The sequence below is a fragment of the Triplophysa dalaica genome, chromosome 10 (assembly GCF_015846415.1).
Source record: "Triplophysa dalaica isolate WHDGS20190420 chromosome 10, ASM1584641v1, whole genome shotgun sequence".
NCBI lineage: Eukaryota > Metazoa > Chordata > Actinopteri > Cypriniformes > Nemacheilidae > Triplophysa > Triplophysa dalaica.
This window is the reverse complement of record NC_079551.1, coordinates 21,457,697-21,529,785: the sequence shown is the minus strand read 5'-3', so window position 1 is coordinate 21,529,785 and position 72,089 is coordinate 21,457,697. Positions and strand designations below refer to the sequence as shown.

The 72,089-nt window shown below is 41.8% G+C and overlaps 2 protein-coding genes across 2 annotated transcripts; both read left to right on the top strand.

The window, feature by feature from the left end:
- The first annotated feature begins 15,227 nt into the window (after window positions 1-15,227).
- On the top strand, window positions 15,228-17,219 carry LOC130429393 (uncharacterized). Its single transcript, XM_056757930.1, has 2 exons — window positions 15,228-15,724; window positions 15,787-17,219. Exons 1-2 carry the CDS (start codon window positions 15,585-15,587, stop codon window positions 16,364-16,366), a joined length of 720 nt encoding a protein of 239 aa, XP_056613908.1. The 5' UTR covers window positions 15,228-15,584; the 3' UTR covers window positions 16,367-17,219.
- Window positions 17,220-22,694: 5,475 nt separating this feature from the next.
- Window positions 22,695-53,599, top strand: LOC130430691 (mucin-2-like). Its single transcript, XM_056759832.1, has 4 exons — window positions 22,695-22,870; window positions 48,031-51,868; window positions 52,376-52,471; window positions 52,747-53,599. Exons 1-3 carry the CDS (start codon window positions 22,695-22,697, stop codon window positions 52,439-52,441), a joined length of 4,080 nt encoding a protein of 1,359 aa, XP_056615810.1. The 3' UTR covers window positions 52,442-52,471; window positions 52,747-53,599.
- Window positions 53,600-72,089: the final 18,490 nt, after the last annotated feature.

The following is a 72,089-nucleotide window of genomic DNA, read 5'->3' as shown; positions in this document are numbered from 1 at the left end:
TAGCTTCCCAGAATACAGTTTTTTATTATTATAAAATATTGCAAAGTTATACTGTTACAGGTTAGTCAGTTGAATGTTGAACGGGCATGTTTTTGCGAGAGATTGTGCCTCGTTGTGATAGAACAATCAGATGTCACTTCATTTCTATCAGACTTCATAGTTAGCCTTAGGCATTGGTGATTTAAAATCCACAAAAATAATAGCTTTTATCCCCTCTCTGTTGGTATTAAACTGATGTTTCAACATAATCACATCATATTTGAGACTTAATTATATCACATGAATTACAAATTAGGGTGATTATATTTCAAACTTTTGTTTTGTGTCTTGTTATTCATAACTAAGGCCTCTCAATCAACTTCATCAATTATGTAGAACAATAATTTCAAAAGCTATAGCTTTATTTAGTGATGTTAGCTGTGACATGACATGAATGACTAATTTTTGTGCGCTACAATATCGTTGTGATTGTTTTCTAAAGTATGCAGTCATCTTGCATAAGGTAAACAACTAACGTTAATTAGTTTATAGTGTGACGAAGCGTGATTGCAGACAATACCTTTTACTTCTACTGTATATCTTGGGTGATGAATCTGTATTGTTCTGTTATACTCCAGGATGAAAAGAAGGATCCCATTCCCCAAACCCTATATCCATTCCATTCCATTTTCTACCGCTTATACGAACTACCTCGGGTCACGGGGAGCCTGTGCCTATCTCAGGAGTCATCGGGCATCAAGGCAGGATACACCCTGGATGGAGTGCCAACGCATCGTAGGGCACCCTATATCCTATCCTCTAATAATAATATCTGATAATCACTCAGTTCCTTGGCTAAAATGTCCATACCATTCACCTTTCTATCTTTACCATTACTTAAAAGACTATTTTGCGCTTCTTCATACCTATTGCATTTAAACAAGCATGCTCCACTGTTTCGAAAACATTACATCTTCACACCTACTATTTTCGTGCTTCCCTACTGTCGCATGAGTAGAATTTAAACGTGTATGTCCTAATCTGAGCCTGGATATCATTACTACTTCCTTCCTAGATCTCCCATAACTTTGCCTCTTTCCTACTTTTTTCCTAAAATTATAAAACCATCTATCTTTACTGCTATTATCCCACCTTTCCTGCCATGTACCTATTAACTCCTTTTAACAGCCAGAAAATGTTTAAGCTTCTCTTCTCCCCAAATGTACCTTAATATTCACCAACTCTTTCTGTAATGCCTTCATTGATAATTTATCATCTTTTTCATTCCGTTCAATCCCTATTTTTGCTTGAATCCAACAAAAGTGCACTGTGATACCCTCTACATTTAGTCTGTACAACTGTACAATAATGTATATATTTCCACCAATAAATCTTCTCTATCCGTTTTTGTAGACATTTTACTTTTAAGAGCTGATGGAGAGTCTGAGCAAATTACATTTCAGCTTGGCTTAACCTGTTCAATCCAATGTACCCTTACTAGTATAGCAATTCATTCTGGGGAATATACTTACAGTTTATCTCTAATTCTTAAGTTTATTCCAATCTTAAAATCCGGAATGTGTACCCCAAGTTTTTAACTATGTGGATCTTTAGATCCATCTGTGCATAACTGTGTAAAATAATAAAATTGTTTTGCTATAACCTTCTCCTCTCTCCCTGCATCAAATACTGTCATTTCAACAAAAGGTTCTGAAAAGTTCCATATTGACGCACCATGTAATGGCAAATTGGGGCAGATGTTTTCAGTCACACTCCTTGACCCATGTTTTATGTATCCACCCGAAGCTGTTTCCTCCATTCTTTTTATATCCCCAGCATTTCTTTAATACTGTACGTGTATGGTGCTTGTCATCATTTCCCTGCAAATTAACCCAAAACATCATAGCAAGCTTCTTCCTACTCAAATCTAATGGCATCTCCAACATTTTAACTCTAATGGCTTCTATAGGGGTCGTTCTTATTGGTCCACAGCAGATTCTTAGTGCTCTAGATTGTATGTTCTCCAGTTTCTTCAATTCTGATTTGCACCCACCTACGTATACTACACGGCGGTCCGTTCCAGCCGGAATACAAGCCGGTAAAGCCGGCGTCCCGCCCAGTCCACCCGGCAGTCCAGCCAGTGTCCAGTCCGGTCCAGCAGCCGACGTTCCAGCCGGTGCAGGCGACGTCCCAGCCGGAGTCCAATCCGGTCATTCAGCCCGTCTTCCGCCGTCTGTCGCTTTCGGAGATCGGCCCGTGGAAAGGGGGTACTGTCAGGGTCCTGTCCTTCCTGTCTTGAGTTTCGTTTCTTGGGGACAGGGCCGTGACAATACCATGTCTTATGTTTGTGTTTCGTCTTCTGTGGAGACACACAGCGGATTGATTTGACATTTTGCCGCGTGTCCTCCTGTCTTTAGTTTAGCTCTGCCCCCTTGTTTCTTCGGTAGTTTCCCATTAGTGTTTCTATTTCTAGTGTTGAGCTGGACTGCGCGGGGGTGGAGTCGCCACTCTCCGCGAGGCGTATACTGACGAGAAAGCGCGTCGGCTGTCTGGTTCAGTTTGCCTGGGATGTGTGTGGCCCGCAGGGAGCGGATCACCTGTTGAATCCACAGGAGGAGGCGTCGGGGATGTCGTGGTAGCTGCCGTGAGCGTACGCCACCCTGAAAATTGATGTACGCCACAGCTGTAGTGCTGTCTTCGGACCAGCACGTGCTTTTCCTGCACGAGAGGCCGTAGTCTCCTCAGTGAAAGTTGCACAGCCCACAACTCTTGGCAATTGATATACCAGCCCAGGCGTGGGTTCGTCCAACACCTTGCTACTGCGTGGAGGTGTCTGTGCCTCGTATCCTGCCCAAGAGGGACCTCAATCCGGAGAAAAGTCATGAAAGACAAGGGGGTATTGTGCGGCCACACTCTCCTCAAACTCGACTCTGAAGCCAGTGTAGAGCGGTCTCATGTGCATTACCCCCGCGAGTAAGGAATGTGTCCTAGGAGCCTCTGAATTGTTTCAGGAGGACCGCTGGCTGCCTGAAGTGTTCCAGGCAGTTCAACACCGACTGGGCCCATACCGCGGACAGTCGTGCCGACATAGTGACAGAGTTGAGTTCCATGCCGAGAAAGGGGATGCTCTGCAGCAGGGAGAGCTTTCTCCTTTCTCGGTTGACCTTTAGTCCCAACCGATCTAGGTGCAGGTCCCTTTGTGTACACAACAGATCTCGCGAGTCTGCCAAGATAAGCCAGTCGTCGAGATAGTTTAGTACCGGCAAACCTTTCTCCCCTCAGGAAATAGGGCGGCTTCCACGATCTTCGTGAAGACCCGTGGGGACAGGGAAAGACCGAAAGGGAGGACTCTGTACTGATATGCCCGCCCCTTGAACGCGAACTGTGGGAAAGGCCGGTGTCGAGGGAGGATCGAGACATGAAAGTAAGCGTCCTTCAGGTAGATTGCAACGAACCAATCATGACACCTACTGGATGTCAGGATGCGCCTCTGCATGAGCATCCTGAACGGCAGCTTGTGAAGGTGCTTGTTCATGGTACACAGATCGAAAATGGGGCGCAACCCACCGTCTTTCTTGGGAACAATGAAGTACGGGCTGTAAAACCTGCTGAACATCTTGAACATTATAGGGACGAACTCGATGCCTGTTTCGCCAGAAGGGTGGTGACATGTACCCGAAGTGCATAGGCGTCCCTGCCTCTGACAGAGGTGGAGAGGATGCCCCGAAACTTGGGAGGGTTTCTGGTAAACTGGTTAACCTCATAAGCCACCGAGACAGTGTTGGCAGCTCCCACGCTCCTCGGGACTGCAGGGGGACCAAGGGGACGGTCTGCTTCACCATTCCCACGGGGGTGGTTTGTCGGCTTGCGGAGTAAACCACTTCTTGCGGGGGGACCCCGGAAGGCAGGTTGGCTCCGCCTACTTACATGCCTGCCATAACAGCTGCACGCACTGTCGGTTTGAGAGTGGTGGCTGCTGTCGTGTGTGTTTTCCTCATGCCTCGCCAAGACATGAGGTCGGATTGCCAAGCATAGTCCAGTGGAGTGTGAGATCGGCTGCAAGTACACCCGGTGAGAACGGAAAAAACTCTCTTTGTGTGTAAGTGGGCGCCAGTTCCTGAAAAGGAACCGTCCCGTACTGACCAATCAGAGACATGGCTGTGAAGGTTGGGCCCGATGTTGTTCTCCCTGGGGTCTTCCCGTCAGTGTCTCTTCTTGCAAAGAAGGTTGCTGACGGGGTGGAGGTTTCCTCATCGACTTCCGGTTCCGGGGTGCTGCCTGTGCTGGGGGCACAGGAACCGTAGCCGATGTCTAAGGGGTCCTGGGGTGCTTAGAAGCAGATGTCGCGCAAGATCTCGGAGGACTCTGGGCGGGCGAGTCGCAGTGCGGTAGAATGTGGCTAATCGCCTCTTTCTGCTTCTTCACCGTCGAGAACTGCTGAGCAAAGTCCTCGATGGTGTCACCAAACAGCAGACCCTGTGAGATGGGTGCATCAAGTAAGCGTACTTTCTCTGTGTCACTCATCTGTGCAAGGGTCAGCCAGAGGTGTTTCTCCTTGACATCGTCCGACCCAGGGCCTGTGCCGTCTCCTTGGTCGCCCTTAGGGCGAGGTCAATAGTGACATGGAGATCCTGCATGATACACGGGTCTGCCTTACCCTCGTGGAACTCTCTCAACTCCTTGGAACCGCTGAGACGCCCAGGGGAAGGTCGCTGCAGGTAGGGACGATCCATTGCTCAACGTCGTAGATCCGGCAATGTAGTCGTAATGCATTCTGTGAATTCAAGTTTTGTAATCATGAGCGATGACTCTGAAGAACAAAAGGTAAATGAATGCTGCACGCAGGGGCCCGAGGTTCCAACTCATGATCTGAAGTGCAGTCACCTCTTGTCATGAAGCCAGTATCGCAGCAGCAACCGCTCCTGTAGGGGCCCAAGCTTCCAACTCGTTATCTGCAGCGCAGTCACATCTCTTCATGAAGCCAGTTTCGCAGCAGCGACCACCCCTGCAAGGGCCTGGGCTTCCAACTTGTGACCTCTTGTGCAGTCACCTCTCGTCATGAAGCCTGTATCGCAGTAGCGACCGCCCCGCAGGGGCTCGATCTTCCAACTCGTGATCTGCAGCACAGTCACATCTCGTCTCAAAGCCAGTATCGCAGTAGCGACCGCCCCCGCAGGGTCCCAAGCTTCCAACTCGTGATCTGCAGCGCAGACCCCTCTCGTAATGAAGCAAGTATCACAGGAGCGAATGCCCCGCAGGGGCTTGAGCTTCCAACCAGGGCTCTGAATCAGCAAACACCATCAGCTTTGAAACAAGTATCGCAACAGCGACCACCCCCTAAGGGGCACATGCTTCCAACTCATGCTCTGCAGCAGCAGATACCACTCGCCATGAAGCCAGTATCGCAGCAGCAACCGCCCCCGCAGGGGCCTGTCCTTCCAACTCGTGTCCCTCAGCAGCAGACACAACTCGCCCTGAAACCAGCATCACAGCAGCGACAGCCCTTAGGGGCTTTCATCCTTTCGCATTAAACACTTGGGCAGGCACCTCCGTAACGCCTAGCAGGGCATATTTGGGGGGTTATGCGTACTCCGGCGGCTGTTCAGGTTGATCTCCATTTGGGGGGGGTGTTCTGGGCTCGAGCCGGTTTCGAGCCCGGCGCACTTGCCCTAACCAGGGTAGAGTGCTTCGGGTTCGGATAGACCCGGTGAGCTCGGAGTCCACTCCTAGCACAGCACGCCAAATACGCGTAACCTTTATATCCATGCTTTACCATTTCATCCTACAACCTAGCTGCTTATCTGCAAGGGTGAACTCGTGAAATGATGTTTTATTAACAAAGTTCGGGAGGAACCTAAGCATATAATCAGCCCGCCTGTATATCATCAGCAATCAAATATAGCTCAAGCATGTGACCTCATCACAATCATCTCGGCTTGTACAACATCAGCAATCACAGCATTTACCCTATCAGCTCAAGCAAGCTCCATCATAAATAGACAAGCAGTCTTACCTGATGCTTCTCGCAAGTTCAACATCCCTTCTCCACCCCAGCTCCACTCATTTTCCTATAAGTCCCGCAGGACCCCCGGGGGGGTGTGTTCTGGGCTCAAGCCGATTCCGAGCCCGGCGCACTTGCCCCTAACCAGGGTAGAGTGCTTCGGGTTCGGATAGACCCGGTGAGCTCGGAGCCCACTCCTAGCACAGCACGCCAAATATGCATAACCTTCATATCCATGCTTTACCAATTCATCCTACAACCTAGCGGCTTATCTGCGAGGGTGAACTCGTGAAAATATATATATAGTGCCTGTGTTCTCTTGTGGTTTTAAGTCAATGGTTTAAGTTATGGTCTCTTGTGTTTTGTGCTTTTACCCTTTGTTAATTGGCTTAATTTTTATTAAACTCCTTCATTTAGACCTGCTTCCCTGTTTGACTCTTGCTTCATCATGACATCTGTAAAGAATAGAGTACCTGCACATCATTTCTGACAACAAACAAAGAATATCGAGAAGAACAGTTACTTGGCTGAATTTGCCTAAATATGGGTCGAAAAATATATTAATTTACACTGGGATACAAATGTCAATGTCCCATACGGTTTCTTCAAATGCCACAAAGTTACAGGACCCAATTAACAAATTATTTATGTATTAAAATTAACTCACAACAAAAATAAAACGAAATGTTTATTTAATTAAATCATTATACAATATGCCTTAACATAGCAACATACCAACATGAACACACTGAGTTATTAGACCAGCATGCTCATCTGCAAACTGATGTTGTGCTGGACATGAAAATGATAACTGCGTTGAGCTGAAACTAGAAAACAAATACTTGCATCGTGCCTGGCATCGCGTCGCATTGGGTGTTTAATAGGCCCCTTGGTAAAATGTTGATGATTTAAAATACTTAAGACAATACACTTTTGCTAGCTGCAGCCACAATGGATAATATTTTACACTGTAAGCACTGAAGCACATTTTACACTGAAGCAACAACAACTATAACTACTGCACCAACAACAATGATAGCACCAACCACTACAACTACTCTACCAACAACAATGATTTCACCAACAACTACAACTATTGCACCAACAACAATGATTGCACCAACAACTACAACTACTGTACCAACAACAATGATTGCAACAACAACTACAACTACAGTACCAACAACTACAACTTTTGGACCAACAACTAAAACGGTTGTATCATCAACTACAACTGAATCAATTTCTGTAGCAACAACTACAACTACTGGACCAACAACAACTTCTATACCAGCAACTACAACTACCCCACCAATACCGACAACTGCTCTATCATCACCTACAATAATTGCACCAACAACTTCAGAAACATCAACTGCAGGACTAATCAAAACTCCAAAAACCCCAAGTAATTTATCATTGACAATAACTTCTCCTCAAACAATGACTGCAGCACCACCAACAACAAAGGCTCCAAAAATACAAATTCCTAGCAGTTTCGTTGTGGAGATAGTATCAGCCGTAGGTTTAAAACCAAAACCACCAACAACAGCTTCACAAACAATTACAAGTACTTCAAAATTACTAACAACAACTGCTCATGCAACTTTCAAGGTCAGCTTCTTCGATGACCTAAATACTACTCCAGAGGAAGATATTAACAGGGTAAACCAATGTTTTTACTTTATTATTTAGTTTGTTTTGAGATTTTTTCAAAGAGAGTAAACATTATGCTAGTTTCAAGTTTAAGCTATCAAGCTATTTCAGAAGGAATGCAAAATACATTTGGATATAACTGTTCAGCTGAATTTTCTTTTCATGGTCAGAATTTAATTTTATTGTTATATTTAGAAGACTTTGGAAAGTAAAAGTTTCCAGGTTGCTTTAAATCCTTAGTCAACTATACTAGTTTTACAAATGCACATGGCACTAAGATCATGTAGTCGTTAAAGGTTCATTATTTCCATGACGTAAACACTAGGCTGTATATGGTTAGTTGACAGACTCATATACAAATGTGTCCTCTGGAGTGATGGCAAATACTGTATAAAAAACTAACAATGAAGATAAATCTTTGTTATGCTATTTATATGATAAATATTAATATTAATAAACTAAAAAATATAATATGAACAGTTTTTTTCTAAATTTTGCTATGTCACAACATTGGACACATGTTCGATTTATTTGTCAACTACCCAGTGTTTCCCATACGAAATGCCCAGGTACTGTATGCCATATGTTGCATATTTATTCTGACACATTCAGCTACACTTACTTACACAAAATAATGTTTTTTAATTGTATTGTACTGATCATAATGCAACAAACTTAAGTGTGATGTCCACTTTATCAGTAATAAAGACAGCAAAATCCTGTGGTCTACCTCAGGTTCAGCACACTACAGGAGGCACAAAGCTTTAATAAAAATATTAAATGTAACCAAATAATGTTTAAATCCTTATAAAATTGTCTTGCAGCTTGTCGAGATCATTGAACAATTTTTTAATGGGAATATCAAAATGAAAGTGAAGAAACTTGTTTAATGGACACCTCATGCTGTTTAAATTCATGCAAGTACAACTCCTATCTACTTAATGACAGAAGACCTTCAGAACTGTTTGTTTATCGATTTATCAATTTTTCTCTTGTCCTCTGCAGGGTCGCAGATAGGCTGGAGCCAATTTCAGCATCTTAACCCCCAGGCCGGGATACACACTGGATATATGTCTGTTGCACAGCAATAAGTTCTAATTGTTTATAGTAATAATAGTAACAAAATTTATTTTTTGAAAAGCTAAAAACCTATATAATCTAAGCTTTTTTTAAATGTAAATGATCCGTGTCGATTCTTGTTTTAAGTATAGAATATAAAGTTTTTTTGCGCAATTTATTTCTCTGAATGTTTTCATTATGATTGCTGTATGTTGTGAACAACATCTCTGTATGTATTTTATTACGTAAACAATTGCCTCTTTCGTAATTATTTAGTATTTTAGTGCCTTTTAGACTTGCAAATAAAACAGAGTTTTGCAGACTAGTAATTTGTCTATTATCTATAGTCTAACTTAAATTAACCATGTTTTTTGTGATAAATGTGTAGTAAATATGTTTTTTTGTGTTTATTAATTTGGCAGAACTATGATTTTAATACACTACCAATGGATTCGTTCAGTTGAACTACAGTATAGTTCTTGAAAGCATGTTGTTGCGTAAAACCCCCCCCACTATAATTGATTACACCAACATTATTTCTATAAGTAGAAAGAAATTATGGTGGGTTTCAGTAGTGGGCATCAACCACTATATGCACACCATATATGGACTTACTTTTTTGCAGCATTTTGGAAAAATATGCATTTTTCTACTTTAGAAGCCTATAGAAACACTATTTTCAATAAGTAGAAAAAACTGATGATCAGTTTCAGTAGAGGGCAACCCACACTATATGCACAGCACATATGGATTTATTTTAATGTAGCGTTTTGGAGAAATATACATTTTTCAACTTTAAAAGCCTATAGAAACACTATTTTTAATAAGTAGAAAAATGTATTGTTAGTTTCAGCAGAGGGCATCCCACTCTATATGCACACCACATATGGATTTATTTTACCGTAGCGTTTTGGAGAAATATCAATTTTTCTACTTTAAAAGCCTATAGAAAAACTATTTCAAATAAGTAGAAAAAAACTGATGGTCAGTTTCAGTAGAGGGGATCCCACACCATATGCACACCACATATGGATTCATTTTACTGTAGCCTTATGGAGAATTATGCATTTTTAACTTTTAAAACCCTATAGAAACATTATTTCTAATAAGTAGAAAAAAACTGATCATGTGTTTCTGTAGGGGACATCCCACTCTATATGCACACCATATATGGACTTATTTTACCGTATAGCATTTTGGAGAAATATCAGTTCTTCTACTTTAAAAGCCTATAGAAAAACTATTTCTAATAACTAGAAAAAAACAGATGGTCAGGTTCAGTAGAGGGCATCCCACACTATATGAAGACCACATATGGATTTATTTTACTGTAGCATTTTGGAGAAATAAGTATTTTTCAACTTTGGAAGCCAATAGAAACATTATTTCTAATAAGTAGAAAAACTGATGGTCAGGTTCAGTAGGGGGCATCCCATACTATATGGACACCATATATGGACTTATTTTACTGTAGCGTTTTGGAGAAATATCAATTTTTCTACTTTAAAAGCCTATAGAAAAACTATTTCAAATAAGTAGAAAAAAACTGATGGTCAGTTTCAGTAGAGGGGATCCCACACCATATGCACACCACATATGGATTCATTTTACTGTAGCCTTATGGAGAATTATGCATTTTTAACTTTTAAAACCCTATAGAAACATTATTTCTAATAAGTAGAAAAAAACTGATCATGTGTTTCTGTAGGGGACATCCCACTCTATATGCACACCATATATGGACTTATTTTACCGTATAGCATTTTGGAGAAATATCAGTTCTTCTACTTTAAAAGCCTATAGAAAAACTATTTCTAATAACTAGAAAAAAACAGATGGTCAGGTTCAGTAGAGGGCATCCCACACTATATGAAGACCACATATGGATTTATTTTACTGTAGCATTTTGGAGAAATAAGTATTTTTCAACTTTGGAAGCCAATAGAAACATTATTTCTAATAAGTAGAAAAACTGATGGTCAGGTTCAGTAGGGGGCATCCCATACTATATGGACACCATATATGGACTTATTTTACTGTAGCATTTTGTAGAAATATTAATTTTTCAACTTTAAAAGCCTATAGAAACACTATTTTTAATAAGTAGAAAAATGTATTGTTAGTTTCAGCAGAGGGCATCCCACTCTATATGCACACCACATATGGATTTATTTTACCGTAGCGTTTTGGAGAAATATCAATTTTTCTACTTTAAAAGCCTATAGAAAAACTATTTCAAATAAGTAGAAAAAAACTGATGGTCAGTTTCAGTAGAGGGGATCCCACACCATATGCACACCACATATGGATTCATTTTACTGTAGCCTTATGGAGAATTATGCATTTTTAACTTTTAAAACCCTATAGAAACATTATTTCTAATAAGTAGAAAAAAACTGATCATGTGTTTCTGTAGGGGACATCCCACTCTATATGCACACCATATATGGACTTATTTTACCGTATAGCATTTTGGAGAAATATCAGTTCTTCTACTTTAAAAGCCTATAGAAAAACTATTTCTAATAACTAGAAAAAAACAGATGGTCAGGTTCAGTAGAGGGCATCCCACACTATATGAAGACCACATATGGATTTATTTTACTGTAGCATTTTGGAGAAATAAGTATTTTTCAGCTTTGGAAGCCAATAGAAACATTATTTCTAATAAGTAGATAAAACTGATGATGTGTTTCTGTAGGGGACATCCCACTCTATATGCACACCATATATGGACTTATTTTACTGTAGCATTTTGGAGGAATACATATTTTTCAACTTTGGAAGCCTATAGAAACTCTATTTCTAATAAGTAGAAAAACTGATGGTCAGGTTCAGTAGGGGGCATCCCATACTATATGGACACCATATATGGACTTATTTTACTGTAGCATTTTGTAGAAATACACATTTTTTCAACTTTGAAAGCCTATAGAAACATTATATCTAAAATAGTGGTGGGTATAGATAATTTTTTTTTAATCTAGATTAATTCCAAGATTAATCTAGATTAATCTAGATTAAAATGGCTCATTTGAATTCTGCCGAAGGCATGCAGAATATGTGTGCTACCCAAATAATGACTAAAAGTAAGTCTTTGAGAACGGGTTTCTAAAGCCAGGTGGCCCATTAGACCAGTGGCAAATCTCCTGTTTCCAAAATGCATCCCAAACTGCTTGAGAAAGCTGTTCTACTATGATAATTGGTGATGAAAATTAAATTATGTTCAATAAGATGAACTTGTGTTTACTTCCGCATTAGCTAAGGGATGATTTGCGTTTAGGTGGTACTTGAGAGTGGAAAAGCTCCTACAGTACATTTACATTTAGTCATTTAGCAGACTCTTTTATCCAAAGCGACTTACAAAGAGTGAGGGAGCAACAAGCGATATGTCATACAGGAGCCATAATACATTAGATCTCAATACAAAGTTACTGGTTTCAACTAAAGCTAGACCACTACCTGTTGAGAGAAAGTGTTTTTTTTTAAACCAATTCCGCATTGCACAAGGTGCAAACAACATTAGTCTTGTCGATGTTTCTATTGGGAAGCTTCTTAAAAATGAATATTCCCTGAAGCAAACCCGGCGGCTTCATAGCTGCATCCATGTTAGCACATTACGTTTGATGCGGTAATTTCACAGTAACGTTATGTTGTGTTCAGACCAAACGCGAATGGCGTGTCAAGCGCGAGTGATTTTTTATGTTAATGCAAAGAGCCAATAGACCTACTTGCTGAGCGAATCGCGCGAATGAAGCCCTGGTTATGAGATGATGAGGCGGCTTCTGCTTCCGCGAATGACGCGAGTTGAAAAATCTTGTTCTCGCCCCGTACAGTGCAGTTAAGCTGGTATACATCCGCGCTAAAATATCAAGGTGAAAGTCATCATAGCTTGCGTAGTATAGACCCAGCTCCCAACCCAACTTTGAGAATAGATTAACGGCGACATTTTTTTTATCGCGCGATAAGAGTCTCACTGCGTTAACGCCGTTAACGCCGTTAACGGCCCACCACTAATCTAAAATAAATACAACTCTATTCTAGAGACGAGGGAACACTGGTAAACGCTATCCCCTCGCCTGAGGAAGGGATGCTACGGAGACCACATCTGGTGTAGGGAGGTAATACGTGGAATACCCACACAGACTCACCTGTGGGGAGATCTCATGAGAGTAGAAGCCCCAACCAGGGTATGCAGAAGCAGTGGAGTCCAACGAGGGGAGGTCCCAAACACAGGTTCACCCAATGGGAACCAAGAGTGAGAAAACAGCCGGCCGGCGGTCTTATCTGATGCTGTGCAAGACGGGGGCACACACCAGCTCTATGCAAAGGTTGTAGAATCTCGGTAAGGTGTTTGGCCTATCCCAATCCGCAATTCTAAAGATGTCTGTCAGAGAAGTACCCTGAGCCAGTGCCCACGAGGACGCTACAACGCGAGGGAGATCTTAGCAAAGATACGCCAGAGTGATGGCCTCCGAGATCCTGTTCACTAATCTCTGTTTGGACACAGCTCTCCCCTTCTGCTTTCCTCCAAAACGGAAAAAGAGCTACTCAGAGCTTCTGAAGCTCAACATGTGGTCCAAGTAGAAGCGCAGGGCGTGTACTGTAAACAACACGGCAGGGGTTGGGCCATAAGCGTGTGGTGACAGCGGCGACATATAGCTTCAGCGTAGAGGGTGAGAGGTTGCTCTCTAACCTTTCCTGGAGGAAAGAAAGCACGACATCCGTTAGCACATCTTTGCCAAACTTCCCGCAGTAAGAATACCAGGATGAGAATAGGCGCCCTTTGTAGGCATACAGTTGCCTGGTGGCTTGAGCTCTGGCCTGAGTTATCGTGCTCATGACTGCAGGAGGCGGGTCACTCAGGATCTGCTCGTCCTGTACAGGAGCCAGACGTGGATGTTTCGGAGGACCTGTGCAAGGAGGCTCACCAGGGGGAGGGCATACTTCCACAACTCGCAGCCACTTGTGTGCTTGTCTGTGCCGAGGGGGGCCTCAGTCAGGGACTACCAAAGCTGGCAATGGTAGGTATGGAGGGAGGCGAACAGGTCCAGCTCTGCCTGCCTGAACTGCTCCCAAATGAGCTGGACGGCTGCCAAGCCACGCCGAAGGCAGTGACTATTAAAACATTAGGGCTGTTAGTTATTCGTTCTTTGAGTTTCAACTCAATTATGCTCCTTCCTCCAAAGGAATGACATCAATGAAGAATTCCAGTCTGGATTAAGAGCATGTTATAGTACAGAGACTTTGATCAGAGTTACAAATTATCTGCTTTTGCGTATAACAGAGGTTGTTTCGATATTGATGCTGCTAGACCTCAGTGCTGCATTTGACACCATTGACCACAGCACACTCCTACATAGACTCGAAAATTACGTTGACATTTACGGAATAGCATTGAAATGGTTTAAAGAGCAAGTAACATTAGATCATGAAAATTACATTTCATGGAGTCTGTTATGTTGCCTTGTTTGAAAGTAAGCAGTCTGCCAAGTTGTAAGTCCTAAGGTTAATAAATAACAAAGTTATTGGCTTGTAATAAAGGAAGAACCGCAGAGGAAACACTGGTTTCAAATCATTTTCCAATGACACCAAAGGAGTATAACCCCAGGGTTTTACTGTGCATTTCACCGAAGATTGCTTCAATAATCTTGGCACTTTCACCTATTGTACCTGTTCACCTGTATGTTAAAAGACTATCCTTGAAAGGGAAACCTTATTTGACCTGTTATCTCCATCGAATCACAACCTGTAAGTGTCACTATTTATTTTTGTCTGAACTTCAAGAAATATTTGTGTACCTTATGTCTGTGTTTAGCTACTGCATTTAACCTTAACATTTACAGTTATTTTCAGGGTATTACAGTTTTTTTATATAGCTATGAACTAATTTAATTGTTCAATGTATTATCGTCTATCTATTTTCTACTATCGTCTACGAATGTTTCTGCGTCAGACTATGGCTCAAACTGGTAAGGTAAAATCCCGCCATCTCTATCTATATACTGTATATAATATATAACCTGTAAATATTAATCGAGCAATGATGGTAGGCATTTTCGACACATGATGAACGCTTTATCAAGTTTAAGGAATAGGAAGGAGGCGGTCATCGGCGAACGTTCAACAACTTTTATTAAAATATAAACAAACCACAAAACGAAAGTAAATGCTGGCAGCTTCCGCAAGGTTTGACTGCCGGCCACACAAACATTATAAACCATGACATAAAATCTAGGTCTGGTCCTCTCTTGTCATACACTCCGGTCGCTTGTCCTTTTATCCTTCTGATCTCCTCCAAAGAGATATGCGATACAAGTGCAGCACAGCTGACACTCATTATCATCACTCGCGTCATTCCCTCAGTGCTCTCGTCCCGCCTTGCTTGTTACAAACACATTTGACCAATCACAGCAGAATACACCAAATGACCAATCACATGACACTAGGATAGTGGATAGGAGGGGATTAGACGGATGTATTGCGGCATGAATCATTTTAGCCGAATCCCTCACTAGGAGTTGGATTGATTGGACACACCTGGACCTCATCACTTCCTGTTTGCTGAGAGAGCGTGGTTTGAGACAGAGCTCCGTCAAACTTTTTCTAAATATATCGTTTATTCCTGTTATTTCTTAATATTTATATTGTAAATTGATAACTCACAGAGGGTTAAACCTATCCTTAAGTGTATCCCATACCAAATATCGTCATATAACGCACAGATAGATTTGTTTTATACGATCATTCGCTATTAGCACTCAGGCTGTTAGCATTCCCAGCCTTTAGTTTCTGAATATTGCCTTTACTGCTTAACTCACTGTTCTCATTATGACACCACTAATGGCTAATGATTCAGATATGTGTTTAACGTCACCTTTGAGTGCAGATGATGAATCTTTCTTCGCACTTCAGTCAGAACTGGAAGTATTGGAGAAGCAGATCCACGATCTACTCGAGAGGCAAACACGTCTGCGAGAACGTAAAACGGCGATGGAAACATCCCGGGCTGACGCTCGCAAAGCTGCGGTAAGTGTTCGACGTGATTGTAATACTCCTATCACTTCTACTCCGTGTGTTTCTATGCACAGAGCCCAGGCTTCAAGATCACGACGAGCCGAAATGAACTTCACTCCTGCACCTGCACACACACGGCGGAAGGCGAAATCCAGGACCGGAGCGATGACCTCTCCCCCACCGCCGCGACCGGTCTTCGAGATTTCTACGAGAAATCGCTATGCCGCCCTCTGCGAGACGAAATCCAATGCTGTGGTCATCGGAGACTCAATCGTCCGGAACGTACGCGCCTCCTTCAATGAAGGTAAGGTGCGCACTCACTGTTTTCCTGGCGCCCGTGTTCTCGATGTGTCTGCGCAGGTAACTGCGATTCTGAAGGAGGATGCAAGAGTAGGAGCCGTAGTTCTGCACGCGGGGGTGAATGATGTGAGAATGCGGCAGTCGGAGATCCTGAAGAGGGACTTCAGGAGTCTGGTCGATACTGTTCGCAACGCATCGCCCACGGCGAGGATCATCGTATCAGGGCCGCTTCCAACTTACCGACGAGGGAACGAAAAGTTCAGTAGACTATTTATGCTTAATAATTGGTTAATGTCATGGTGTATTGAACACAAGCTGCTCTTTGTAAATAATTTTGATCTGTTCTGGGAGTGACCTAGGCTTTTCCGCCCCGACGGGCTGCACCCCAGCAGCATTGGAGCGGAAATTCTGTCTGACAACATCTCAAAGACGCTACGCACCATTTGACTAGTAAGTACAAATTTTAACTACAGTCTGTGTTCTTCTCACCCAACTGTTAAGAATGTTACTGCTTTCAAATGCATAGAGACTGTGTCTGTCCCCCGAATAATACAACCAAATAATAATTTATTTAAAAGTCAGAGAAAAAATCTTATCATGATTAAACCAAAAGACAATATATTTAATGAGCAAAACCAACGCCTAAAGTTTGGGCTACTTAATATTAGATCACTAAATCCAAAAGCAGTTATTGTAAATGAAATGATCACAGACAACAGTTTTGATATACTTTGCCTCACTGAAACCTGGCTTAAGCCAAATGATTATTTTGGTCTAAATGAGTCTACTCCTCCAAGCTACGGTTATATTCATGAGCCACGTCCGGTTGGTCGAGGTGGTGGTGTCGCAACAATCTTTAGAGACTTTCTTACCGTTACTCGGAGAACAATGCATACATTTAAATCATTTGAAATGCTTGCGTTGAACATAACAGTTCCAAACAAAAGTAAAAAATCATTGGTCTCTCTTACATTGGTTACTGTGTATAGACCCCCTGGGCCCTACACTAATTTTCTGATAGAGTTCGCAGACTTCTTATCGGATCTATTGGTTAACGTCGATAAAGTACTGATTGTTGGAGATTTTAATACCCACGTAGATATTGCTAACGATCCATTAGCTGTGGCGTTTAAAGAACTACTAGACTCTTGTGGTGTAACACAATACATCAATAGACCTACTCATCGCCTTAATCATACCCTAGACTTGATTATATCTCACGGAGCCGATCTAACCAATATCGATATTATACCTCAAAGCGACGATGTTTCCGATCACCATCTTATAATATGTACACTGCGCACTGCAGAAATCAGTTGTATATCTCGTTATCGACAAGGTAGAACAATCAACTCAACTACTAAAGATAGTTTCGTAAAGAACTTGCCAGATCTGACTTCTCTAATAACCTTTCCAACGAATATAAAATTGCTCGATGACATGACCAGCAACATGGGCACTATTTTCTCTAATACATTAGAAGCGGTCGCACCTATGAAGTCAAAAAGGATAAATGAAAAGAACATAGCACCATGGTATGATAACACCACTCGCGCCCTAAAAAGAGAAACGCGTAAACTGGAGCGAAAATGGAAACAAACCCAATTAGAGGTCTTTAAAATTACATGGAAAGAGAGTGCAAGCTGTTACAAAAAGGCACTAAAAGCAGCAAAAGCCGAGCACTTCCGTAACCTCATAGAAAATAACAAAAACAATCCAAGGTTTTTATTTAGTACAATTGCTAAATTAACAAACAAACAGACTCCACCTGACCTGGGTATTCCGCCGCACCTTGGTAGCAATGAATTCATGAAATTTTTTACCGAGAAAATCGAAATAATACGAGACAACATAGCTAAAACCAAACCTCCAAGTTTGTCGGAAGAATTAGTTTCAACCGTCACCCAAAAAGAAAAGCTAGAGTGTTTTTCTCCTATAAATCAGGAAGATTTAATTAAAATTATTGCAACATCCAAACCGACGACATGCTTATTAGACCCCATTCCGACTACTTTATTAAAAGAGTTACTACCTGCTGTAATTGAGCCCATTTGTAACATAATCAACTCGTCTATTAATCTAGGACATGTCCCAGGACCCTTTAAACTGGCTGTAATTAATCCTCTTATCAAAAAACCAAATTTAGACCCAAATGAACTTGGAAGCTATAGACCGATTTCAAATCTCCCGTACTTGTCTAAAATACTAGAAAAAGTAGTGTCAACTCAACTGTGTACCTTCCTACAAAATAATGACATGCACGAAAAGTTTCAGTCTGGCTTTAGACCGCATCACAGCACTGAAACTGCGCTCGTTAGAATTACAAATGACCTTCTTATTGCTTCAGATAAAGGAAACATCTCACTCTTAGTCCTGCTTGACCTTAGTGCTGCTTTCGATACTGTAGACCATAAAATACTACTAGATCGTTTACACCATTATATCGGTATTCAGGGACAGGCACTGCAATGGTTCAGATCTTACTTAACAGACCGATATCAATAACGTCCATTTAAATGGGAAATCGTCAAATCTTACGCAAGTCAATTATGGATTACCTCAGGGATCGGTTTTAGGACCCTTGCTTTTCTCCATATACATGCTGCCCCTCGGCAACATTATTAGAAAACATGGAATTAGCTTCCACTGTTATGCAGATGATACTCAGCTATATATCTCATCAAGACCAGATGATTCCTTTAAGCTATCCAAACTGGCAGAGTGCATTGAGGACATAAAACATTGGATGACTAGTAATTTCCTCCTTTTAAACTTTAGCAAAACAGAAATATTACTTATAGCACCAAAATTAAGTAAACCGAATATCTCCGATTACAGCCTGCAAATTGAAAGCTGCACTGTTACTCCAACAAATACAGTTAAAGACCTAGGCGTTATATTAGACGGCAACCTGTCATTTAAAAATCACATCTCAAATATCACAAAAACAGCCTTCTTCCACCTTAGAAATGTTGCCAAATTACGAAATAGTTTATGTGTTGCAGACGCAGAAAAGCTTATTCATGCATTTGTGACCTCACGGCTTGACTATTGTAATGCTCTACTTAGTGGTTGTCCTGTATCATCGATAAACAAACTACAGTTAGTTCAGAATGCAGCTGCCAGAGTTCTTACTAGGTCAAGAAAATACGATCACATAACCCCAGTTTTATCATCGCTTCACTGGCTACCCATTAAGTATCGCATTGATTTTAAAATTATTTTAATTACTTACAAAGCCCTGAACGGTTTAGCACCTACTTACTTAACCGAGCTTTTATCACGTTACAACCCATCACGCTCGCTGAGATCTCAAAACTTAGGACTTTTGACAATACCTAGAATAACAAAATCCACCAAAGGTGGACGAGCTTTCTCATACGTAGCACCTAAACTCTGGAATAGCCTTCCTGATACTATTCGAGGGTCAGACACACTCTCCCAATTTAAATCTAGATTAAAGACACCTCTTTTCAGCCAAGCTTTCACTTAATGCATAGTTAATGAACAGCAGCTACGCTAATTATTCTCTTTATTCTCTTTCCGCCTCTGCCTCGGGATGCCCATCCCGAGGTAGGAAGAAGTTCCACCATGTCCAGACGACTGACAGATGCCCATCCCCATGCCCATCCCGAGGTAGGAAGAAGTTCCACCATGTCCAGACGACCGACAGATGCCCATCCCCAATTTGAGATTACACCAGATACAGCTGCAGACTGACTGACCATCCCAGCTCCATCTAAGGCAATTCCACCAGCTGCCAAGAGAAATATGACCATCGGACCATCCCAGCTCAGACCACTACATCCCCAACCAAGAGCAAAGACGGACTATTTGTCTTATTAATGCTGAAGTTACAATATTTGGTATTAAATGCTAAACTAAAATCACATGTCACCAGTCTGAGTGCAGCTATGACACGTCAGAGGGGATCTGGCCCTCCCGGTTGAGCCTGGTTTCTCCCGAGGTTTTTTTCTCCATTAATCAATCATTGGAGTTTGGGTTCCTCGCCACAGCAGGGCAGTGTTGGCCTGCTCACCGGGAGACTGCATTCATTCATTTATTTATTTATTTATTTAGAAATTAGATGTTATTTATTAGAATGAACTTCCTCGTTGTATAAATACCATGCACTGTGCTGTGTTTTAACTTTTCTGTTTTTCCTGTTTGCCCCTGTAAAGCTGCTTTGAAACAATACACATTGTGAAAAGCGCTATATAAATAAACTTGAATTGAATTGAATTGAATTTGAGAGTCAGTCAAGAAGTAAGGTAAGAATAATTACCTATCATTATGAAATAATAGTCTTTTCACAACTGCTATGTACATAAACTTGTTGTTGAACACTCCATAAACCAAAGTAGGACCTTAAAAATCATATGCTACTTACTCTTTAAGTCTTATTTAACCAACCGTTATCAATTTGAAGCAATAAACAATGAGGTGTTACGCAAATCGCAAGTCCAGTACGGTGTACCACAGGGCTCAGTCTTAGGGCGTCTGCTCTTTGCATAATACACGCTACCTCTAGAAGATATAATAAAGTGACAGGGAATTAGCTTTCACTGTTATGCTGATGATACTCAACTTTATATTTCATCGAAGCTTCATGAAACACAGCAGTTCCATCGATTTATGGAATGCATAATCAATATAAAAAACTGGATGAGTAACAATTTTTAATTACTGAACTCGGACATAACAGAAGTGCGACTGATTGGACAGAAAACCGCCGTATGTAACAACTGCTTAGGTATTGACGGAAGCTCAAAAAAACCCACGTCAACAGCTAAGAATCTTGCAATCTATTCGATAGCAATCTTTCAATTGAGAGCCATGTCGCCAGCACCTGTTAAATTGTGTCTTTCCATTTTAAGAATATATCTAAACTACGTCATATGGTGTCACTGTCAGATGACTGCATTCATGAAATCAAGACTAGATAGGAGGCTGCCTGCAGGCTCATTACAAAAACTCCAACTGGTTCAGAACGCAGAAGCCCAAATTCCTACAAATACAAAAATGTATGAGCAAAATAACCCCGATATTGTCAACCTTACACTTGTTACCTATTGATTTTAATGGTTGACGAACAAGCCAGAGCATAAAATTAAGACCGGCTGCTTCGCAACCAGCACATAAGTAGACAAAGATTCTTATCTGAAGCCATATCTAAAGGATTACACACCTCAACACCTCCCCGGCTCATCTACTTGAGATCTTGTTGATAGTAGGACTCCGGGTGGTGAGGTCTGGGTTCAACCGTTTTCGAGCTCGATGCACTCGCCACGATTGGGGGGCAGGAGCGTTCCGGGTTCGGAAGGAACCTGCAAGCTCGGAACCCGCTACCCGGACAGCACGCAAAACCTGCATAGTTTTTACTACCCCTGCTATCTTCATTATCTGCTCAGGTGAACTTGTGAATAAAGCATCGCATTAAGTTTAAGATCTTGCTTATTACCTATAAAGCCCTACATGGTTAAGCTCTTCAGTATTTGAGCGAATTTCTTTTGTATTACAGTCCTCCACGTGCATTACACTCATAGACATCCTGTCAGTTGGTAATACCTAGAATTTCAAATCAAGTGTACGTGGTAGATCCTTTTCTTATCTAGCGCTTCAACATTGGAATAGTCTTCCCTGCACTGTCCGGGTCAAACTCTGTCAGTTTAAATCTAGACTAAAGACACATATTTTTAATCTTGTATACACCAAACTTCCATAATATAAATCCTCTGAGGGTTTAGGCTGCATAAGTTAGATCAACCGGAACCAGGAACACTTCCAACAACACCTGATGTAATTGTTGCATCAAAGAGTGCAGAACAGTATTCTACTCTAGTCCATCGCTTTAGTCACAGCAGAGACACCCGGAGCCTTTGGAAGGGGATACCCAGCTAACATAAATTTGTTATAAGTACGTTCCTAAGAGGTTTTTCATGTTTTTAAAACGTGTAAAAAAACTTAAAAGTGTCCAGTTTTTCAAACATTTTAAGGAAGTTCCCAGCTAACAAATGTCCCCATCACAGTGATCAGTGTTTCCTCTAGGGAGTTCCTGGATCCTTGACCTATAGAAAAATATATGCTCACACTGAAGGTCATACAGCTCTTATTGAGGTTGAATTTTGTTGTCTCTATTAGTGTGATCAGTGTTTCTTATATTGGATTACTGTCTCTCATTAATAAACTATAGCTTCCTAACTATAACATCAGTCAACAATCCACATATGAATCTCAACAATGGTGACAATCAACTGAACTGCTTAATGCTGCAATGCATGCTAGATACATAATTCCAAACTCAGTCAGGATTGTTTGTCACCATTGATGAGATTTGTATGTCAAGTATCTAAGTGTGTCTCAATTGCAAAGAAATAATATTTTTATACACAAATCTGTATATTATTAGAGCTGTAATAATTACACCAAACATATTTTGATATAAATGTATTATTATTTTTATTATATAATAATCACTTTCTTTCTGATATATTTTCAGGTACTAAGCACACATAAAATTGTGTTTCCTGAAAAAGGTTATTTCAATGTTATTGCATTAATACACAATGTTGAGAAGACGAAAGAGATTGTTGTTGACTTCAGGAGAGTACACACTCGGCATGCTCCTCTGACTGTCAATGCTGCGACTGTGGAGAGAGTGAGTAGCACTAAGTTCCTGGGGATGCACATCACCGAGAATCTCTCGTGGACTAACAACAACACGGCACTGGCCAAGAAAGCACAGCAGCGTCTCTACTTGCTCCGCAAACTGAGAAGAGGCAGAGCCCAAGCACCCATCATGTGCACCTTCTACAGAGACGCCATTGAGACCCTTTTGACTAGTTGCATCACTATGTCGTACGGTGCCTGTAATGCGTCCTGCTGCAAGGCGCAAATTGAGAGCAGCTGAGAAGATCATTTGTGTTTCTCTCCCACCCCTCAATATATGGAACCTGTCTATTCCGCAAAGCTCTCTGAATTGCAGCTGATCCCACCCACCTGATACACAGCCTCATCAGGCTGCTACCATCAGGGAGGAGACTGCAGAGTCTCCAGGCCAGGACCAGCAGACTAAAGGAAAGCTTCCTCCACCAGGTAGTCAGGAAGCTAAACTCCCTCCCCAGCCTGCAACCCCTCCCCTCTCTTGCCCCATGCACCACTGAACTCTGACCTCATCCGAAGGTCTTTCCACTCACCAATATGTATAATCTGTATTTTTTATATATAGTTTTTTATTCAGTGTAGTGTTATTTGAATGCACCATGTGTCTGAGAGTAATGCAATTTCAATCTTCTTCATATATGTACATGTGGCAGAATTGACAATAAATGAGACTTTTACTTTTGAACAATATTGTCGAATGAACTTTTCAAGCACATTTATTCATTTTTCACTCAAATACTCTTGTCCACTGCAGGATCCCAGAAGAACTGGAGCCAGCTCTGTATTTCAACCTGCAAATTTGATATTTGGCCAGAGCAACTATGTTCCAATTAACTCTCTTACCAGCAGATGGCTTCAAAGTTTTAAATAATAATGGATAATGGTTTTCAATGCCTCAGCATCTGCTACAGTCAACAACATCTAGAGACTTAAATAATTTGATTTACTATTTTTGCTAATTGTATATCTCCTCCTGTATCTATAAGCTTGTGTATCTATTTGTTATTCATTTCAATTAAAAGTATAAAGTAATTTGTTCTTCTTGTAGTCGATGTTGGCCAAGAACTATTAGAGAACAAATAAATATAAACAGATTTGGAACAACTTGGGGTTGAGGAAATAGAGACTTTAAGTGAAATGCCCCTTTAATTAAAGAAGGTAATACATTTTTAGACATTAAGGCCCGGTTTCACAGACAATGCTTAAGGCTAGTCCCAGACTAAAATGAATGTTTGCCCTGTCTTACCTGAATATAACTTGCCCAGAAATATCTTAAAATATATCAGTGGTATTGATTTGTCTCGAGATGCATACCAGTAATGGATTCCTACTAAGGCATTTTTATAACAGCAAAATAAATACAGTATCTTAATTCAACTGAGGCATAGTCCTGGCTTAAGCTAAGCGTTGTCTGTGAAATCTGGTCTGAATGGTTTATTTCATTCCTTGTTTCTGTTACAAAACCAAGACAAACAAATTTGAAATGAAAAATTATACCAGTATTTCCTTGAATCTTTGAACATGATTCATGCCGTTGTAACCATAAGAATCCTTTATAAATAAACTACAATAGCACAAAAGAAAAAATATTCTGCACACACCCCGTTCCAATGAAGTGATGGTTTTGACAGTGATATTGTTTGTATTCTCTCACCTCACCTGCATACCGACAATGTATTATGAAATATTGCCATAAGAAATAGCAGCGACCTTATAATGTACTATAATGTAATGCAATAAAAATTATAAAAGGGATAGAATTCTGCCACTATTTACATCGCATCTCCCATTCCCTACCAGAGTATTTAATTTCCCTACTATGGCAGTAAATGGGGAATTAGATCTGTTTGGTTACTGACATTCTTTCAAATATCTTAGTTTGTGTTCTCTCATCCCCATTGGCATTTTATTCTTGTTTTAACCATAAAATCTGTTATTAAAAAAAACTTTTAACTTTTAACTTTTATTTTAAGGTGACTTGTTATGTCTCTTTAAAATTGTAAGCGCTACTTAACTGAACTCAACTTTATTCATCTAGCGCTTTTTACAATTTTCATTGTTACAAAGCAACTGTATATGAGACATATTGACTTTAAGCAAAACAATTAAAGTTATATACCTGTAAAAATAAGAAAAAGGTGAAAGCACAGAAGACATACATTTCCACATAGGGAAATACGTTATCACACATAGACAAAGACACACGGACGCGCAGACACAACCAGAGGATTCCAGTTCCACGCTGGCAAAAGCTGCTGCCTCTACACAAGCTCGAGAGTGCTTGCACAACAAGGCAAAATAAAAACATTTGCTAATACGGAACATTATAGATTTAAGATTATCATTAATAATCTAATAGCATTTGACATTTTCTAGTAAAGTCCTGTCAAGTCGCCGGGTCCTTCTTTATCCAGCTGTATCATCTCAGCTCATGTCAGGTTGCCACTTCCCATTCTCAGCTCTGCTATCAGTTCTGGGCATGAACTGCATCCTGGTCACTGTGGTAACCTTGGAACAATGAGACAAGACTGGCTGAGAGTAGAGTACTGTTCTGCACTCTTTGATGCAACAAGTACATCAGTTGTTATTGGAAGTGTTTCTGCTTCCGGTTGATCTAACTAATGCAGCCTGAACCCTCAGAGGATTTATGTTATGGAAGTGTAGTGTGTACAAGATTTAAAAGATGGGTCTGCCTCCTGGACAGTGCAGGGAAGACTATTCCAAAGTTAAGGCGCTAGATTGGAAAAGGATTTTCCACCTGCACTTGAATTGGAAATTCTAGGTATTACCAACTGACATGACGCCTGAGATCGTAATGCACATGAAGGACTGTAACACAAAAGAAGTTTGCTCAAATACTGCGGAGCAAAACCATGTAGGGCTTTACAGGTAATAAGCAAGAGGATGTTGAAGTCACCAACGACAAGGACTCTATCTGCGGCAAGTACAAGTTCTGATAAGAACCCACCAAATTGTTTAATAAAATCTGTGTGGTGCCCTGGATGCCTTTATACAACAGCTAGAATACATTTAAAAAATGTTTTGTCCTTAGTATTAGGTGTTGATACATGAAGTACCATGACCTAAAAATAATTGTATTTCGAGTGAGACTTGTGGGAGATGCTAAGATAATTATTGTATAGTGCAACGACACCTCTCCCTCCGCCTTTTAGATGAGGCTTGTGTTTATAATGGTAATCTTGGGGGACAGATTCATCAAAGTAATATAATCATCTTGTTTTAGTCATGTTTCTGTCAAACAGAGCATGTCTATTTTATGTTCTGTTATCATATCGTTATCAAAAAGTGCCTTATTAGAGAGAGATCTAATATTTAGCAGTAAGAGATGATTATTTGTATTTTGCATACTCATTTTCTTAGGGTGATTTTCTGTCTCTTTCTTTGTACTGCATTTATCCGCTATCATCATCAACCCTCAAAAATCGGTTCCAATACTAAAGAGCACAAGTACAGAGAACGTATGAAAGTTCTTGATATCATGAATACATCGAATGCAGGCATTCACATATCAAACCCGCTTTATGTCCCAGAAGTTATTGCTAGGCGTCCAACAGAGTTTGTTCTTAGGTTTTTATGTGTAGTTTTCATGTTTATTAGTTTCTGTCTTATTATCTCGTTTTCCCTGTTTATTTATAGCCATTGTGTTTCCTTTGTTTGTTTGCAGGTCATTGTTTGGAGTTTGTCTGTTCTTTTGTATCTTTAATTGGTTTTATTAAACTGCATTAAGGATCCGCTTCCCTGCCTGGTGTCTGCATGTGTATGTGTGCGTTCTCGTTGTTTGGATAAAGTTTCAGAACAGTTACTATTTTTATTAGTATTCTGTCAAAAATGAAAGATAGGATCGGATGAAATCAGTCATACAATCAGTGTGTTTGTGGATGCACGGCCATGTAATAGCAACAATACCAAATTATGTTTAAACAATCAACATTATCGGAATTTCTATCAGGATTTTAATAACCCGTCAGGCAGATATCAGCCAAGAACATTCTGTTTTTTTTATATTAGACTTTTCTCTTAGTTTGTGTCTGCGAAAATGATGTACTGTATGTACAAATGTCTTTCTCCCATAAATGTTTAAGGTAGGTGTATAAAATACATTTCAAACCATTTAATTTTTTTTTTAAATCAGACTTATTTTTGGTATGAAACAATTAACTCACATTTTATATGTGACTATTATTTAGCTCAAAAGGAAATCGAATATTATTAATAAACAAGACAAACAAATTCAATATAAAATCAAAGATTGGGTGTACAATTGCACAAGGAAGAATCCACCCGTGATCCAGAAGGTCTGCATTCTCTCTTAGACATAGCTCCAATTTTTGTTATTCATGCAAAACCAGGAAATAAAAGAAACACAACCTTCTCCATTTAATTAAAATTAGAGTGAGCTATGAGGACCAACACATCCATATTTTTTAAGCACCATTTCTATTTTTCTGATCTTTAAGTTTCAAGTAATCCTAATACAACATTTCAAGTAAAAAGTTTGATTTGAAATTACTTGTTTAATGCAATACATGAGGACAGTTAGTTGTGATGTAGTTGGACCAAAACAAAAAGTGAAAGTATTAGAACTAAAAATTATATTTTTTATAGATATATATATAAATTCATGTTCTTTTTTTATGAAGTTTTTGCAAGACCTAGGCCTAAATATGACATTATCCGAGGGTATACATTTATTTATTTAAGTCATTACGGTATTTCAATAACATATTTTATTTTAGTGAACAACAGTGCATACCTTTAAAACAATAACAAAAGATGGGTGGAGTTTAGGGATAGTATCTGTATTATATCAAACTGAGGTCAGACCTCAGCCAGTATGTTTTTAAATCATTCATAATATGTGAATGCCTACATAGCCATTACTCAGAGCAACCACGAAGATTTAGTTTCAATTTAGATGTCACAGCACTTGCTTTCATCTGATCAGAAACATTGTAAACATGTTTCGCCGCCTTGCATATGTTGGATTTGTTTTACTGACAGGTAAGATGTCTTCTTAATTTTACATGCATACATGCAGCTGCAGGTGTCTGATCTGTGTATGAAGTGCATTGTGTTAAACTCAAACAAATACAAATACTGTAGTGTAAAATGCATGTATCATGAGTCTTTCAATATTAAATTACACCCATCACCAATCACCCATCTGACCCTTCTAATCTCATCTTCTGCAGGCTTGTGATGAATATAAGCATCTGGCATTTATTCAGAAATTATTCAGATGAAAAACTCTAGAACATTGAATCTTATTTGGCAAATATCTTTTACAAACTCGACAGATTTTTTTATTCGTAATAAGTTTTCATTCAAATGACTTTTAACGACTTATGTTAAAAAAAATCTTCAAATATCCCATATCACATTTTGTGTTACTGTATAGTTTGGCTGACATTACGGTATTCTCAGTATGGAAAATTGTAAAAAAAACTTTTGTGCGTTCAGTAGGGGTGAAATGGTACGTGTATTCGTACCAAACCGTCACCGGTAAAATTCCAAATGAAGTCATCTTTCCTATACCCTACTCCCTTCGAAGATCAGAGCCATTGGAGTTTAGACTTTGGAGTGAACAGGACATTTACGTGCCATTATGTAGATGTTTAGAATGCACTTGGTAAAGGGAGCGAACGTTGTTTCCACATTATCTTCAGCTGGAATCTTCACGCGACAACACACCATTGTGCCTATCAGCAGATGTCGCTGCTTGGTCTAGAAAGCAAGCAGTGAAATCTTAAGGGTTCTTAAATAAAATTAATTTCTTTAATATTTACTTGATTTGTGTTCATGCTATTTAGTTTAAATTGTTATTGCTAACTCAAAATATATTACAAATACAAAGGTTTGAATTCAAATTTTCCTGGTAAACTCTTGACATATACTGGGGAGAGATTGGACATGCCCCCAGAGTTTAAGAGCAGAGAGTAGGCCCCTACTTCTCATGTCTTCAAGATTTTGATAACTTCTTTTATTTACTTGGCAGGTTTTTTAATTATTCAAAATTGGTTGCATTTGGTTAATAATACATTTTTAATGGAGTGACACACTCAGGACACATATTTAAATATTGGTTTACACATACTTAACCATCAGAATTTCATCTGCATTTCATTTGAAAACCAAACATAAGGTTATAATTAACAACTGGTTGATAAATCTGGAATCCAAAAAACAGCCTCACTTTTACTTTTTGAATATTTGTGTTTCCATTGCTTTGAAAAGGCAAAATCAAATGTTACAAAACATATTTATAGAAAGAATTGCACCATTATGTACATTCCATGATCATATATCTTACATGACTGACAGTTTTGCAGACATTGAATTACATTGCTGCAGATGGAAATTGCGGTATTTTTCAGCGGACATTTTTTGTCATATCAGTCTCTGCTGTCCTGGCAGGTATATTTCAATCCGTCTTTATTGTTGGTTTTGCGAGGCACTTCTATAATTTCCGGTAACAAAATGTTCTAGAAAGAATCACATATGGTCAATGTGCCTGTGTAGTTTATATGTTATGTCACTAGGTATTCAAAGCAGCTGTTTGGGAAGGTAGGTCACTTTACCTCTGGTTACCTACACTGTTACTAGTGCTTCCATGATTGCTTACTACATACCAAAGCACAGCACAAAGGCAGGACTTTGATTCCAGTAAAAACAGACAAAACCTGATGAACAAGTTCCCGTGTACTTACATTGAGAGAGCTCTAACATTTTGTCAATCTGCTAACAAAGAGTGCAGTTGACACACTGTTTACATGTAGGAACAGAGTTGAAGCTATGGAAAGATAGCTTTGCAGAACACCTTTTTTTATGAGTATTAAATATAACAGAGTTAGACTGTTACAGGTTAGTCAGTTGAATGCTGAACATGGTGTTTTTGCCAGAGATTTAGTGCCACTCATTTCTATCAGACTTCACAGTTACGGTAGCCTCAGTTGTTGGTAATTTAACATCCAAAAAATAATAGCTTTTATCCGCTCTCTGTTGGGATTAAATCACATCATCTTCTAGATTTAATCACATGCATTACAAATTTATGTGATGATATTTCATACAATTGATTTGTGTCAGGTTATTTATAACTAAGGCCTCTAAATCAACTTCATAAATTAGGTCGAACAATTATTTCAAAAGTTCCACAAAGTTACATGATGCATTTAACAGATTATTTATTTAAGAAAATCAAAATACAACAAAATAAAATAAATAGTTTATTAGATTTAATCATTATAGAATATGCCTTAAAATAGCAACATACCAACAATGCATCTGAACACACAAATTATTAGACCAGCATAACCATCGGCAATGTGGTGCTGCATATGAAAATGATGACTGCGTTGGGCTGAAACTAGACAAGAAATACTTGCATCGTGCCTGGCATCACATCAATTTGGGTGTATATTAGGGCCCTTGCTAAAATGTTGATGATCTGTACTATTAATAGGTGGCAGTAAGAAACCTCCAATTAAAATACTTAAGACAATGTGCTTTTGCTTGCTACTGACACAGTGGAGAACATTATGAGATGTATAAGCACATAATGTGTTTTAAAATAATTTAATGTGCCTTACTCTGTTGTCAGCAGCTATGACTACTTCAACAGCAGCCACCACAACTGAACTACCAACAACTATAACTATTGCACCAACATCTACAACTGAAGGACCAACAACTACAACCACTGCACCAATAACTACAGTTGAAGGACCAACAACTAAAACAACAACCCCTGGACCAGAAACTACAACTACTGCACCAACAACTACAACTACTGCACCAACAACTACAACTACTGCACCAACCACTACAACTACTGCACCAACAACTATAACTGATGCACCAACAACTACAACGGATGTACCAACAACTACAACTGATGCACCAACAACTACAACTAAAGCACCAACAACTACAACCACTGCACAAACAACTACAACTGAAGCACACACAACTACTAGACCAACAACTACAACTACTGCACCAACAAGTACAACTACTGCACCAACAACTGCTACTAAAGCACCAACAACTACAACTACTGCCCCAACAACTACTACTGAAGCACAAACAACTACTGCACCAAGAACTACAACTACTGCACCTACAACTACTGCACAAACAACTACAATTGACGCACCAACGACTACAAACACTGCACAAACAATTACAACTGAAGCACACACAACTACAACCCCTGGACCAACAACTACAACTACTGCACCAAACCCTACAACCCCTGGACCAACAACTACAACTACTGCACCAACAACTACTACTAAAGCACAAACAACTACAACCACTGCCCCAACAAGTACAACTGAAGCACACACAACTACTGCACCAAAAACTACTACTACTGCACCAACAACTACAACCCATAGACCAACAACTACAACTACTGCACCAACAACTACAACTACTGCACCAACAACTACTACTAAAGCACAAACAACTACAACCACTGCCCCAACAATTACAACTGAAGCACACACAACTTCTGCACAAAGAACTTCAACTAATGCACCTACAACTATTGCACCAACCACTACAACTAAAGCACCAACAACTACAACCACTGCACAAACAACTACAACTGAAGAACACACAACTACTGCACCAACAACTACAACTACTGCACCTACAACTACCGCACCTACAACTGCTACTAAAGCACCAACAACTACAACTACTACCCCAACAACAACAACTGAAGCACAAACAACTACTGCACCAAGAACTACAACTACAACTACTGCCCCAACCACAACAACTGACGCACCAACAACTGCTACTAAAGCACCAACAACTACAACCACTGCCCCAACAACTACAACTGAAGCACACACAACTACTAGACCAACAACTACAACAACTGCACCAACAAGTACAACTACTGCACCAACAACTACTGCACCAACAACTGCTACTAAAGCACCAACAACTACAACTACTGCCCCAACAACTACAACTGAAGCACAAACAACTACTGCACCAAGAACTACAACTACTGCCCCAACCACTATAACTGACGCACCAACAACTGCTACTAAAGCACCAACAACTCCAACCACTGCCCCAACAACTACAACTGAAGCACAAACAACTACTGCACCAAGAACTACAACTACAACTACTGCCCCAACCACTACAACTGACGCACCAACAACTGCTACTAAAGCATCAACAACTACAACCACTGCCCCAACAACTACAACTGAAACAGAAACAACTACTGCACCAACCACTACAACTACTGCACCAACCACTACAACTACTGCACCAACCACTACAACTGAAGCACCAACAACTACAACCACTGCACAAACAACTACTACTGAAGCACAAACAACTACAACTACTATGCCAACAACTACAACTACTGCACCAACAACTACAACCCATAGACCAACAACTACAACTGCTGCACCAACAACTACTACTAAAGCACATACAACTACAACCACTGCCCCAACAATTACAACTGAAGCACACACAACTTCTGCACCAAGAACTTCAACTAATGCACCTACAACTATTGCACCAACCACTACAACCACTGCACAAACAACTACAACTGAAGCAACAACAACTACAACCACTGCCCCAACAAGTACAACTGAAGCAGAAACAACCACTGCCCCAACAACTACAACTGAAGCAGAAACAACTACTGAACCTACAACTACTGCACCTACAACTACTGCACCAACCACTACAACTACTGCACCTACAACTACTGCACCAACAACTGCTACTAAAGCACACACAACTACTAGACCAACAACTACAACTACTGCACCAACAAGTACAACTACTGCACCAACAACTACTACTAAAGCAACAACAACTACAACCACTGCCCCAACAAGTACAACTGAAGCAGAAACAACCACTGCCCCAACAACTACATCTGAAGCAGAAACAACTACTGAACCTACAACTACTGCACCTACAACTACTGCACCAACCACTACAACTACTGCACCTACAACTACTGCACCAACAACTGCTACTAAAGCACCAACAACTACAACTACTGCCCCAACAACTACAACTGAAGCACAAACAACTACTGCACCAAGAACTACAACTACAACTACTGCCCCAACCACTACAACTGACGCACCAACAACTGCTACTAAAGCACCAACAACTACAACCACTGCCCCAAAAACTACAACTGAAGCACACACAACTACTAGACCAACAACTACAACTACTGCACCAACAAGTACAACTACTGCACCAACAACTACTACTAAAGCAACAACAACTACAACCACTGCCCCAACAAGTACAACTGAAGCACAAACAACTACTGCACCAACAACTACAACTACTGCACCTACAACTACTGCACCAACAACTGCTACTAAAGCACCAACAACTACAACCACTGTCCCAACAACTACAACTGAAGCAGAAACAAATACTGCACCAACCACTACAACTACTGCACCAACCACTACAACTGAAGCACCAACAACTACAACCACTGCACAAACAACTACAACTGAAGCACAAACAACTACAAATACTATGCCAACAACTACAACTACTGCCCCAACAACTACAACTGAAGCATACCTAACTACTGCACCAACAACTACAACCACTGCCCCAATAACTACAACTGAAGCAGAAACAACTACTGCACCTACAACTACTGCACCTACAACTACTGCACCAACCACTACAACTACTGCACCAACCGCTACAAATAAAGCACCAACAACTACAACCACTGCACAAACAACTACAACTGAAGCACAAACAACTACAACTACTGCACCTACAACTACTGCACCAACAACTGCTACTAAAGCACCAACAACTACAACTGAAGCAGAAACAACTACTGCACCAAGAACTACAACTACTGCACCAACAACTACTACTACTGCACCAACAACTACAACCCATAGACCAACAACTACAACTACTGCACCAACAACTACAACTACTGCACCAACAACTACTACTAAAGCACATACAACTACAACCACTGCCCCAACAATTACAACTGAAGCACACACAACTTCTGCACCAAGAACTTCAACTAATGCACCTACAACTATTGCACCAACCACTACAACTAAAGCACCAACAACTACAACCACTGCACAAACAACTACAACTGAAGAACACACAACTACTCCAACAACAACTACAACTACTGCACCTACAACTACCGCACCTACAACTGCTACTAAAGCACCAACAACTACAACTACTACCCCAACAACAACAACTGAAGCACAAACAACTACTGCACCAAGAACTACAACTACAACTACTGCCCCAACCACAACAACTGACGCACCAACAACTGCTACTAAAGCACCAACAACTACAACCACTGCCCCAACAACTACAACTGAAGCACACACAACTACTAGACCAACAACTACAACAACTGCACCAACAAGTACAACTACTGCACCAACAACTACTGCACCAACAACTGCTACTAAAGCACCAACAACTACAACTACTGCCCCAACAACTACAACTGAAGCACAAACAACTACTGCACCAAGAACTACAACTACTGCCCCAACCACTATAACTGACGCACCAACAACTGCTACTAAAGCACCAACAACTCCAACCACTGCCCCAACAACTACAACTACTGCCCCAACAACTACAACTGAAGCACAAACAACTACTGCACCAAGAACTACAACTACTGCCCCAACCACAACAACTGACGCACCAACAACTGCTACTAAAGCACCAACAACTACAACCACTGCCCCAACAACTACAACTACAACTACTGCCCCAACCACTACAACTGACGCACCAACAACTGCTACTAAAGCATCAACAACTAAAACCACTGCCCCAACAACTACAACTGAAGCAGAAACAACTACTGCACCAACCACTACAACTACTGCACCAACCACTACAACTACTGCAACAACCACTACAACTGAAGCGCCAACAACTACAACCACTGCACAAACAACTACTACTGAAGCACAAACAACTACAACTACTATGCCAACAACTGAAACTACTGCCCCAACAACTACAACTGAAGCACACACAACTACTGCACCAACAACTACAACCACTGCCCCAACAACTACAACTGAAGCAGAAACAACTACTGCACCTACAACTACTGCACCTACAACTACTGCACCAACCACTACAACTACTGCACCTACAACTACTGCACCAACAACTGCTACTAAAGCACCAACAACTACAACTACTGCCCCAACAACTACAACTGAAGCACAAACAACTACTGCACCAAGAACTACAACTACAACTACTGCCCCAACCACTACAACTGACGCACCAACAACTGCTACTAAAGCACCAACAACTACAACCACTGCCCCAAAAACTACAACTGAAGCACACACAACTACTACTAAAGCAACAACAACTACAACCACTGCCCCAACAAGTACAACTGAAGCAGAAACAACCACTGCCCCAACAACTACAACTGAAGCAGAAACAACTACTGAACCTACAACTACTGCACCTACAATTACTACTAAAGCAACAACAACTACAACCACTGCCCCAACAAGTACAACTGAAGCACACACAACTACTGCACCAACAACTACAACTACTGCACCTACAACTACTGCACCAACAACTGCTACTAAAGCACCAACAACTACAACCACTGCCCCAACAACTACAACTGAAGCAGAAACAAATACTGCACCAACCACTACAACTACTGCACCAACCACTACAACTGAAGCACAAACAACTACAAATACTATGCCAACAACTACAACTACTGCCCCAACAACTACAACTGAAGCATACACAACTACTGCACCAACAACTACAACCACTGCCCCAATAACTACAACTGAAGGAGAAACAACTACTGCACCTACAACTACTGCACCTACAACTACTGCACCAACCACTACAACTACCGCACCAACCACTACAACTAAAGCACCAACAACTACAACCACTGCACAAACAACTACAACTGAAGCACAAACAACAACAACTACTGCACCTACAACTACTGCACCAACAACTGCTACTAAAGCACCAACAACTACAACTGAAGCAGAAACAACTACTGCACCAAGAACTACAACTACTGCACCTACAACGACTGCACCAACCACTACAACTGAATTACCAACAACTACAACTACTGCACCAACAACTACAACCCCTGGACCAATAACTACAACTACAGCACCAACAATTACAACTACTGCACCAACAACTTCAACTGAAGCACACACAACTACTGCACCAAGAACTACAACTACTACACCTACAACTATTGTACCAACCACTACAACTGAAGCACCAACAACTACAACCACTGCACAAACAACTACAACTGAAGCACAGAAAACTACAACTACTGCACCAACAACTACTACTAAAGCACCGACAACTACAACCACTGCCCCAACAAGTACAACTGAAGCACAAACAACTACTGCACCAACAACTACAACTACTGCACCTACAACTACTGCCCCAACCACTACAACTGACGCACCAACAACTGCTACTAAAGCACCAACAACTACAACCACTGTCCCAACAACTACAACTGAAGCACACACAACTACTAGACCAACAACTACAACTACGGCACCAACAAGTACAACTACTGCACCACCAACTACAACTACTGCACCAACAACTACAACCCATGGACCAACAACTACAACTACTGCACCAACAACTACAACTACTGCACCAACAACTACTACTAAAGCACAAACAACTACAACCACTGCCCCAACAATTACAACTGAAGCACAAACAACTACTGCACCAAGAACTTCAACTAATGCACCTACAACTATTGCACCAACCACTACAACTAAAGCACCAACAACTACAACCACTGCACAAACAACTACAACTGAAGCACACACAACTACTAGACCAACAACTACAACTACTGCACCAACAAGTACAACTACTGCACCAACAACTACTGCACTAACAACTGCTACTACTGCACCAACAACTACTGCACCAACAACTGCTACTAAAGCACCAACAACTACAACTGAAGCACAAACAACTACTTCACCAAGAACTACAACTACAACTACCGCATCTACAACTACTGCACCAACAACTACAACTGACGCACCAACAACTACAAACACTGCACAAACAACTACTACTAAAGCACAAACAACTACAACCACTGCCCCAACAAGTACAACTGAAGCACACACATCTACTGCACCAACAACTACTGCACCAACAACTACAACTACTGCACCAACAACTACAACCCATGGACCAACAACTACAACTACTGCACCAACAAGTACAACTACTGCACCAACAACTACAACTGAAGCAGAAACAACTACTGCACCTACAACTACTGCACCTACAACTACTGCACCAACCACTACAACTACTGCACCTACAACTACTGCACCAACAACTGCTACTAAAGCACCAACAACTACAACTACTGCCCCAACAAGTACAACTGAAGCACAAACAACTACTGCACCAACAACTACTGCACCAACAACTACAACTACTGCACCAACAACTACAACCCATGGACCAACAACTACAACTACTGCACCAACAACTACACCTACTACACCAACAACTACTACTAAAGCACAAACAACTACAACCACTGCCCCAACAATTACAACTGAAGCACACACAACTACTGCACCAAGAACTTCAACTAATGCACCTACAACTATTGCACCAACCACTACAACTAAAGCACCAACAACTACTACTAAAGCAACAACAACTACAACCCCTGCCCCAACAAGTACAACTGAAGCAGAAACAACCACTGCCCCAACAACTACAACTGAAGCAGAAACAACTACTGAACCTACAACTACTGCACCTACAACTACTGCACCAACCACTACAACTACTGCACCTACAACTACTGCACCAACAACTGCTACTAAAGCACCAACAACTACAACTACTGCCCCAACAACTACAACTGAAGCACAAACAACTACTGCACCAAGAACTACAACTACAACTACTGCCCCAACCACTACAACTGACGCACCAACAACTGCTACTAAAGCACCAACAACTACAACCACTGCCCCAAAAACTACAACTGAAGCACACACAACTACTAGACCAACAACTACAACTACTGCACCAACAAGTACAACTACTGCACCAACAACTACTACTAAAGCAACAACAACTACAACCACTGCCCCAACAAGTACAACTGAAGCACACACAACTACTGCAATAACAACTACAACTACTGCACCTACAACTACTGCACCAACAACTGCTACCAAAGCACCAACAACTACAACCACTGCCCCAACAACTACAACTGAAGCAGAAACAACTACTGCACCAAGAACTACAACTACTGCACAAACAACTACAACTGAAGCACAAACAACTACAACTACTGCACCTACAACTGACGCACCAACAACTGCTACTAAAGCACCAACAACTACAACCACTGTCCCAACAACTACAACTGAAGCACAAACAACTACTAGACCAACAACTACAACTACGGCACCAACAAGTACAACTACTGCACCAACCACTACAACTAAAGCACCAACAACTACAACCACTGCACAAACAACTACAACTGAAGCACAAACAACTACAACTACTGCACCTACAACTGACGCACCAACAACTGCTACTAAAGCACCAACAACTACAACCACTGTCCCAACAACTACAACTGAAGCACAAACAACTACTAGACCAACAACTACAACTACGGCACCAACAAGTACAACTACTGCACCATCAACTACAACTACTGCACCAACAACTACAACCCATGGACCAACAACTACAACTACTGCACCAACAACTACAACTACTGCACCAACAACTACTACTAAAGCACAAACAACTACAACCACTCCCCCAACAATTACAACTGAAGCACAAACAACTACTGCACCAAGAACTTCAACTAATGCACATACAACTATTGCACCAACCACTACAACTAAAGCACCAACAACTACAACCATTGCACAAACAACTACAACTGAAGCACACACAACTACTAGACCAACAACTACAACTACTGCACCAACAAGTACAACTACTGCACCAACAACTACTGCACTAACAACTGCTACTACTGCACCAACAACTACTGCACCAACAACTGCTACTAAAGCACCAACAACTACAACTGAAGCACAAACAACTACTTCACCAAGAACTACAACTACAACTACCGCACCTACAACTACTGCACCAACAACTACAACTGACGCACCAACAACTACAAACACTGCACAAACAACTACTACTAAAGCACAAACAACTACAACCACTGCCCCAACAAGTACAACTGAAGCACACACAACTACTGCACCAACAACTACTGCACCAACAACTACAACTACTGCACCAACAGCTACAACCCATGGACCAACAACTACAACTACTGCACCAACAACTACAACTACTACACCAACAACTACTACTAAAGCACAAACAACTACAACCCCTGGACAAACAACTACAACTACTGCACCAACAACTACAACCCATGGACCAACAACTACAACTACTGCACCAACAACTACAACTACTGCACCAACAACTACTACTAAAGCACAAACAACTACAACCACTGCCCCAACAATTACAACTGAAGCAAACACAACTACTGCACCAAGAACTTCAACTAATGCACCTACAACTATTGCACCAACCACTACAACTAAAGCACCAACAACTACAACCACTGCACAAACAACTACAACTGAAGCACACACAACTACTGCACCAACAACTACAACTACTGCACCTACAACTACTGCACCAACAACTGCTACTAAAGCACCAACAACTACAACTACTGCCCCAACAACTACAACTGAAGCACAAACAACTACTGCACCAAGAACTACATCTACAACTACTGCCCCAACCACTACAACTGACGCACCAACAACTGCTACTAAAGCACCAACAACTACAACCACTGCCCCAACAACTACAACTGAAGCACACACAACTACTAGACCAACAACTACAACTACTGCACCAACAAGTACAACTACTGCACCAACAACTACTGCACCAACAACTGCTACTAAAGCACCAACAACTACAACTACTGCCCCAACAACTACAACTGAAGCACAAACAACTACTGCACCAAGAACTACAACTACAACTACCGCACCTACAACTACTGCACCAACAACTACAACTGACGCACCAACAACTGCTACTAAAGCACCAACAACTACAACCACTGCCCCAAAAACTACAACTGAAGCACACACAACTACTAGACCAACAACTACAACTACTGCACCAACAAGTACAACTACTGCACCAACAACTACTACTAAAGCAACAACAACTACAACCACTGCCCCAACAAGTACAACTGAAGCACACACAACTACTGCAATAACAACTACAACTACTGCACCTACAACTACTGCACCAACAACTGCTACCAAAGCACCAACAACTACAACCACTGCCCCAACAACTACAACTGAAGCAGAAACAACTACTGCACCAAGAACTACAACTACTGCACAAACAACTACAACTGAAGCACAAACAACTACAACTACTGCACCTACAACTGACGCACCAACAACTGCTACTAAAGCACCAACAACTACAACCACTGTCCCAACAACTACAACTGAAGCACAAACAACTACTAGACCAACAACTACAACTACGGCACCAACAAGTACAACTACTGCACCAACCACTACAACTAAAGCACCAACAACTACAACCACTGCACAAACAACTACAACTGAAGCACAAACAACTACAACTACTGCACCTACAACTGACGCACCAACAACTGCTACTAAAGCACCAACAACTACAACCACTGTCCCAACAACTACAACTGAAGCACAAACAACTACTAGACCAACAACTACAACTACGGCACCAACAAGTACAACTACTGCACCATCAACTACAACTACTGCACCAACAACTACAACCCATGGACCAACAACTACAACTACTGCACCAACAACTACAACTACTGCACCAACAACTACTACTAAAGCACAAACAACTACAACCACTCCCCCAACAATTACAACTGAAGCACAAACAACTACTGCACCAAGAACTTCAACTAATGCACATACAACTATTGCACCAACCACTACAACTAAAGCACCAACAACTACAACCATTGCACAAACAACTACAACTGAAGCACACACAACTACTAGACCAACAACTACAACTACTGCACCAACAAGTACAACTACTGCACCAACAACTACTGCACTAACAACTGCTACTACTGCACCAACAACTACTGCACCAACAACTGCTACTAAAGCACCAACAACTACAACTGAAGCACAAACAACTACTTCACCAAGAACTACAACTACAACTACCGCACCTACAACTACTGCACCAACAACTACAACTGACGCACCAACAACTACAAACACTGCACAAACAACTACTACTAAAGCACAAACAACTACAACCACTGCCCCAACAAGTACAACTGAAGCACACACAACTACTGCACCAACAACTACTGCACCAACAACTACAACTACTGCACCAACAGCTACAACCCATGGACCAACAACTACAACTACTGCACCAACAACTACAACTACTACACCAACAACTACTACTAAAGCACAAACAACTACAACCCCTGGACAAACAACTACAACTACTGCACCAACAACTACAACCCATGGACCAACAACTACAACTACTGCACCAACAACTACAACTACTGCACCAACAACTACTACTAAAGCACAAACAACTACAACCACTGCCCCAACAATTACAACTGAAGCAAACACAACTACTGCACCAAGAACTTCAACTAATGCACCTACAACTATTGCACCAACCACTACAACTAAAGCACCAACAACTACAACCACTGCACAAACAACTACAACTGAAGCACACACAACTACTGCACCAACAACTACAACTACTGCACCTACAACTACTGCACCAACAACTGCTACTAAAGCACCAACAACTACAACTACTGCCCCAACAACTACAACTGAAGCACAAACAACTACTGCACCAAGAACTACATCTACAACTACTGCCCCAACCACTACAACTGACGCACCAACAACTGCTACTAAAGCACCAACAACTACAACCACTGCCCCAACAACTACAACTGAAGCACACACAACTACTAGACCAACAACTACAACTACTGCACCAACAAGTACAACTACTGCACCAACAACTACTGCACCAACAACTGCTACTAAAGCACCAACAACTACAACTACTGCCCCAACAACTACAACTGAAGCACAAACAACTACTGCACCAAGAACTACAACTACAACTACCGCACCTACAACTACTGCACCAACAACTACAACTGACGCACCAACAACTACAAACACTGCACAAACAATTACAACTGAAGCACAAACAACTACTGCACCAAGAACTACAACTACAACTACTGCCCCAACCACTACAACTGACGCACCAACAACTGCTACTAAAGCACCAACAACTACAACCACTGCCCCAACAACTACAACTGAAGCACACACAACTACTAGACCAACAACTACAACTACTGCACCAACAAGTACAACTACTGCACAAACAACTACTGCACCAACAACTGCTACTAAAGCACCAACAACTACAACTACTGCCCCAACAACTACAACTGAAGCACAAACAACTACGGCACCAAGAACTACAACTACAACTACCGCACCTACAACTACTGCACCAACAACTACAACTGACGCACCAACAACTACAAACACTGCACAAACAATTACAACTGAAGCACAAACAACTACTGCACCAAGAACTACAACTACAACTACTGCCCCAACCACTACAACTGACGCACAAACAACTGCTACTAAAGCACCAACAACTACAACCACTGCCCCAACAACTACAACTGAAGCACACACAAGTACTAGACCAACAACTACAACTACTGCACGAACAAGTACAACTACTGCACCAACAACTACTGCACCAACAACTGCTACTAAAGCACCAACAACTACAACTGAAGCACAAACAACTGCTACTAAAGCACCAACAACTACAACCACTGCCCCAACAACTACTACTAAAGCACAAACAACTACAACCACTGCCCCAACAAGTACAAATGAAGCACACACAACTACTGCACCAACAACTACTGCACCAACAACTACAACTACTGCACCAACAACTACAACCCATGGACCAACAACTACAACTACTGCACCAACAACTACAACTACTACACCAACAACTACTACTAAAGCACAAACAACTACAACCACTGCCCCAACAATTACAACTGAAGCACACACAACTACAACCACTGCACAAACAACTACAACTGAAGCACACACAACTACTAGACCAACAACTACAACTACTGCACCAACAAGTACAACTACTGCACCAACAACTACTGCACCAACAACTGCTACTAAAGCACCAACAACTACAACTACTGCCCCAACAACTACAACTGAAGCACAAACAACTACTGCACCAAGAACTACAACTACTGCCCCAACCACTATAACTGACGCACCAACAACTGCTACAAAAGCACCAACAACGAAAACCACTGCCCCAACAACTACAACTGAAGCACAAACAACTACTAGACCAACAACTACAACTACTGCACCAACAAGTACAACTACTGCACCAACAACTACTGCACCAACAACTGCTACTAAAGCACCAACAACTACAACTACTGCCCCAACAACTACAACTGAAGCACAAACAACTACTGCACCAAGAACTACAACTACAACTACTGCCCCAATCACTACAACTGACGCACCAACAACTGCTACTAAAGCACCAACAACTACAACCACTGCCCCAACAACTACAACTGAAGCACATACAAATACTAGACCAACAACTACAACTACTGCACCAACAAGTACAACTACTGCACCAACAACTACTGCACCAACAACTGCTACTAAAGCACCAACAACTACAACTACTGCCCCAACAACTACAACTGAAGCACAAACAACTGCTACTAAAGCACCAACAACTACAACCACTGCCCCAACAACTACAACTGAAGCACAAACAACTACTGCACCAAGAACTACAACTACTGCCCCAACCACTATAACTGACGCACCAACAACTGCTACTAAAGCACCAACAACTACAACCACTGCCCCGACAACTACAACTGAAGCACAAACAACTACTTCACCAAGAACTACAACTACTGCCCCAACCACTATAACTGACGCACCAACAACTGCTACTAGAGCACCAACAACTACAACCACTGCCCCAACAACTACTACTAAAGCACAAACAACTACAACCACTGCCCCAACAATTACAACTGAAGCACACACAACTACTGCACCAAGAACTTCAACTAATGCACCTACAACTATTGCACCAACCACTACAACTAAAGCACCAACAACTACAACCACTGCACAAACAACTACAACTGAAGCACACACAACTACTAGACCAACAACTACAACTACTGCACCAACAAGTACAACTACTGCACCAACAACTACTGCACCAACAAATGCTAATAAAGCACCAACAAGTACAACTACTGCACCAACAACTACTGCACCAACAACTGCTACTAAAGCACCAACAACTACAACTACTGCCCCAACAACTACAACTGAAGCACAAACAACTATTGCACCAAGAACTACAACTACTGCACCTACAACTACTGCTCCAACAACTACAACTGACGCACCAACAACTACAATCACTGCACAAACAATTACAACTGAAGCACACACAACTACAACCCCTGGACCAACAACTACAACTACTGCACCAAAACCTACAACCCCTGGACCAATAACTACAACTACTGCACCAACAACTACTACTAAAGCACAAACAACTACAACCACTGTCCCAACAAGTACAACTGAAGCCCACACAACTACTGCACCAACAACTACTGCACCAACAACTACAACTACTGCACCAACAACTACAACCCATGGACCAACAACTACAACTACTGCACCAACAACTACAACTACTACACCAACAACTACTACTAAAGCACAAACAACTACAACCACTGCCCCAACAATTACAACTGAAGCACACACAACTACTGCACCAAGAACTTCAACTAATGCACCTGCAACTATTGCACCAACCACTACAACTAAAGCACCAACAACTACAACCACTGCACAAACAACTACAACTGAAGCACACACAACTACTGCACCAACAACTACAACTACTGCACCTACAAATACTGCACCAACAACTGCTACTAAAGCACCAACAACTGCAACTACTGCCCCAACAACTACAACTGAAGCACAAACAACTACTGCACCAAGAACTACAACTACAACTACTGCCCCAACCACTACAACTGACGCACCAACAACTGCTACTAAAGCACCAACAACTACAACCACTGCCCCAACAACTACAACTGAAGCACACACAACTACTAGTCCAACAACTACAACTACTGCACCAACAAGTAAAACTACTGCACCAACAACTACTGCACCAACAACTGCTACTAAAGCACCAACAACTACAACTACTGCCCCAACAACTACAACTGAAGCATACACAACTACTGCACCAACAACTACAACCACTGCCCCAACAACTACAACTGAAGCAGAAACAACTACTGCACCTACAACTACTGCACCTACAACTATTGCACCAACCACTACAACTACTGCACCGACCACTACAACTGAAGCACCAACAACTACAACCACTGCACAAACAACTACAACTGAAGCACAAACAACTACAACTACTGCACCTACAACTACTGCACCAACAACTGCTACTAAAGCACCAACAACTACAACCACTGCCCCAACAACTACAACTGAAGCAGAAACAACTACTGCACCAAGAACTACAACTACTGCACCTACAACTACTGCACCAACCACTACAACTCCTGCACCAACCACTACAACTGAATTACCAACAACTACAACTACTGCACCAACAACTACAACCCCTGGACCAACAACTACAACTACTGCACCAACAACTACAACTACTGCACCAACAACTACAACTGAAGCACACACAACTACTGCACCAAGAACTACAACTACTACACCTACAAATATTGTACCAACCACTACAACTGAAGCACCAACAACTACAACCACTGCACAAACAACTACAACTGAAGCACAGACAACTACAACTACTGCACCAACAACTACTACTAAAGCATCAACAACTACAACCACTGCCCCAACAAGTACAACTGAAGCACAAACAACTACTGCACCAACAACTACAACTACTGCACCTACAACTACTGCCCCAACCACTACAACTGACGCACACACAACTACTAGACCAACAACTACAACTACTGCACCAACAAGTACAACTACTGCACCAACAACTACAACTACTGCACCAACAACTACAACCCATGGACCAACAACTACAACTACTGCACCAACAACTACAACTACTGCACCACCAACTACTACTAAAGCACAAACAACTACAACCACTGCCCCAACAATTACAACTGAAGCACACACAACTACTGCACCAAGAACTTCAACTTATGCACCTATAACTATTGCACCAACCACTACAACTACTGCACCAACCACTACAACTGAATTACCAACAACTACAACTACTGCACCAACAACTACAACCCCTGGACCAACAACTACAACTACTGCACCAACAACTACAACTACTGCACCAACAACTACAACTGAAGCACACACAACTACTGCACCAAGAACTACAACTACTACACCTACAAATATTGTACCAACCACTACAACTGAAGCACCAACAACTACAACCACTGCACAAACAACTACAACTGAAGCACAGACAACTACAACTACTGCACCAACAACTACTACTAAAGCATCAACAACTACAACCACTGCCCCAACAAGTACAACTGAAGCACAAACAACTACTGCACCAACAACTACAACTACTGCACCTACAACTACTGCCCCAACCACTACAACTGACGCACACACAACTACTAGACCAACAACTACAACTACTGCACCAACAAGTACAACTACTGCACCAACAACTACAACTACTGCACCAACAACTACAACCCATGGACCAACAACTACAACTACTGCACCAACAACTACAACTACTGCACCACCAACTACTACTAAAGCACAAACAACTACAACCACTGCCCCAACAATTACAACTGAAGCACACACAACTACTGCACCAAGAACTTCAACTTATGCACCTACAACTATTGCACCAACCACTACAACTAAAGCACCAACAACTACAACCACTGCACAAACAACTACAACTGAAGCACACACAACTGCTAGACCAACAACTACAACTACTGCACCAACAAGTACAACTACTGCACCAACAACTACTGCACCAACAACTGCTACTAAAGCACCATCAAGTACAACTACTGCGCCAAAAACTACTGCACCAACAACTGCTACTAAAGCACCAACAACTACAACTACTGCCCCAACAACTACAACTGAAGCACAAACAACTACTGCACCAAGAACTACAACTACAACTACTGCACCTACAACTACTGCACCAACAACTACAACTGACGCACCAACAACTACAAACACTGCACAAACAATTACAAATGAAGCACACACAACTACAACCCCTGGACCAACACCTACAACTACTGCACCAAAACCTACAACCCCTGGACCAACAACTACAACTACTGCACCAACAACTACTACTAAAGCACAAAAAACTACAACCACTGCCCCAACAAGTACAACTGAAGCACACACAATTACTGCACCAACAACTACAACTACTGCACCAACAACTACAACCCATGGACCAACAACTACAACTACTGCACCAACAACTACAACTACTGCACCAACAACTACTACTAAAGCACAAACAACTACAACCACTGCCCCAACAATTACAACTGAAGCACACACAACTACTGCACCAAGAACTTCAACTAATGCACCTACAACTATTGCACCAACCACTACAATTAAAGCACCAACAACTACAACCACTGCACAAACAACTACAACTGAAGCACACACAACTACTGCACCAACAACTACAACTACTGCACCTACAACTACTGCACGATCAACTGCTACTAAAGCACCAACAACTACAACTACTGCACCAACCACTACAACTACTGCACCAACCACTACAACTGAAGCACCAACAACTACAACCACTGCACAAACAACTACAACTGAAGCACAAACAACAACAACTACTATGCCAACAACTACAACTACTGCCCCAACAACTACAACTGAAGCATACACAACTACTGCACCAACAACTACAACCACTGCCCCAACAACTACAACTGAAGCAGAAACAACTACTGCACCTACAACTACTGCACCTACAACTATTGCACCAACCACTACAACTACTGCACCGACCACTACAACTGAAGCACCAACAACTACAACCACTGCACAAACAACTACAACTGAAGCACAAACAACTACAACTACTGCACCTACAACTACTGCACCAACAACTGCTACTAAAGCACCAACAACTACAACCACTGCCCCAACAACTACAACTGAAGCAGAAACAACTACTGCACCAAGAACTACAACTACTGCACCTACAACTACTGCACCAACCACTACAACTCCTGCACCAACCACTACAACTGAATTACCAACAACTACAACTACTGCACCAACAACTACAACCCCTGGACCAACAACTACAACTACTGCACCAACAACTACAACTACTGCACCAACAACTACAACTGAAGCACACACAACTACTGCACCAAGAACTACAACTACTACACCTACAAATATTGTACCAACCACTACAACTGAAGCACCAACAACTACAACCACTGCACAAACAACTACAACTGAAGCACAGACAACTACAACTACTGCACCAACAACTACTACTAAAGCATCAACAACTACAACCACTGCCCCAACAAGTACAACTGAAGCACAAACAACTACTGCACCAACAACTACAACTACTGCACCTACAACTACTGCCCCAACCACTACAACTGACGCACACACAACTACTAGACCAACAACTACAACTACTGCACCAACAAGTACAACTACTGCACCAACAACTACAACTACTGCACCAACAACTACAACCCATGGACCAACAACTACAACTACTGCACCAACAACTACAACTACTGCACCACCAACTACTACTAAAGCACAAACAACTACAACCACTGCCCCAACAATTACAACCGAAGCACACACAACTACTGCACCAAGAACTTCAACTTATGCACCTATAACTATTGCACCAACCACTACAACTACTGCACCAACCACTACAACTGAAATACCAACAACTACAACTACTGCACCAACAACTACAACCCCTGGACCAACAACTACAACTACTGCACCAACAACTACAACTACTGCACCAACAACTACAACTGAAGCACACACAACTACTGCACCAAGAACTACAACTACTACACCTACAAATATTGTACCAACCACTACAACTGAAGCACCAACAACTACAACCACTGCACAAACAACTACAACTGAAGCACAGACAACTACAACTACTGCACCAACAACTACTACTAAAGCATCAACAACTACAACCACTGCCCCAACAAGTACAACTGAAGCACAAACAACTACTGCACCAACAACTACAACTACTGCACCTACAACTACTGCCCCAACCACTACAACTGACGCACACACAACTACTAGACCAACAACTACAACTACTGCACCAACAAGTACAACTACTGCACCAACAACTACAACTACTGCACCAACAACTACAACCCATGGACCAACAACTACAACTACTGCACCAACAACTACAACTACTGCACCACCAACTACTACTAAAGCACAAACAACTACAACCACTGCCCCAACAATTACAACTGAAGCACACACAACTACTGCACCAAGAACTTCAACTTATGCACCTACAACTATTGCACCAACCACTACAACTAAAGCACCAACAACTACAACCACTGCACAAACAACTACAACTGAAGCACACACAACTGCTAGACCAACAACTACAACTACTGCACCAACAAGTACAACTACTGCACCAACAACTACTGCACCAACAACTGCTACTAAAGCACCATCAAGTACAACTACTGCGCCAAAAACTACTGCACCAACAACTGCTACTAAAGCACCAACAACTACAACTACTGCCCCAACAACTACAACTGAAGCACAAACAACTACTGCACCAAGAACTACAACTACAACTACTGCACCTACAACTACTGCACCAACAACTACAACTGACGCACCAACAACTACAAACACTGCACAAACAATTACAAATGAAGCACACACAACTACAACCCCTGGACCAACACCTACAACTACTGCACCAAAACCTACAACCCCTGGACCAACAACTACAACTACTGCACCAACAACTACTACTAAAGCACAAAAAACTACAACCACTGCCCCAACAAGTACAACTGAAGCACACACAATTACTGCACCAACAACTACAACTACTGCACCAACAACTACAACTACTGCACCAACAACTACAACCCATGGACCAACAACTACAACTACTGCACCAACAACTACAACTACTGCACCAACAACTACTACTAAAGCACAAACAACTACAACCACTGCCCCAACAATTACAACTGAAGCACACACAACTACTGCACCAAGAACTTCAACTAATGCACCTACAACTATTGCACCAACCACTACAATTAAAGCACCAACAACTACAACCACTGCACAAACAACTACAACTGAAGCACACACAACTACTGCACCAACAACTACAACTACTGCACCTACAACTACTGCACGATCAACTGCTACTAAAGCACCAACAACTACAACTACTGCCCCAACAACTACAACTGAAGCACAAACAACTACTGCACCAAGAACTACAACTACAACTACTGCCCCAACCACTACAACTGACGCACCAACAACGGGTACTAAAGCACCAACAACTACAACCACTGCCCCAAAAACTACAACTGAAGCAGAAACAACTACTGCACCAACCACTACAACTACTGCACCAACCACTACAACTGAAGCACCAACAACTACAACCACTGCACAAACAACTACAACTGAAGCACAAACAACTACAACTACTATGCCAACAACTACAACTACTGCCCCAACAACTACAACTGAAGCACACACAACTACTGCACCAACAACTACAACTACTGCACCTACAACTACTGCACCAACAACTGCTACTAAAGCACCAACAACTACAACTACTGCCCCAACAACTACAACTGAAGCACAAACAACTACTGCACCAATAACTACAACTACTGCCCCAACCACTACAACTGACGCACCAACAACTGCTACTAAAGCACCAACAACTCCAACCACTGCCCCAACAACTACAACTGAAGCACACACAACTACTGCACCAAGAACTACAACTACTGCACCTACAACTACTGCACCAACAACTACACCAACATCTACAACTACTGCACCAACAACTGCAGCCAAATCAACTACGACTACAGCTGCACCAACGAGTACAACTATGACACTGACAACCACAAGTATAGCACCAACAACTATGCCACATTCAACTACCGCACCAACAACTATAACTACTATGCCGACAACTTCAACTTATACACAGACAACTACTGCAGCAAAAACAACTACAACTTTTGCATCAACCACAACTAATATCCTAGCAACTACAACTATTGGCTCAACAACAAATCCTTTACTTAAAACTTCAACCACTGAATCTACAACATCATCTGTACCAACAACTACAAATTCGGCACAAACCACAACTCCTGTATCAAAAACAATTTATATACCAACAACTACAACTACTGGTCCTAAAAAAACTTCAATAATTGCCCCAACAACTTCAGAAACATCAACTGTAGGACCAATCAAAACTTCACAAACCCCAAGTGATTTGTCATCAAATCAGACAACTTCTCCTCAAATAGAACCACCAGCAACAGCTCCACAAACAAATTCAAGTACTACAAAATTACTAACAACAACTGCTCATGCAACTCTCAATGTCAGGTTCTTTGGTGACCTGAATTTTACTCCACAGGAACATATAGACATGGTAAACCAATGTTTTTACTTCATTACTTTCTTTCTAAACTTTGCCATGTCACAACATAGGACACATGTACGATTTACTTGTCAACTACCCACATAAACTTCAGTGCTTCCCACACATAGACTTATTTAGGCACAATAATAGGGGACTATATACTGTGTGTTACATGTTTATTCTGACACACTCAGCTACTCAAAATAATGTTTTTCAATTGTAATGTACTGATCATAATGCAAAAACATAGTGTGATGTCCACTTTATCAGGAATTAAGACAGCGAAATCCTGTGGTCTGCCTCAGGTTCAGCACACTACAGGAGGCACAAAGTATTTGACCTGACAACCTTGGCAGATTAGTACATTTTAACCCGAACAAGAGACGTTAAATGTAAATTTTACCAATAGGCTGTACAGAGAAAATACTGTAGTTCACTTTTTTATTTCAGGGGTGAATTCACACATATTAAATGTAACCAAATAATGTTTAAATGCTTTAAATACTTGTCTTTCAGCTTATCGGGATAATTAAAAAAAATGTTAATGGGGCCTTTAACATTTCTGTGAAGAAACGTGTTTAATGGACATCTCAGGCAGGTGTTTCAATTTATGCAAGTACAACTCCTATCTACTTGATGACAGAAGACCTTCAGAACTGTTTATCATGCTTGTTTTATTTTCATACACCACTGTTCAAAATTTAATTTAATTTTAAATAATTTAAATAAGTTGTAAATAAATACAAAAAACATCTTGGTAACTGATTATATTTAAGGCCAATATTCTGATTATTACTTTATTACACTATTATCCTTTTAAAATCCATTATATTAATATGTAGTTGTTGTTCCTCATCATTCATCCATTTTTCTCTTGTCCTCTGCAGGGTCGCAGATATGCGGGATACACTCTGGATATATGGCCAGTCTGTTGCATAACACTTAGTTCTAATTGTTCGTAGTAATAATCTCAACAAAATTAATCTTAAGAAATGCTAAAAACCTATAAAATCTAATTTTACAAAAACCTTAGATGTGTGCTACAATACCTTTAACAAGACTATTGTGAACTCCAATATCTAAGTAAATAGTGTTGAGATGCATATTTATTTATAAGTGCAATATTTAATAAAGTTTTTGCCATTGATTCCTAATGTAAGATTCTGTAATGTAAGATGTGCCAAGATCACTGCGTCTGTCTCGCCCATCTCTTATTATGTAATTAGATCTGCGTCGTTCTGTTGTTGTCTTGTTCACCTTCTGTTTCCCTGTTGTTTTGTTCCCCTTGTTTGTTGACATGGACATTTATTTACTGTAGGCCACACACATCTCCCCATATACAAGGTCATTGGTTTCCACTCTGCATTTATGGAGACACGGGTTGTGTTTTTGGGCTACTTTCACAATGAACTTTGGCCGCCAAAATGTTTATTTATATTCTGAGCATGAATGAATACCTGGCAACTCAAGGACCGGATGCATTATCATAGATTTGGGGAGCGTTTGCTAGGTACAGTACAGTGAGGGTCTTACGAAGATAAACAGTTTCTCTTTCATTTCTATAGAGAGTTCTTTATGAGGAAAATCAAAGGATCTTTTTTTATAGGATTAGGGGTAAGACAAATAGAGTTTCAACACGGAATTAAAAACTAAGAAACCATTCAAATAAATAAATGTGGCAATATAAAACCTATTTTGGTTGCAGCTGTCCACTTTGCACACTGGAATATAATGGGATGCTTATCATTTCTTTTGGGAGGGGTTAGAAGGATCTGGAAATATGTCAAGAACTTGGCAACCCTTCACTAGTTTTTTGTCTGTTATTGATAAGGATGTCCATTTTTTTGGATTTATTTCATTCATGATGATGGGGAAACTGTATAATTTCTTATCTTATTTCTCTTACAATAAATTTCTTTAGTAACAAATGTAGTGTATTTCGGGGAAAACTATGAGTTTGATCACAGTAAAAGACGTATAATTAATGATGACTAACTATACCTGTTTTATACACTTAATACACGGATTCGGCAGACCTGATAATAGCGACAAACTAAATTCACTCGTCCAGCGAGTGATCCGCAGATCGTATATCAAATCTAAGAAATATTACTTTCCTGGCCTTGGAAACATAACACTCTTACTGTATGTAGTACAGTACCGCTCCAGAAATTATAACGAAATCAAGCAGTTTAAGTGACGTTAATATGTGATAAAATTACATATTAACAGTTTAATTGTGGATAACAAATGCGGGTTTATTTACTACACTAAAGGGGAAACAAACGACTGACTAACAAAATAACAAATGTTAACAAACAAAACATGAAACATAAATGCAGTAAAGAAAGGTAAGAAATAGACAAAGAGTGGCAGTTTTACAAACAGCTATTCACATCTGCATGAACCATCGAGGATAATCTCCTTTTGTAAAAAGGGGCTAAAGCTTAAACGCAGCTATTTAGGATATAGTTGATACTTGCATTGGTTCCCTGAGTGTGCTGGGACAAGTTCTGTGCGCGTTGAAAAGGTTCTATGAGTCCTGATGGTTTCAAAGCAAGCGGGTGAGTCCGTCTACTTCTTTCTTGGAGCCGGATTGGCTGACGAGGGTAGGACGAAGTTAGCCGATGTAAACTGCCGGATGAAATGTCTCCAAGGGAGAGACAGGTCTCGGTGACGTGCCGGGCAGGAGCGCGAGGACACGAGATGAGCCGAGCATCGATAGCTCAGTTTACGGCTGTTTAAGCTTGACGGGTTCACGCCCTTCAAAGTGAGTTATCCAATCTGATGAGCTGATTTTGGAGCGAAGCAAAGTTTCTTTGTTTTGCTTAGTAGCTCATTTGCATTCAGGATCACTTAGAGGTTTGGTGCTGTAGAACTCTTAGAATGACATAAAATCGATAGGATCGAAAACACGTTATTGTGCTATACATCATCTTTCCAGTAATGAAGAGAGAAACATTTAGATATAAAACATGCCAGGGTTATAAGTACATTGACAAGAAGTTCGTACAAGAATGGTAATATAAGCAGAATACAACTAAACACAAATGCTTTTGAGGTTATAGGCGAGTCCGAATAACATGGGGACAAACATACAATGTGGAGATGTAGGTTTGAATTATTTGAAACTATTCTTTTGTGGTTAACAAGAGGGAGACTTCAAGACTTGACTGACCATTTGCCCTCATTCCTGTTAACACATCTGGAGTCCATGTTAGTGTCAACGACCCCATCCTCCCTGTTGGGATTTCTTTGAAGTCCACGAGTGTTGGTTGGGATTTATCCTGGTCAATTGATGGATGTGTTACAAGAGGACAGTTGGATCAGACTTGCTGGCGCCGATTAGAGTTCCACTGAGAGGTCATGTCTTAACAACCCTCAATGGTCCTCTTTATTTCAACACCCGGATCCCCGCAACACCCCGCAACACTCTAATCAATGGTGCGACCCCTATTGAGAGGTCAGGATATTTTACGATGTTCCAAATGGTCACCTTTGATCTGGGCAAGATCCTAAACAAAAGCATATCAGAAAACTTCTTTCTTACCCTTACTGTTTTTTTGTTCATTATAATTATTCAATCACAAAGATTCTATAAACTATTCAATTCTTATTGACAAAATAAAACCAAGACCTTTTTCTTGGTACAATGCAGTTTAAGACAGTTTAAAAAGTATTCTTTTCAATAAAGGCTCCTCTCTCAGTTGCCATCCGTTCTTCTCTCGTTCCGGTCTTGTGTCTGTCCCAGAGCACTGCGCCCTGGGCACGACCACCCTGCGGACCTCAGCACCGTCCACCTCACCTTCTGCAGCTTCTCCACCACTGGCCAGCCTCTGTGGCAAGCGGGGAAGGCGAATTTATCATGATTGAGACGTCCCAGAATGTCAGATATGTTGCAGCCAGTACTCCCATTCAATGACTCTAAGGTGTTCTTTTAGCAGCTTTGTGGTACAGTACCCCCAATGCCGCCAAAACCTCTGTTTTTAATGTCTGCCATGCTCGCTCTAGATGTTGTGTGTGAGCTCTTGTGGTGGAATGTTAAAAATGTATTTTGTGACACACAGTGTGATGGTTATAGCCTTACTCTACTAGAGACTCGCAGGACGTGGGCTGACACCGGGTTCACGCGAAGGTTGTAAAACCTTGCGAAGGTGTTGGGCATAGCCCAATCCGCAGCTCTGCAAATGTGCCAGAGAGGCACCTCTGGCCATTGCCCATGAGGTGGCTATACCCTGTGTGGAGTGAGCCCGCACTGCCAATGGGCACGGGAGATCTTGTGATCGGTATGCCACCGTGACGGCATTCACAATCCAGTGTGCCAGTCTATGTTTGGAGACAGCCCTCCCCTTCTGCTGTCCTCCGAAACAGACAAAAAGCTGGTCAGAGCTCCTGAAGCTCTGGGTATGGTCCAAGTAGAGGCGCAGTCCGCGTGCTGGACACAACACGGAGGGGGTTGGGTCTTCCTCCCCAATGGGGAGCGCCTGCAAGTTCACCACTTGGTGCCGAAAGGAAGTCGTGGGAACTTTGGGCACGTATCTGGGCCTGGGTCTCAGGATAACATGAGAGTTACCGGGCCCGAATTCAAGGCAATCTGGGGACATGTAGAATGCTTGTAGGTCCCCTTCCCTCTTGAAAGAAGCAAACAACATCAAGAGGGCCGTCTTACTCGAGAGGTGAGGAAGATCGGAACCTCCGAGGGGCTCGAATGGGGGGCCCAGAGAGGCCCGCCAGGACCACATTAAGGTCCCAAGAGGGTATGGAGCGGAGACGAGGCGGGTTATATAAGGCGCACTAGTAGCACTTGGTTCTCCTCTTCCCTGACCTTGCACAGTGTCTGTGCAATGAGGCTCACTGGGGAGAAGGTGTACTTCCGCTTGTCCCGCGGCCAGCTGTTGCAAGGGCATCCGTGACGAGAGGGGCCTCGGACAGGGAGTACGAAAGCGGGCAATTGGTGGTATCGTGGGAATCCAAATGAGCTGGACCTAATCCAAATGAGCTGGACAGTGCGAGGGGTGTCTGGTTCAGGTTGCCTGGGATTTGTGTGGCCCGCAGGGAGCGGATCACCTGCACATGACTTTACAAGTCGTGTAAGCTGTCGTGAGCGTAAGCCACACTGACGATTGATGTACGCCACAGCTGTAGTGGTTTCTAGACGGGCCGTAGCCTCCTCAGTGCAAGTAGCACACTCCACAACTCTAGGTAATTGGTATGCCAGCGCAGGCGGGGGCCCGTCCAACGCCCCGCTACTGCGCCCGTTGCACACTGCACCCCACCTCTGCAGGGAGGCATCCGTCGTCACCATGACGTGCCTTGTCACCTGCCCAAGAGGGACCCCAATCCGGAGAAAGGCCATGGAAGACCAGGGGGTTAGGGTGCGTTCGCAGAGGGGTGTAATAACCATGCGCGTGCTGCCGTGTGCCACGCTCTTCTCGGAACTCGGTCTCATGTGCATCAACCCGAGGGGTATTACCCCCACCGAGGACTCCATGTGATCCAGGAAACTATGAAACTGTTTCAGGGGGACCGCTGGCTGCCTGAAGTGTTTCAGGGAAATCAACACAGACTGGGCGCGTACTGCGGACAGAGCGCAGAGTTGAGTTCCATACCGAGAAAGAGGATGCACTGCACCGGGGAAAGCTTGATCTTTTCTTGGTTAACCTGAAGTCCCAATCGATCTAGGTGCCGGAGCAAAAGGTACCTTTGTGTACACAACAGTGTCCTTTAGGTCGATAGCCATGGGAATTTATGGGAATTATCTTCCACGGGAATTCATTTCCACCATTATAACGGCAGCTTATATTCCACCGGATGCTGATTCCAAGCTTGCTATGAAAGAACTTCATGCAGCCATCAGTAAACAACAGACTCCTCACCCGGAGGCTGCATTTATTGTTGCGGGAGATTTTAATCACTCTAACTTAAAGACAGTGCTCCCTAAATTTCACCAGCATGTTTCCTGCAACACAAGAGGAAACAAAACTTTGGATCATGTCTATACAAACATGGCTGAAGCTTACGCCGCGAGCCCCTTCCCCCACCTGGGTCAATCTGATCACCTTTCTTTGTTCCTCACCCCCAAGTATTCACCTCTCATTAATTATGTGAAGCCATCAGTGAAGACCATCAAGGTGTGGCCTGCGGGGGCAGACTTTATACTCCAGGAATGGTTTCTAAACACAGACTGGAGTATGTTTGCTTCTCAGGCCACCAGTGGCTCTCACACGGACATAGACAGCTACACCTACTCTGTATTGGACTACATCAATACCACCATTGAAAGTGTCACAGCCCAAAAGCAGATCACCATATACCCTAATCAGAAGCCATGGATGAACAAGGAAGTGTGCCTCCTGTTGAAAGCATGCAACACTGCCTTCAGATCAGGTGATGCACAGGCCTGTAGTACTTCCAGGGCAAATCTGAAGAGAGGCATCAAAAAGGCCAAGCACTGCTACAAGTTGAAGCTAGAGGAGCATTTTTCCAATTCTGACCCTCGACTCATGTGGCAGGGCATCCAGGCCATTAGTGACTACAAACCCAACCACTCCATCCCCATAATGACAGATGCCGCCTTCCTAAGCGAGCTTAATGACTTTTATGCACGCTTTGAGAGAGACAATAAGGAACCCCCCACCAGGCTTACTCCTTCTACTGACCACCCAATCATCACACTAAACTCCACAGATGTTTACACTGCACTAAGCCGGATAAACGCACGCAAGGCTGCTGGCCCTGATGGCATCCCTGGTCGCGTACTCCTGGCCACATGGTGCTCAAACAACAACCTGCTCCTTAACACCTCCAAGACAAAGGAGATCATCGTGGACTTCAGGAAGGCGAAAGGAGGTACACACGACCCCATCCACAGTTTTAAGTTTCTGGGGACCCATATTTCGGAGGACCTGTCCTGGACCACCAACACCTCATGCCTGGTCAAGAAGGCTCACCAGCGTCTCTTCTTTCTGAGGACACTGAAGAAGAACTAACTGTCTTCAACTATCCTGGTGAACTTCTATTGCTGCACGATAGAGAGCATCTGACCAACTGTGTCACAGTCTGGTATGGGAACTGTTCTGTTGCTGAGCCCAATGCACTGCAGCGGGTGGTGAAAACAGCCAAGCGCATCACAGGAACTACACTCCCTTCCATTGAGGACATCCAGAAGAAACGCTGTCTGCGTCGAGCTCGCAGCATTCTCAAGGACTCCTCTCACCCCGCTCATAGACTGTTTACTCTCCTGCCTTCCGGTAGGCGCTTCAGGTGCCTCCGGGCAAGAACCAGCAGACTAGGAAACAGCTTTTTTGCCAGAATTGTTTCATTATTGAACTCTGCTCCCCACTGATTCCACTACCCCTCATAAGTTTAACTTTAATGCTGCTATTGCATTATTTACATTGCACTACAGGGCTGCCATGCATGATTGAACTGTACACACCAGTACTTCATGTTATCTGCTCTACCGGACTGTTTACACACACACAGCATCATTTGCACTTTATACTGCTCACTTGCACACAAGGAATATTACTGAATGCTCATTTGCACTAATGGACTACTCTCATAACTGCATTACCTCATCTACTGCACTGTAACTTCAATAACTGCACTAACTTCTCTACTGCACTGAGAACATCTCAGCTAGAAGGACGGGCTCGAACGCCTTCACCAACAAGGTGGTGACCTCAGTCCGTAGTACAGGAGCATCCCTGCCTCTGATTGAGGTTGAGAGGATCCCTCGAAACTTGGGCGGAGGTCTAGCGAATTGGATAGAGTAGCCGAGACGGACCGTTTACCGTAGCCAGCGTGACGGTGTGGGAAGCTTGAGCCAAGCACCCAGGGACCGTGACAGGGGGACTTGAGGTAGGATCTGCTTCATCGTTCCCCCAGGGGATGACAATTTGTAAAATTTGTAAAAAGTGAAAGCAAAGACTATTATTCAAGATAAGTTAATTTTAAAATGACGACAGCATAACAGTTTATATCAGTTTTTGATGAGCTGTTTGCTTTTTTCTAAGTCTTTTAAATGTTACATTTTATGCTTACAAAACTGTCTTTGAATGAAGCATGGTTTGTGGTATTTATGGTATTAGATTTTTAAAATGTGGTAAAGAAACTGAAATTAACATACAAATGACAACAGGAAGTGAAAATCAAACAAACAAATTAAAGAGCATCAAACTAATTTCATTGGTTATTTTTTCATTACAGGATACCTGGTCTGCTCTAATGCAGGATCAACAGGGGTCTTCAAAGAACAAGGTGTCCAAAATTCAGACATTGATTTATGTTCATTAAGGAAAAAAACAATGCTTAATTGAAAAATATAATGTAATGTTTTTTTTTTTTTTAGTCATATTTTTTATTTGTCTGTCAGTTTTTTGAATGTTGTGAGAAATGTGGTTGACCGGACAGAGTTACTAAGAATGTTCCACCCGTAAGAAGTTGTGAAGCAGAATGAGCGGGAACGCGATTTACTGTCCTTATGAGAAGGCAATACAAGACGCCGCTGGTTTGCTGAACGCAGGGATCTTGATGGGGTGTAGGAGTGCAGGAGGGTGTAAAAGTAAGCCGGTGCAGATCCAGTGATGGTCTTGTAGGCAAGCGTTAGTGACTTGAATCTGATACGGGCTTCGACCGGTAGCCAATGGAGAGAGATGAAAAGGGGTGTCACATGAGCCCTTTTGGGCTGTTGGAAGACGAGGCGTGCTGCTCAGTCTGAACCAGCTGCAGCGGTTTGATAGCCTTTGTAGGAAGACCAGCAAGGAGAGCATTGCAGTAGTCAAACCTTGAGATTACCAGGGCTTGGACAAGGAGTTCTGCCGCATGGTCAGACAGATAGGGTCTCACATTTCTAATGTTGAATAAGGCGTATGGGCTTGACCGTGTTGTCATTGATCATTGAAGGACAGCTGTTCATCAAATATGACTCAGAGGTTCCTGGCTGTTTTGGAAGGAGTGATTGTGGAATTTCAAAGATGGATGTTGAGATCATGTTGCACCGTAGTGTTTTATTTCTTTTAAGAGTTAACAATGAATTTATAAAAAATGCACAAATGGCAGATTGTAAATGTAATTCACGTGAAAAATTAATTAATACATTACTAATGAACCAAAAAATTTCACATTCTGTTATCTTTGGTCATCAATTTTTTTCGTTTTCTTCCGCTTATCCGGGGCCGGGTCGCGGGGGCAGCAGTCTAAGCAGGGATGCCCAGACTTCCCTCTCCCTAGACACTTCCTCCAGCTCTTCCGGGGGGACACAGAGGCGTTCCCAGGCCAGCTGGGAGACATAGTCCCTCCAGCATGTCCTAGGTCTTCCCCGGGGTCTCCTCCCGGTGGGACATGCCCGGAACATCTTCCCGGGAAGGCGTCCAGGGGGCATCTGGAAACGATGCCCGAGCCACCTCAGCTGGCCCCTCTCGATGTGTAGGAGCAGCGGATCTACTCTGAGCTCCTCCCGAGTGACCGAGCTTCTCACCCTATCTCTAAGGGATCGCCCGGCCACCCTGTGGAGAAAGCTCATTTCGGCCGCCTGTATCCGGGATCTTGTCCTTTCCGTCATGACCCACAGCTCATGACCATAGGTGAGAGTAGGAACGTAGATTGACTGGTAAATCGAGAGCTTCGCCTTTCGGCTCAGCTCTTTGTTCACCACGACAGACCGGTTCAGCGGCCGCATTACTGCAGAAGCTGCACCGATATGTCTGCATATCTACCGTTCCATCCTTCCCTCACTCGTGAACAAGACCCCCAGATACTTGAACTCCTCCACTTGAGGCAGGAACTCTGCACCTACCTGAAGTGGGCAAGCCACCCTTTTCCAAATGAGAACCGTGGCCTCAGATTTGGAGGTGCTGATTCTCATCCCAGCCACTTCGGCTGCAAATCGTCCCAGTGCATGCTGAAGGTACTGGTCTGATGGGGCCAGCATCTTACATCATCCTCAAAGAGCAGAGATGAAATCGTGTGGTCCCCAAACCCGACGCCCTCCGGCCCCTGGCTGCGCCTAGAAATTCTGTCCATAAAAATTATGAACAGAACCGGCGACAAAGGGCAGCCCTGCCGGAGTCCAACATGCACCGAAAACAAGTCTGACTTACTGCCGGCAATGCAAACCAAGCTCCTCCTCCGGTCGTGCAGGAACCGGATAACCCTTAGCAAAGCGTCCTGAATCCCATACTCCCGGAGCACCCTCCACGAGATGCCGCGAGGGACACAGTCGAATGCCTTCTCCAAATCCACAAAAAGTTGTATGCTGTACGTTGTAAGTTGTATGCTGTACGTTGTACACTGTACGTTGTAAGTTGTATGCTGTACGTTGTAAGTTGTACGCTGTACGTTGTAAGTTGTATGCTGTACGTTGTAAGTTGTACGCTGTACGTTGTACGCTGTATGCTGTACGTTGTACGCTGTACGTTGTAAATTGTAATTTGTACACTGTAATTTATACGCTGTGCGTTGTAAGTTGTATGCTGTACGTTGTAAGTTGTATGTTGTACGTTGTAAGTTGTATGCTGTAGGTTGTAATTTGTACGCTGTACGTTGTAAGCTGTACGTTGTAAGTTGTATGCTGTACGTTGTAAGTTGTATGCTGTACGTTGTAAGTTGTATGCTGTACGTTGTAAGTTGTATGCTGTACGTGTAAGTTGTATGCTGTACGTTGTAAGTTGTATGCTGTACGTTGTAAGTTGTATGCTGTACGTTGTAAGTTGTATGCTGTATGTTGTAAGGTGTATGCTGTACGTTGTAAGTTGTATGCTGTACGTTGTAAGTTGTATGCTGTACGTTGTAAGTTGTATGCTGTACTTTGTAAATTGTATGCTTTACGTTGTAAGTTGTATGCTGTACGTTGTAATTTGTATGCTGTACGTTGTAAGTTGTATCCTGTACGTTGTAAGTTGTACGCTGTACGTTGTACGCTGTAAATTGTATGCTTTACGTTGTAAATTGTATGCTGTACGTTTTAAGTTGTATGATGTACGTTGTAAGTTGTACGCTGTACGCTGTACGTTGTAAGTTGTATGCTCTACGCTGTAAGTTGTATGCTGTACGTTGTAAGTTGTATGCTGTACGTTGTAAGTTGTATGCTGTACGTTGTAAGTTGTATGCTGTACGCTGTAAGTTGTATGCTGTACGTTGTAAGTTGTATGCTGTACGTTGTAAGTTGTATGCTGTACGTTGTAAGTTGTATGCTGTACGTTGTAAGTTGTATGCTTTACTTTGTAAATTGTATCCTGTACATTGTAAGTTGTACGCTGTACGTTGTACGCTGTAAGTTGTATGCTGTACGCTGTAAGTTGTATGCTGTACGCTGTAAATTGTATGCTGTACGCTGTAAGTTGTATGCTGTACGTTGTAAGTTGTATGCTGTACGTTGTAAGTTGTATGTTGTACGTTGTAAATTGTATGCTGTACGTTGTAAGTTGTATGCTGTAGTTTGTAAATTGTATCCTGTACTTTGTAAGTTGTACGTTGTACGCTGTAAATTGTATGCTGTACGTTGTAAGTTGTACGTTGTACGCTGTAAATTGTATGCTGTACGCTGTAAGTTGTATGCTGTACGCTGTAAGTTGTATGCTGTACGCTGTAAATTGTATGCTGTACGCTGTAAGTTGTATGCTGTACGTTGTAAGTTGTACGCTGTATGTTGTAAGTGGTATGCTTTACACTTTACGTTGTAAGTTGTATGCTGTACGTTTGCTTATGTGCATTGACTGACCTCTTTGTGTTTTGAATTGCCTTGTTCCTGTTTCCCGTGTGTTTGGACTTATTATTTAGATTATCCTGGACCTTGTTGTTTTGACCCCCTCGAGGGAAGTTTTTTTTGTTTGAGTCTTGTTTTAGTTTCTTGTTTGCCCCATCGTGGGATTATTATTTTATCTAATAAATACTCTGTATACCCCTTCATTGCTGCCTGTGCTTGGGTTCTGTCCTTCCGTCCCGTGGCAGAATGAACAAGCCAAAACGAACCCAGCAGGCAGCAGCCTTGGACACTAGCAGTTCTGACCTTGCCCGTCGCCTATGCAGTCTTCGCCAAGAGAGTGAGACTGTGGATGGTTATGTGGGGAGATTCCTCGACATTGCTGAGCAAGGCATCTTCGGGGAGGTTGAACTGGATGTGCTGTTTAACACCGGTCTCAGAGACCCTCTCTTTCAGGCGGAAATGAGAGCAATGAAACTGTTGGACTTCAACAACGTGTGGCTTACCGCTGGGGCTCGATCGGAGTCCACGACTTCATCGAGCACAAGCTACTCCTCTCCGCTGGTCATGATACCTGAGAGTGGTCCTCTGCAGATCGGGGTTATGGTCACCGCCACACATCTCCCTCAGCCTCTCCAGCCTCTCCACAAACACCCAGTCTCACTGGCAAGCGGGGGAGACGGGAATCCTGGGGGTCCTCGTGCGAGGCTTCCAATCCCGAGCTGCCCACCTCATTCACCTTGTTCCATCAGCCGACCAGCAGGTGGGTGGCTCGGCTGAAGAAGAAGAGGCAACGGAGGGCGGCTTGGACCCAGGGGGTCCCAGTTCCGGTGGTCCCGAGTCCGATGGTCCAAGTGCCGGTGGTCCCGAGTCCGGTGGTCCAAGTGCCGGAGGTCCCAAGTCCGATGGTCCAGAGTCCCGGAGGTCCCGAGTCCGATGGTCCAGAGTCCGGTGGTCCCTAGTCCTGCCCAGCAGCCAGAGATCGCTGCCCAGCCGGCAATCCATTCCGTGTTCCAGCCGTCGTTGTCCCAGTCTGTCTTGTCTTGTTAGTCTTCCCCTTGATGAACACCTGGAGGTGTTCATTTAGGAGGGGCTTATGTCATGATTCCGCTATCATTTCATGTCTATTCTTGGTCTTGGGGCGGAGTCATGGCATTGCCTAAGGTTGTGCGTGGAGGGAGAGATATTGATCCTATCGGCTTGCTATAATCTTGCTCTGGTCTGCGTCTTTGTTCCCGCCATCTCGTTTCCTCGTCAGCTTTCCTTGAGTGTTCATCCCTATCACCTGGTCCTTGTTACTTATCCTCTGTCTGTCTCCCTTTAAAACATCCTCGTGTTCATTGTCCTGTGCTCGTTCATTGTATGCTGTACGTTGCAAGTTGTGCGCTGTATGTTTGCTTATGTGCATTGTCTGACCTCTTTGTGTTTTGAATTGCCTTGTTCCTGTTTCCCGTGTGTTTGGATTTATAATTCAGATTATCCTGGACCTTGTTGTTTTGACCCCCTCGAGGGAAGTTTTTTTTGTTTGAGTCTTGTTTTAGTTTCTTGTTTGCCCCATCGTGGGATTGTTATTTTATCTAATAAATATTCTTGTAGTGGAGTAGGCGGGGCGAGAGCCCGTGGGGCTCCCCTGCCTGCGCTTGGGTTCTGTCCTACCGTCCCGTGACAATAAACATTACATCATTTCCAATACCATCAATTTAATTATTTGCAGTCCCAGACATTGTCAAAGCAATCTAAGAGATCAAATCAAACAGATGTGACCTACTTTAGTTAAGGATCCTGAGCAAGCCTGATCAAATTCTCTTTAGTTACCCGTAGTTCTCCGAGCTAGCACTTTCATAGCGACCGTGGAATGCTAGTTCTTTTCGTGCAAGAATGGTTGTTGTGTCAATTAAGAGTTCGAGCACTGCTCAATTTTTTTCTCACAGTCTGGTTATGCTTTTCAACTTTTAAGTCTAGCACCTTCATGAAAGACATGTTCTATACGAACTCTACCCAATAGATTAAGTTTAACTTGGGCACTGACATGGTCACTTCAGGTAGGTGGAGAGTTCCTGCCTCAAGTGGAGGAGTTCAAGTATCTGGGGGTCTTGTTCACGAGTGAGGGAAGGATGGAACGGGAGATTGACAGACGGATCGGTGCAGCTTCTGCAGTAATGCAGTCGCTGTACCGGTCTGTCGTGGTGAAGAAGGAGCTGAGCCGCAAGCGAAGCTCTCGATTTACCGGTCAATCTACGTTCCCACTCTCACCTATGGTCATGAGCTGTGGGTCATGACCGAAAGGACAAGATCCCGGATACAGGCGGCCGAAATGAGCTTTCTCCGCAGGGTGGCCGGGCGATCCCTTAGAGATGGGGTGAGAAGCTCGGTCACTCGGGAGGACTTCAGAGTAGATCCGCTGCTCCTCCACATCGAGAGGGGCCAGCTGAGGTGGCTTGGACATCTTTTCCTGGATGCCCCCGGGACGCCTTCCCGGGAAGGTGTTCCGGGCATGTCCCACCGGGAGGAGACCCCGGGGAAGACCTAGGACATGCTGGAGGGACTATGTCTCCCGGGTGGCCTGGGAATGCCTCGGTGTCCCCCCGGAAGAGCTGGAGGAAGTGTCTAGGGAGAGGGAAGTCTGGGCATCCCTGCTTAGACTGCTGCCCCCGCGACCCGGCCCCGGATAAGCGGTAGAAAATGGATGGATGGACTAACATGGTCCTTTATTTGGAATGTCGTTGAACTGCCCGTTCCAAGATTTTAACATCATGAAATCCATGTTTTGAGTACCAATTGACAGAAAATACTCTCCCTTGTTTATCAATATTGACAGTGCGGTCTTCCGGCAGATTTGATTGTGTTTTATTCTCCTCAAAAGACAAGGTGTCGAATAAAAAAACACGTAAAATTCTGTCAACAATCGATATCTCCTCTGCCTCCGCCATCTCCCACATGAATTCTACAGGTGTAAAATTAAAAACAATTTAATTAATGTTTAATCTATTTTAGCGCCAGCTGTTTAAAATGTATGGTGAAGACGAGCAGGATTAAGGCAGGATGACGTGAGATATCTCAGGTCTCACTGATGAGTTAATCCAATCATAGCCCTTGGAGCTATTGCCTCCTCTCACGTGACTTTTCTCTGTTCTTTTCAATTACCCCCACTCAAACTCACTGCACGCTTTAGGGGGTATATTGAAAGTCACTGAGCATAGAGGAGGCAAGAGATATGCTGCATCCCTCTGGAATTATTTCGAGCGGTGTTGCTGTGTCACACAGTTGTACACGCTGATAGATCTCATATTTAGCTAAATATGTTTTATTCCGCTGTCTTATTAATAAAGCAGACTTTTACTTCTGAACAAAATTGTTAAATGTAATAGCCAAACCTTATCCAATTATTCATTTTTCAAACACTCTTGTCTACTGAAGAATTGGAGAAAAACTGTGCAATATACATGCAGGGATGGGCATAAATACATGTAAATGTATTTAAAATACAAAATACTGTGTGGAAAAGTGTATTTAAATACAAATACAAAATACTATTTTGTATTTCAAATACGTATTTTGAATACATGTATTTGAAATACTGCCCATCCCTGTATACATAGTAGGCCTACATCCCTTTATATATATTTAAGTGTATGTTCCCATTTACACTCTTACCAGCAGATGGCGTCAAATATTTTAAATGGAATCATGAATGACTGTATGGGACAAGAAAACTGAAAAAACACATGCCAATAAAGAGTTTAATAAAGGCTGATAAATAAAGGATAAATAGTTTTCAATGCCTCAGCATCTGCTACAGTCAACAATAACTTCACAGACAGATAATTGTATATCTCCTTCTGTATGTAAAAGCTTGTTTATCGATTTTCTTTTTTCTTTTTCTATTTAACATAAATGCAACAATTTCAAGGAATAGTACCCATATCTCATCCTCGGGTTACTCAGGACACCTGAGAACAAAACTTCTGGTCATGCCACTAAACGATGACCAGAGCTGTAGTCAACAATTATTGTTTACTCTGAAAAAAAATTCCGGTGATGGCCATTTTTCCTTTTAATTGAACCTTTTTACAATAACATTTTGAGTTATGTATTTATATAAAAAAATGAGATGGGACTTCTTAAGAAAACCCGAACAACTACATAACTCGCTGGGCTGTGCGAGGAAACCATAGCACCTGGAACGCTGACACAGGGAGAACATGCAAACTGAAAGTTTGAAAGAAAGGCTTTCCGTCCCAGCCGGGACTCACCACCGAGCCACTGTGCTGCCCCTTTGACCATCATAAAATTACATTGGTGGTCAAAAGTGCCCCAGAACTGTTTGCTTTTCTTCATTCTTATATGTATTCCTTAACATTGTTACGCCCTATGGCTCGAAAAGGACGCAACAAAAACGGGGACACAAGAAAGTGCAAATAATGTATAGAATTTATTAACAAAATGAAACTATACATAAGAAAAACAAGAGCGCATGAAATAGTCAGGAGACAGTGGTATGAAGTGAAGTGTAATGAATGAAAGTGTAATGAAGCTATGTTAAATGTATAACGTAACCGAAGTCAAATCAAGCAAAACAAAGAAAACCAAGTCCAAAAGGGTCGAGCTCCCGGTCGATGGCAAATTGCCCTATTTAAAGGCATGACCGGAAAGTTACTTAAAGCAACGATGAAGCAGGGGGTGTCACAGTGTTCAACAGAACAAATAAAGGTATAAAGTAATTTGTTCTATTTGAGTCAATGGTGGAAAAGAACTGTTTTTTTTACAAGCATTCTGTCAAACATCTGTGTTCATCGGCACAAAAAAAATTATACAGATTTGGAACAACTTGGGGTTAAGGAAATAATGTTTTTTTTTTTAATTGAACAGTCCATTTAAGTAAAAGAGGTAATTCATTCTCAGAGATTAAACGACTTATTTCTCTTTCTACTCTTTCTGTATAATTAAAAAAACTTAGCTATGTATACAGTGGTAGGCTTTGTGAGACCAGTTTTATTGCACTTATACTTTTTTTTCCTCATGTACTTGTAACACAAACGTTGCGGGTTCGATCCTAAATTCCAGCAGGGATTGTAGGTGGTGGGAGTGAATGATCAGCAGTCTACTCCACCTTCAATACCACGGCTGAGGTAAGACAAGAGCAAGTCACCGATCCCCCATGGTCCGTGTACGTTTTATTCATTTGATATCCTATTTGAAACAAATTATTGGAAACTGAAAGATGACTCGTTTTTTGTTTTTTTCGTTTAGTTCACCAAACGAAAAATTACATTTCGGCCCGATTTTTCATTTTTCGTTTGCCGTTTAAAAAACGGATTTTGGACTCAATATGGGATTCGTATATGTGGGCGGTGCATTAACGCCCCTTTCACCCGATTGGTCAAATCGCTCACCATTCTGTACGGATTAAATTCTACCCCAGCAGATTAAGAGTATGTACGACTGCGATACTGACAAGTGTTTGCACTTTAAAATATGTTTACTTCAACCACCAGAAAGCCTCGCATATCTTTGACCCGCTAGGTTAATAGGGACGCGCACACTGGACTTTCTCTTGTTTGCTGTGAACCCGTCACACAGCAGTTTTAGGCATTGTTCTGTTTTTTTGTTATAAATCAGAAATGTCAAGGAGGCATTTTCCCGCAATAGAAAGTCTGTTGGATTGTCTCCCCGGTGTGGGCGTGGCCTAAATGCGCTCTCTCTTAATGCGCTAGCTCAAATTCAAAGTCTACTCCTGATGCAAGTTGGGCCAATTTTCACTTATTTTAATGTTTATTGTTAAATATTTTTTGATGAATAGGCTCTATATCACGTTAATCCGTTATTGTTTTCCTGTTATTCATGTGGTAGAGTTGAATAGCTAATGAAGGCTTATTCTGTATTGATGCGCTGTTTTTTCACAATATTTGTTTCCATCATGTTAGAAAATGTTTAACCTAAAACCTTTCAACTTATTTTAAACTCTTCATGCCAGGCTTTATCAAGCCAACAAAAAGTTTGTTCTCAAACTTTCTATGTAGTTATTATTATTTTTGTGAGATGAATCGAATAACTCCTAATAATGTTGTAATGCATTAGCAAATTGGGCTGAGATCTATAGAATGGTCTGTCTTGCATTGCTATATTTTTTTAACTGGTCGAACTTGGATACAGAACATTTAGATCAAACTCCAAAAATTCCATGACGACCATAATTCTCAATGCTGTCCACAAGAGGGGGTGTCAGTCTCTTTCAATCTACTTGATCCACTCTCCGTACAGTTAAAGTAACACGTATATCTATAAACTTAATCTGTACTGCCATGAATATGTCGTAGCTGTATGTCTGAGAACAAACATCACACATAAGGAACATCAATGAATCTGCACAGTTGGGAGCCTGCATGCAGATGTGTATGTCAGTTTGCAAAACACAAAATTAAATCTGAAAAAACTTTTATTTTATTCTCAAAACATCACATGTAACCAAACGAAATGTGACCTGAAATGTTTTAGAAATTTGAGAGTCAATTTATCACAAATAATTTTCTTTCAACAGCAACAATTTTATAGTGCAATTTTACGAACATTGCCAGACATTGGGAACATATAGATTCTAACTATATAGATTCAATCACATCCTTTTGTGTAGTTATTATAAATAAATTAATTATTGATCAGTTGTATTCCAATAATAAATAATTCAATCAATATTCTTCTGCCCAATAATTATTAGGATCCGAGTAAATTATATATACAGTATGCATGTATGTTCTCATCACAGCTAAATGCTCTTCAGGATAAGACACAGAAGGCATTATATGTCAAGAGAGTGAACATGGAGAACAATGAGGCTATTCTGTGTAAAACAGGGGAAGGTAACAGATTTTTTAGGCCTTTACTGTGCATCGTGAGATATGGTGACCTGCTGTACCACAGTCACTGTTCTCATCACAGCTAAATGCGCTTCAGGATAAGACACAGAAGGCAGTAGATGTCAAAGAGTGAATATGGAGAACAATAAGGCTATTCTGTGTAAAACAGGGGAAGGTAACAGATTTTTTAGGCCTTTACCGTGCATCGTGAAATATGGTGACCTGCTGTAGGACTACAAGGTTACTCTGTACATTACAAACATATCATTTTATAATATTATGTTCTTATGTACATTTTATAGCCTATAATGCATGTATGTATGTATAACACAAAGCTCATTTATGTTCATGTTTCTTAAATGGAAAACGTTTAGAATTGTCGTGATTGCTGTTCTATTATTTGGGTAAAAGTGAATATGCACTCACACACACACATATAAATATGTATATATATATATATATATATATATATATATATATATGTGTGTGTGTATTCACTTTATATATATATATATATATATATATATATATATATATACATACATACACACACACACACCTACATGTTGGCTATAAAACAATTACCATGGCAATCACAATAATGCCAAACGCAATCAGTAGAGGAATTAAATGATCCTGCTTTGTACAGTTCAATCTGCGTGTTCAGCCACCCACGTCACGTCAGCACTCTTAACAGACTTTCCGAAAAGCCCGCTCACAGTAACGTGCACGAGAACAAAGCGCGTTATTGCCCGAAATTACTCTCTTTGCGTAGAGAATTGTCGACAGTGACAACAGCGCCTACTGCGGTCACAAAATATCACGGGTAACAGACAATGTGTAACACCGGCACTGCATCTACTTGTGCATATAATACACACCATGGTGTGTGTTTGCGGTTTCATAAAAAGTAGATACTGGCGGATTAAAACACAGCTGACATCAGTTACATGCTTTAATGGTAAAACTGTTACATTTCGCGTGAATCTATAAGCATTTTGGCCATAAGCACCGTAACTTATGTGACGTTAACTCCGCGTACACATCGCATCATAAACAGACTCGGCCCAAAATGACCGCAGCACTGCTGCTTCCACGTGCAGTATGAATGTTTTAACCTGTTCTAACAATAAGTTTCATTTTCTATGATTTGTGTTAGAGAATAAGCAGGCGGTGATAACGCGCTGGTTACACGTGTAGTGAACAACACAGTATCCTCTCTTCTCCATCTGACACACCTCTGAACATGACGTAAAACACACCTCTGAACATGACGTAAAATGAACTAGCCAATCAGAGAGCTTGTAACATGTCTCTCTCCGTAGCTAATTTGCATTGTTTTACCACGATTTAGCATGCAAGGCCCCAGAGTGTCACGGAAATGTTAAATAGAGAGGCTAAAAGGAAAAGCTAAATGACTTGGCAAATCGAATAGCAAATCGGATAAGGAAATGCAGAGGGGAAATGGAAATGCAAATGCTAAAAGAAATAGTCTTTTAAATAGATTTAGAAATTCCACTATTTATAAGGGAATTCATTAATGCGCTTTAAAATGATGTATTTATTTCGTGTTTTATGTTGATTTTTAAAAGTCCCTTTTTAAATTGAAGTATTTATTGATGGATTAATATTTCATTTAATAATTATTTTTACAATCACGCTTTTTATTGCC

Coding starts and splice junctions, on each gene's coding strand:
- LOC130430691 (XM_056759832.1), top strand. CDS start 22,695: ATGCACATCACCGAGAATCTCTCGTGGACTAACAACAACACGGCACTG. Junction 22,871..48,030: donor ACTAGTTGCATCACTATGTC/GTACGGTGCCTG, acceptor AACAACTACAAC/TGAAGCATACACAACTACTG. Junction 51,869..52,375: donor CACAGGAACATATAGACATG/GTAAACCAATGT, acceptor CTTGTCTTTCAG/CTTATCGGGATAATTAAAAA.
- LOC130429393 (XM_056757930.1), top strand. CDS start 15,585: ATGATGAATCTTTCTTCGCACTTCAGTCAGAACTGGAAGTATTGGAGA. Junction 15,725..15,786: donor CTGACGCTCGCAAAGCTGCG/GTAAGTGTTCGA, acceptor TTCTATGCACAG/AGCCCAGGCTTCAAGATCAC.